At 39.9% G+C, this 72,089-nt stretch overlaps 1 non-coding gene and 1 pseudogene across 1 annotated transcript; both read right to left on the reverse strand.

The window, feature by feature from the left end:
- Positions 1-25,900: 25,900 nt before the first annotated feature.
- Positions 25,901-26,006, reverse strand: LOC120107355. Its single transcript, XR_005509191.1, has one exon. It is a non-coding gene; the product is annotated as a small nucleolar RNA R71 (small nucleolar RNA).
- Positions 26,007-53,682: 27,676 nt separating this feature from the next.
- Positions 53,683-53,780, reverse strand: LOC120107356 (annotated as a pseudogene).
- Positions 53,781-72,089: the final 18,309 nt, after the last annotated feature.

Here is a 72,089-nt window from a genome sequence, read left to right on the forward strand (position 1 = left end):
GAACAAGCACAATGTTAAAAGAGTTTTACAAACAATTGGAAAGCTCTAAATAAGCAAATATGACAATGATAAACAATAGAACCCGGAAGAATCCTTTTGCCGTTGGAAGCGTGGGAAATGGTGATTCTTCCGATGTGGATCGCGTAGGTTTGAGTGTGAGCTTTGAATGCACGAGCGGAAGAGAGTAGTTGAGCTTGAAATCACTTGGGAAGCTTGAAAGCACTTGATTTCTTCACTTGAATGCACTAACTCCCTTGAACCTCTTTTTCTTTCTTCTCTCTTGAATGATTTTGCTTTGGGTTGGTGAAGAGTTGTTTAGAAGCACTTAAGAGGTCCCTTTTATAGCCCAAAAAGCAAATATAGCCGTTAGAGATAAAGTGAAGGAGATTTGAAATTCAAACCAAACCTGAAAATTGTCAGTCGCGTCCCAGGCGTTCCGGGGACGTCTCCGCTTCAACGAGAGACGTCTCGGCTACAAGATTTTACTTTTTACGTTGTCTGGGGACGACTCGGCTCTTTACGGGGACGACTCTGGAATTGTACCATTTGAATCCTTGCCTTTCTGATTTGCTGAGAGGGTCGTCTCTGCACTTTACGGGGATGTCTCGGCTTGTTTGCACTTTTTGAATGGGACGACTCCGCTCCCTCGGGGACGACTCCGCTTCTTTATCTCAGAAAAACATGTCTTCTGGAATTCCCTGAGAGAGTCGACTCCGCTCTTTCAGGGGACGTCTCGCTGCCTTATCACCGAAAAAATCATTCTCTGAAAACCCTGAGAGAGCCGTCTCCGCTATCTAGGGGACGACTCCGGAGATCTGCTTTTTACTTGCGGGGACGACTCCGCGTATGGTGGGGACGTCTCGCGCATGTCTCTTGAAAACTGCCTTTCTGCCGCCACTGAGAGAGTCGACTCCGCGATCGCTATGGGGACGACTCGGCAGGTGCCGGGGACGTCTCCAGACGTGCCAGTTCTTCCTGTTTGTGCCAGAGACGTCTCTGAGACTATCAGGAGACGTCTCGGCTGTCCCTGAACTTTTTCTTTCATCTCAAAAAATTCTTCAATAAATTCATAAAAATTATGGAAACTTGCCTAGACATTTCTTAACAATATTCTTAATAAAACACATGAATTTCTCAATTAAATTGTTAAGATAAATGGAATTATACTCTAGTGTTTTGTATTCATCAAAATCCATTAGGGGGTCAACAATCTCCCCCTTTTTGATGATGACAAAACACTGAGTATATGCAAAATTCGAAATTTAAACATATACACAGTATTTGCTCAGATGTACAGGTATAATGTTTTGATTAGAACTAGATACAATGTGAAATGAAATATTGATGCTAAAGATAATTGAAAGCTAAGTTCTTTTTGACTCCCCCTTTCTTTTCGCCAATATTCTTCAATTTTATCTCTTCTAATTCAACTTTTAAGCATGAATTTTGTATTTTGCATTCCAATGTATCCATATTGGTTCTACTCCCCTTATCCATATTGGTTCTATGGGTTCTACTCCCCCTTTTTGTCATCAACAATGAAGGGGACAAATTATCTGTAGGTGCTTAAAGCATACTTCCTAGTAAGATTCAGCATATTTCCATGAACCACAAGAATATTCAAGTTGTGCTCCCCCTGTCCAAGTCATTTCTATTAATGAATTCAGTCATTCATATCACTCCCCCTTTGTTTTGGAATTCATTTCAGACTCATCTTTTTGTTTAGTATAGTTATCACAAGATGTGCTCCCTCTGTTTTATATGCATTGTTTCTTTGTATCAAATTTGAACACTCAAGGTATGTGATAAGATTTTTATGGCACATCACAAAATACACAATCACATACACAGAGTTAGAAATGTACACAGGGTTTCAAAAGAAATTGTATGTCATTCATATGTCATTGTAAACCTTTGAAGTCAGTACATAGTCAAAAGAAGAAATCATTACAAGTATTGATTTCTAATACAAAAAGTGTTTCAAAATAGCCTAGGGTTTACAAAAAGAAGATCCCTAGATGTTTACAAAACGTCCCTTATCGGCGACGTTGCTCATAAACCCTACAAGCTGCATCTATAAAAGCATTGATTGAATCCATTAGGGTCTTAAATTGATCTCCCTGTGACTTGTGGAAGGCTGCCACAAGTGCTTCAAATTCTTCAGTTGCCATTTCAATCCTCCCTCTAAGTTGGGCAACTAAAGTGCCCACATTGCCTCCTGGGCTTGTCAACTCTTTGAGACTCTTGGAAATGGTCTTCAAGCTGTCCTTGAGCTCAATTGACCTGCAGGTTTGGGTGGCACCCACACCAATCATTTCTTGCGTTGTAGCTTCAATTTGAGCTCTAACTTCCTTCAGCTCTTGTAGAAGCCCTTCATGTGAAGCTCTGATGGGGGCCAACTCAGTGGAGATCATGGATCTCATCTCCTCCCTCATCTGCTGGCAAATGACAGATGCTAAGGTGCGCATCTGATCCTCTGATAGGAAGGAAGGCCCACTGACTGGAGGAGGTGGTGGCATGGATGTGGAAGGTCCAGCTGAGCTGGAGGGTATATCAGGGATATCCATGTGGCTAGGTGGAGGAGAGTGATGGTCAGACTCGTGATGTGGGATCTCAGGCTCTAGGGTTTGTGCTTTTCTTTTTGGAACCTTGACCCAAGATCCATCTATCTTATGAAACTCCATTCTTCTCATTGTGCCCTCATTATAGTAGTCGGTGTTTCTCAAGGGCTTTGCAGGTTCATTTTCGGGAATGTGAACCTTAAAGTGTTTGAAAACTAAGGTAAAGATCATGCCATAGGGTAAACTAAACCTAGAATACCTATGACATAGGGCAATGTAGTTTAGCATGAGTCTAGGGAGGTTTAGAGGAATCCCTAGTAGGATATGGTGCATTATAACTAAATCTCGCTCCGAAACAAAATCGAAGCGACCGGTTTTGGGAAACAAGACCCGGTTGACAATACTTAAAAGTAATCTCATTTCGGCATTTAGGTCTTGGGAGTTGACAACATCAAGAGGGCCGCAGTCCTCTCGTCCTAAAAGTAAATTTAGGGCTGACTCCCTTTGGGGATGTGAGGTTGGAGCCTCACCGTCCTTAGGGATTTGCAAGACAGTGGATAGGACATCTTCATTGACTTCTACTAATGTCCCCCGGACATATGCAGTGTACCCTAGGTCCCCTAAGGCCATATTGCTAAAAAGTTCTCTAACTAGGCCGGGGTAGGTCGAGGTATTAAGGGTACAAAGGTGCTCCCACCCTTGGGCTCGGAGTCTCTCTCCAATAGAGAACCCCTCATTATCTAAAAATGAAAATCTATATACCTACCGGTCGTGACTGTGCGATTTGCACAGGAGATGGTTGTGGTTGGCGGAGCAACCGGAGGAGACGGCGCGGAAGGTTCTTCCCTCCGTTCCTCACCGTCGGCCGCTGCCCTAGGTCGCCTTCCACGGGTCGTCCTAGCTCTTTTGGGTGCCATTGAGTGGAAATCCTAAGGAAATGTGGAGAAGGAGGCTAGGGTTTGTGATGGAGAACAAGCGGAGGCTAGGGTTTTTTTTTGGTCGGGAATGAGAGAAGATAGCTCGGGTCGGCTCGAGCTGTTTCACTTATTTTAAAAACCCTAGTTCGGTCCCCGAGACGTCTCCGCGACTAAGGCGAGACGTCTCGCCTGGGGGGACGTCTCTGCGATTTGCCAGAGACGTCTCCGCACTGAAAAAATTTCAGACTGAACTCTATCTTTTCCAATTTTTGTTTAATCACCCCTAATCAACATGATCTCTTTTGATAAACTCAGAGTGAATTTGTTTGTGATCCTCCCCCTTAATAATACATCCTATAATAATTTGATAATGATTTTTGAATTATTAATATGAAATGAGGAATGTTTGACCAAATTTCGAATACCTATGAAATAGGCTCTGAAAATATCTCCATGAAGAGTCCAAGGGAGGGTAACCATCCTCCGGAAAGTCAAACAGTTCGTCATTTAGCTTAGATGAATTCATGTTTTCACTTATGTTACTTGAGGTGATTACTAGTTTGAGTAGCAAAGCAATGCAATACAAGTTCAATTCATTTACTAGGATCATACAAGCTCAAAAGCATTCCTTAAGAAGTTGAATCTATCTTTACAAAGGGGCTTGTAAAGGTATCGGCCAATTGATTTTCAGTGCATATATATTCAATCATCACATCATTTTTCAGCACATGATCCCTAATAAAATGATGCCTAATCTCTATATGCTTTGACTTAGAGTGTTGAACAGGATTTTTGTTAAATTAATTGCACTTGTATTATCACATTTAATTGGTATATTATCCATTTTGATACCGAAGTCTTCAAGTTGTTGCTTAATCCAAAGAACTTGGGCACAACAGCTTCCAGCTGCTATGTACTCAGCCTCAGCTGTGGACAAGGCAACTGAATTTTGTTTCTTGCTAAACCAAGAAACCAAATTAGCACCCAAGAATTGACATGTGCCACTTGTGCTTTTTCTGTCGAGTTTGCACCCGGCAAAATCAGCATCGGAATAAGCAATTAAATTTATGTCAGATTGTTTAGAATACCATAAGCCTACATTAGATGTCCCTACTAGATATCTAAAAATTCTCTTAACAGCTTGCAAGTGTGATTCCTTAGGACATGCTTGGTATCTAGCACACATACAAACACTGAATAATATATCTGGTCTACTAGCAGTAAGGTAAAGTAAAGAGCCTATCATACCTCTGTACAATTTGCAGTCTATACTTTTACCTCTTTCATCTTTGTCAAGCTGCAACTTGAGCCCATGGGTGTGCTGATTTCCTTTGCATCCTTCATCTTGAATTTTTCCAACATTTCCTTGATGTATTTGGATTGACTGATGAAGATGCCTCCTCTGATTGTTTTATTTGTAGCCCAAGGAAGAAGTTGAGCTCACCCATCATGCTCATTTCAAATTCTCCCTGCATAAGCTTGGCAAACTCTTGACAAAGATTATCATTAGTAGCACCAAAAATTATATCATCCACATAAATTTGCACAGCAATAAGTCATTTCCTTTTCTTTTGATAAAGAGGGTTTTGTCTACATTTCCTCTCTTAAATTTGTTTTCAATTAGGAAATTACTTAACCTTTCATACATGCCCTAGGAGGCTTGCTTAAGTCCATACAATGCTTTATGCAATTTATACACATAATCTGGATGTAAGTGATTTTCAAAACCTGGAGGTTGTCCTACATAAACTTCCTCCATTATATAACCATTTAGAAATGCACTTTTTACATCCATTTGATAAAGTTTAAAATCCATGAAGCATGCATATGCCAAAAGTAATCTAATAGCTTCTAATCTAGCAACAGGAGCAAAAGTTTCATCAAAATCTATTCCTTCCTCCTGATTATATCCTTTGGCCACTAGCCTAGCTTTGGTTCTTATTACTATCCCATCTTCATCTAGTTTATTTCTATATACCCATTTGGTGCCTATAATTGAAACATTAGGGGGTCTTTTCATTAGAGTCCAAACTTCATTTCTTTCAAATTGATTTAATTCCTCTTGCATAGCATTCATCCCAATTGTCATCTTTTTCAGCTTCTTCTAGTGATTTAGGCTCTATTTGAGAAACGAAAGCAAGATAATTACTAGTATTTCTTAGAGAGGATCTAGTTCTTATACCTTGTGAAGGATCACCAAGGATTAGATCCTTTGGATGACCATGTGCATACCTCCATTCCTTAGGAAGATCTTGATTTCTTGATGGAGGTTGATCTTCTTCACCTTGCTGATTTGTATCTTCTTTGATCTCATCCTCATGTTGTTTGTCTTGAATGGAGAATTCCTTCATTCGGTCTTCAAGTATACCTGCATCACCATCTTCTTCTTTTCTAGAAGAATCTCCATTAGCTTCATCAAAAACAACATGAATGGATTCTTCAACAACGAGAGTTCTCTTGTTGAAGACCCTGTATGCTCTACTAGATGAGGAATAACCTAAGAAGATCCCCTCATCTGATTTAGCACTAAATTTGCTTAGATTGTCCTTTCCATTATTTAAAATAAAGCATCGACAACCGAAAACATGAAAATAGCTTATATTTGGTTTCTTACCTTTTATTAGCTCATAAGGTGTTTTCTTCAAGATGGATCTAACTAAAGCACGATTCAAAATATGACATGAAGTATTTATTGCTTCAGCCCAAAAATACTTTGATAGATCTGATTCGCACAACATGGTACGAGCCATATCTACTAGTGTGCGATTCTTCCTTTCTACCACCCCATTTTGTTGGGGTGTCCTAGGTGCCGAGAAGTTGTGATTGATACCATTTTCTTCACAAAATTTTTCAAAATACTGATTTTCAAACTCGGTACCATGATCACTCCTAATTGCTTTTAGTTTAAGATTGAGTTCATTTGAAACCCCTATTATGAAACTTGATAAAAGCGGGAAAGGACTCATCTTTGTGTGCAAGAAATGAAACCCATGTAAAACGTGAAAAATCATCAACGATTACAAGACCAAATTTCTTACCCCCTAGAACTAGCAGTTCTAGTGGGTCCAAACAAATCCATGTGAATTAGTTCTAAGGATTTTGATGTTGAGACTATGTTCTTAGACTTGAAAGAACTTCTTGTTTGTTTCCCTAATTGACATGCAGCAACAAATTTTATTCCTTTTAAAGTCTATTTTGGTAGTCCCTTTGACTAGATCCTTTGTAATTAATTTAGAGATTAAATCCATGCTAGCATGCCCTAACCTACGATGCCATAACCAACTAGTCTCATTGACTTTGGGATTCATGGCTACAAGACATTGGCCATCCTTCATGGTGAGATCATCAAGATCTACCATGTAAACATTTCCATGCCTATGTCCTGTGAGTATGATCTCATTATCAATTGGACTACTAATTATGCATAGTGATGATTCAAATGATACTTTAAATCCCTTGTCACAAATTGACTTATACTTAATAAATTATGTTTTAGTCCATTAACTAACAATACATTATCAATAAATGAGGAGGGTGATATGGAGATTTTACCAACACCAATGATTCGGCTTTAGCATTGTCTCCAAATGTGACTACTCCTCCTTCTTTTGATTCCAAGGTGACGAAGAGACTCTTGTCACCGGTCATATGCCTTGAGCAACCGCTATCAAGATACCACATTCTCTTTTTATTTCCGGCTGCAAGGCATACCTGCAAAATGATCATGTGAAGCTCTTAGGTACCCAAGTTTTCTTGGGTCCTTCGTGGTTAGTGTGGTTGGTTCCCTTAGGCACCCATACTTTAGTTATGTTTTTGGCTTTCACAAATGTACTCTTGTTAGTTTGGATCTTTCTTTGAATACAAGAGTAGGCTTTATGTCCATTCTTTCCACAATGAAAGCATGTAGGTTTTTCAGTTTTTACATCTTGTGCTTTTATGAAGAAATTCTTTAGATACTTTTGTTGTTTGTTAGTTTTATATCCTAATCCGGCTTTATTGAAAACAACTCTTTGATTTGAAAGAATAAGATTTAGTTTTTCAGAGCTTTGTGTAAATTTTTCAACAATTGGTTTGTACTTATGTACCTCGTTCTTAAGATTCAAATTTTCTTTAACTAGTTCTTCCTTATCCTGTTTAAGAGATTCAACATTTTGTGCAAGTGAGGTATTATTATTGAGTAGGAATTTTATTTTAGATTTAATTCCTTAATTAGTGTTTTTGGCCTTTTCATTTTCAATGCTAAGTTTTGAATTTTTGATTTCTAGGTCAATAGTGTTAATATTTTAATGCTCTCTTTTTCAATTAATAGGTTCTCAATATCTTCCTTCAGTTTTTGATTGGAGACTTTTAATTCTTTATTCTTTGCTCCTAACATACTACAATCACCCATAAGTTCTTGAAAAGCTTCATACAATTCTTCTAAAGTAAAATTTATAGTTGGGTTTTGACATACCTCGTCGTCTTCGAACGCCATGAAGCATAAATTGGCGGTCTCTTCCTTCTCTTCCTCGGAGGATGATGTGTCACTATCATCCCATGTTGCCTTCAATGCCTTCTTCTTCTTCTTTCCAAAGTACTTCTTTGTTGAGGGCATTCAGAACGAATGTGTCCCGGTCTCTTGCAATCATAGCATATGATTGGGTCTCTTTCTTTTTCTTTTTCCTTTTCCCAATCATTTCTCCCTCCAAACTTTTTCCTAGGGAAGGGTTTCTTTTTCCTCATGAATTTTTTAAACTTCCTAACTATCAAACCCAAGTCCTCGTCCTCACTTTCTTCCTCACTCTCACTACTTTCTTCTTCACACACACTCGAAGTAGCCTTGAGTGCAATTATCTTCTTCTTTGGCAAATCATCTTCATGTTGCTTCATCGTGAGCTCATGCGTCATTAATGAGCCCAAAAGTTGTTCTAGCCCCAAGGTGTTGAGGTCTTTGGCTTCTACGATCGCCGTGACCTTTGCTTCCCATGCTTTTGGCAAAGACCTGAGAATTTTACTCACAAGTTCCGGGTTAGTATAATTTACCCAAACTTTTTAGACCATTAATTATATCGGTAAAGCGTGTAAACATGCATGTGATGGTTTCATTGGGTTCCATTTTAAACAACTCATATTTGTGAACTAGAATGTTCACTTTGGACTCCTTGACTTGATTTGTACCCTCGTGGGTAACTTCAAGCTTATCCCATATTTCCTTAGCGGAACTACATGTGGAGACTCTATTAAACTCATTTGCATCTAAAGAACAAAATAATGAGTTCATGGCTCTAGAATTGAGTTGAGCCATCCTATCATCATTCTCATCCCAATCCTCCTCGGGTTTGGGAACTCGAATGCCATTAACCATGTGTGATGGTTCTTGTGGTCCCTTGACTATAACCCTCCACAAGGCATAGTCTTGTGCTTGAATGAAGATTCTCATTCTAGTCTTCCAATAGGTATAATTTGTCCCATTGAAGAGTGGAGGTCTATTGGTTGCTTGCCCCTCGGCAGGAACATTGTTAAAGGGTGTTGCCATCTAGATCTTTGGCTAAGACGGTTAGGTCTTTCAAGAAATACACAGAGCACCCGCTCTGATACCACTTGTTGCCCAGAGATGGTCACCCAAGAGGGGGGTGAATTGGGTGTTTTAAAAACTTTTGACTATTTAAAAGTAAAACACACAAATATAAGAGCTAAAGCAAGAATAAAGCTATGAAGACAACCAATCACAAACACAGGCTTTTATAGTGGTTCGGAGCCTCCACTGCTCCTACATCCACTCCCCAAAGCACCTTTGGGAATTTCCACTATAATCCACGATTACAGTACGGTAGTTTTGCGAGTTCACTACCCCAACTCGTTGTTTTACACCGGGCTCACAACAAACCCTAAAACCCCCAATTTAACCTAGGCTTGGGACGCCTTTCCCTTGTTCCAAGTCCCTTGACTGGAACAAGCACAATGTTAAAAGAGTTTTACAAACAATTGGAAAGCTCTAAATAAGCAAATATGACAATGATAAACAATAGAACCCGGAAGAATCCTTTTGCCATTGGAAGCGTGGAAAATGGTGATTCTTCCGATGTGGATCGCGTAGGTTTGAGTGTGAGCTTTGAATGCACGAGCGGAAGAGAGTAGTTGAGCTTGAAATCACTTGGGAAGCTTGAAAGCACTTGATTTCTTCACTTGAATGCACTAACTCCCTTGAACCTCTTTTTCTTTCTTCTCTCTTGAATGATTTTGCTTTGGGTTGGTGAAGAGTTGTTTAGAAGCACTTAAGAGGTCCCTTTTATAGCCCAAAAAGCAAATATAGCCGTTAGAGATAAAGTGAAGGAGATTTGAAATTCAAACCAAACCTGAAAAGTTGTCAGTCGCGTCCCAGGCGTTCCGGGGACGTCTCCGCTTCAACGAGAGACGTCTCGGCTACAAGATTTTACTTTTTACGTTGTCTGGGGACGACTCGGCTCTTTACGGGGACGACTCTGGAATTGTACCGTTTGAATCCTTGCCTTTCTGATTTGCTGAGAGGGTCGTCTCTGCACTTTACGGGGATGTCTCGGCTTGTTTGCACTTTTTGAATGGGGACGACTCCGCTCCCTCGGGGACGACTCCGCTTCTTTATCTCAGAAAAACATGTCTTCTGGAATTCCCTGAGAGAGTCGACTCCGCTCTTTCAGGGGACGTCTCCGCTGCCTTATCACCGAAAAAATCATTCTCTGGAAAACCCTGAGAGAGCCGTCTCTGCTATCCAGGGGACGACTCCGGAGATCTGCTTTTTACTTGCGGGGACGACTCCGCGTATGGTGGGGACGTCTCGCGCATATCTCTTGAAAACTGCCTTTCTGCCGCCACTGAGAGAGTCGACTCCGCTATCGCGGGGACGACTCGGCAGGTGCCGGGGGACGTCTCCAGACGTGCCAGTTCTTCCTGTTTGTGCCAGAGACGTCTCTGAGACTATCAGGAGACGTCTCGGCTGTCCCTGAACTTTTTCTTTCATCTCAAAAAATTCTTCAATAAATTCATAAAAATTATGGGAACCTGCCTAGACATTCTTAACAATATTCTTAATAAAACACATAAATTTCTCAATTAAATTGTTAAGATAAATGAAATTATACTCTAGTGTTTTTGTATTCATCAAAATCCATTAGGGGGTCAACATCCACAGTAATTTCGAGAAGAATTACTGGATTCACTGTTCATATGAACAGTGTCCGTGAAAACACTGTTCATATGAACAGTGTTTAAAAAAAAATAAAAGAAGAGAAATATACTAAAAAAACTCCACTATTCATCTTCTTCCCCCACTCCGCAGTGTATCACGGTCGAGATTCTCGAGATGGCATCGCCTGAGAGATCTTCCATGAAATCTTCCACACGGCGCAGCCACCTCCCGTTCCTCCGCCTCTTCATCCGCCTGCATCCTCGCTTCCGCACTGCTGTTCCGAGCGTCCGACACAAGCTCCGCATCCTCCCAGCGTATCACACCATGGATCCGGCCACCTTCTTCTTCTGCTCCTCCCAGCATCGCGTCCTAGCCGCTCTCGGAGTCAGCCATTCTTCCACCCGTGACGCCTCCGACCCAGCAATCACCCAGCATCCAAGCATCTGCGTCGTCTCCCCTTCCGGATTGATCCCACAGCCGATAACCCAGCTCGGCAATCCATCTCCAGCTCTGTCCCCGTCTTCTCCGAGATCCCAGACATTCCGCATCAGCCTCCCATCGATCCCGCGGCCTTCCTCGTCTTCTTCCATCCACCACCCGTCGATCCAGCGGCCAGCCCCATTTTCGGCCATCTACAGTCAATCCGGCGCTCCACGGGCCACGTATTCCTCCCAAGATCCAGCCATTTCCACGGATTGACGCCCTTCATCCTCTATAAAAGGAGGAGGTGTTAAGATAACCCGCCCATTGCCGCAGAAAATTTCAAAAATTTCAGATGCAGCGGAAGAGGCATGCGCGGGATCAACCGTTCATTCGCATGAACGTTGTTTTAAAATCGTTCGTAGATAGATAAGGATTAAAAACTTTTTAAGAACATTAGAAGATCAATATCTTCACCTTGTGCGGGTAGATGATCACCGCAAACTGATGATCGTGGTTTTTGGATGAAGGTTCGCTTGAAAGCCGCTCAAGTGCCCGGCCTCTACGGTATCCACACGAAGCAGGAACCGATCCAAGCTTCTATCTCCCCGGGGTGCTAGCTCCCTTGCAGAGATAACTTTGATGGCTGATGTCCTCGTCTTTTAATCAACCCTTGATTGTGCTTGGGAGGAGGAAGAAGAAGGATGAAGAGAGGAAGAAGATCAAACCCCCTGCAGCCTTCTTTCTTTTTCCTGCGTTGGAAGGAAGAAGGGAGGATGATGAGGCCCTTTTTTTTTTCTTCCTTTGCTTGCGGCTGAACCAAGCGAAAGGGGAGGAGAGGGGGCCACGAATTGGAGAGGGAGAGGGCTTCAATGCAATGCCTAGGTCAGCCCCACGCCTCCTCTTAATAGCATGTGGAGCTCCTACTTTGTAGGAGCTCCTTGATTTAAATTCCAAGAGGGCGCCGGCCCCTCTTCTTTGCCGCACCAAGCAAGGAAAAGGAGGAGGGCGTGTGCCCCTCCCTCATGGTTATACCTAATCCTCCTCTAAGGAGGATTAGGAAGGTCCCTCTTGGTTAGGTCCTAATCTAATTAGGTTTGGACCAAGGGTGAACCAATTGGGTTTTAAATCTAGGTAAGTCCTAATCCAATTAGAACTTGATGAGCCATGACTCAATTGAACCCTTCAATCCTACTCTAATTAGGAGTCATCTTGATTCATTAGATTAATAATTAATTGGGACTTAAAGAAGTTCCTAATTCCATTAGGATTTATTTAATTCTAGTCCTAACCATATTAGGACTCTAATTTGAATTCGAAGTCCTAATCCGATTAGGACTCTAGAAATCCTACTCCAAGTAGGAATCCAAATTTAATTCAAAACTCCTAATCTAAATTAGGATTATAGGAATCCTACTCCATGTAGGAATCCTAGTCCTACTCCAAATAGGATTTCCAGTCCAAGTAGGAACTCCAGTCCAAGTAGGAATTCCCAGTCCTAATTCAATTAGGACTCCAAGAATCCAACTCCAAGTAGGACTCTTGTTTCAAGTCCAATTAATTAATTTCCTTTGTTCCTCTTCAACTTATTATCAATCGAATTGATTACTTGTGATTCCTAATCACGATTCAACCAATCGGATCATTCAATGCCTCTAGTGTGTGTGACCCCATAGGTTCTACTCTGACTGGTAGTGAGATATATTGTGATCTCAATCACAAATCATTGAAACTCCTTTCAATGGGTCGGAACGATTCCAACTCTACTCATTAGGGTTTATCGATCATCAAGATAATCCCTATGAGTCCCACCATCCACCAGTGACACCTAGCAGCATGTAGTGGCTACCCCAGCAGAATAGAATGATGAACCTCTAGGTGCAGTTATCATGTGATACAGTCTTCTAATCGTAGATCCCTACAAGACGGAGGTCATGGATAACTCGTCAAACCCCTTCGTCTGTCATATGTCAAGATTTATTCGACTTAAGTTCGAGAGCGACGAACTCTTTCTCCACTGTGCAATCTGCCCCGGCCGAGGTCTTACGAACTCAGTCTTATAAATCACGTAGGATCTCTCCTTATCTATCAAGGTCGATAGATTCCTTGTAGATGCATACCCTACTCCTACAGTGAACCTACTGCAGCCAATCTACACTGCATGGACCCATATGGCTAGAGACCATGTATTTGTGCAGTCAAACTACAATAACCTCACTGTGAGTAGCCGAAGCATCGCAGGTCAAAGGACCAGTCACACTACTGCAACATCAAGCAAGTCACTGACGAGTGGATAGACATCCAAGTGACTTCTTGTGTTGGTCACGCTCAGTTACTCTTGTTCTCTAACAAGCACTTGCACAATTGCTCCAGTGTCCCTACACTATGGACTCAAGACTCGTCCATCAAAGAAAGCAATATGTGCACTAATCTCAGCGGATCAATCACCGTCCTCGTGATGATCCATCGATCAGGAGCAATTCAGGAATTAATCACCAATGACACATGCCTCAAATTTTCAACTCTTGAGAATATGCATCATCATCTTATTAATTCCTTGGACGATTCATGGACACATAAAGAACATGAATGAAAAAGATGCCTTTTATTTATTCAATAATAAATAGTCAAGTACAAAATTATGTCCTAGAATAAAAATAATGCGTCAGCCAAAATTGGCTTCTAGGGCATACTTCCTAACAATCTCCCACTTGCACTAAAGCCAATTAGCCATAAATCTAAGCCCCATCTTCTCAAGATGCGTTTTAGTTTTCTGCTGAGTTATCTGCTTAGTGAATGGGTCCACCACATTTCCTGTGGAGTCTACTTTTTGATCCTCTACTTATTCTTTTCGAGGTAGTCGCTTATTAGGTTAAACCTCCGCTCTATGTGCTTCGGTTTCTGGTGGCTCCTTAGCTAGGTGCTATGGTGCCTTTGTTATTGCAGAAGAGTGCTATGGCATCTGATGGCATTACACCTAATTCCTGGCAATGAACCTTTTAAACCAAAAGGTTTCCACTGCACCCTTAGAGATCGCTTAAACATTCAGCTTCTAAGGTAGAATCTACAATGATGGTTATTTGGAACTCTTCCAATTTACTCAACCATTATTGCACATATTCTGATGTAGACTTCTATCATCAATATGTGTGCATCCTTCTACTTTTCAACTCTGATATTCTTCCAAAGACCCAAGAATAAATCTTTAGTTCTTCTTAAGTACTTAAGAATATTCTTCACAGTTATCCAGTACTTCTTGCTTGGATTTGACTGATATATGCTCGTGACACTCACAGCATATACTATATCATTTCACGTACATAGCATGGTATATATGAGGCTCCCTATAAGCCGAAGCATAAGGGATCTTGCTCATCTGCTGAATCTCTTCAGATGTGTTAAGGCACATCTTCTTGGAGAGATTTATCCCATGCCTCAGGGGAATAATCCCCTTTTAGAGTTTTCCATGCCGAACCTCTTCAGCACTCCCTCTATTACATATTCTGTGATAGGACAAGCATCCTTTTAGATCTATCTTTATAGACCTTTATTCTCAAAATATAGGATGCTTCCCCAAGGTCTTTCATGGAGAACTCTTTTAACAACCAGACCTTGACCGAGGTTAGCATGGGAATATCATCCCTATCAGGAGGATGTCATCCATGTACAGTAACGAGAAATACGACAGCAACTCCCACCTAACCTTTGTAAACATACGGTTCCTCTTCGTCTTTGATGAAATCAAACGTTTTGATTGCGTCATCGAAACGAGTGTTCCAACTCCGAGATGCTTGCTTTAGTCCATAGATGGACCTTTGCAGCTTGCAGACCTTGTGATCTCCATCACTGGAAGTGAAACCCAAAGGCTGTTCCATATAGATATCTCATTAAGATATCCATTCAGGAATGCAGTTTTCACATCCATCTGCCAGATTTCATAATCATGAAATGCTGCAAATGGCAAGCAATGTTCGGATGGATTTTAAACATGGCTACAGGTGAAAAAGTCTCCTGATAGTCAATGCCTTCGCGTTGACTATACCCTTTCGCCACTAGCCTTGCTTTACAGGTCTCTACCTTTCCATCCGAACCTATTTTTTCTTTTGTAGATCCATTTGCCATCCAATAGGTACAATACCTTCTGGTGGATCTACTAGGGTCCAAACTTGGTTGGAATGCAATGGAGTCTAACTCCAATTATTTCTCGGAATCGATATCAGATATCGCCTCGTCATAGGTTTTGGGATCTTGTATGTGATCCCTATCTCCCACTAGGAACATTTCCTCGGTATCCTCTTCTAGTATACCTAAGTATCTATCGGGAGGATGGAAGACCCTACTAGATCTACGAGGTGATTGAGGGACATCGTGTACTGGCTTAATATAAATAGGTTCTATAGGCACAATGGTTCGTTGCTATTTAGAGACTTTCTCTTCAAGCTCAATTTTCCTCCCACTGTCTCTATCAAGGATAAACTATTTCCATGAAGATAGCATCTAGGCTCACAAACACTTTGTGATCCTTTTGGGATGAAAAGTCCGTATCCTAATGACTCTTTAGGATATCCTATAAAACGAGCATTAATTGTCCTATCCTCTAGCTTGTCCTGCCTGTAGTCGCTTGACGTGGGCCGGACATCCCCAAATCTTGAGATGAACCAAAGACTTGGTTTCTTACCATGTCATATCTCATATGGTGTGGTAGGAACGGACTTAGAGCGAACTCTATTCAATAAGTAAATAGCTGAAAATAGAGCATCTATCTAAAGAAACAAGGGTAAATTAGTGAAGCTCCTCATGGACCGGACCATATCCAAATAGAGTCTGATTCCTCCTCTCTGATACTCCATTGAGCTAAGGTGTACCAAGAGGAGTCCATTATGAAAACTATAACCATTCTCCTTGAGATAATCACGAAACTCTCTATTAAGGTGTTCACCTCCTCGATCTGATCGAAGAACCTTAATGAGTTTTTCTGTTTATTTTTCTACTTCATATCTTAACTTTTTTGAAACTTTCAAAAGTTTCAGATTTGTGTGTCATACACATATCCATACCGTGAGTAATCATCGGTAAATGAAGTAAAAAATTATAACCCCTAGCTTTCACATCGAATGGGCCACACATATCAGTGTGTACTAGGGTAAGTATTTCAGGCGGAACCACCCTGTGTCCTACAAAGGATAATTTGGCCATCTTTTCTTGAAGGCAGAATTAACAAATCGAATATGACTCGAAAGTCAATGAGCCAAAAGTTCATTTTTTTTCAATTTGTTTATTCTGTCTCTCCTATATGGCTTAAGCCTGAGGTAGCAGAAATACTTTGGATTTATCTCATTTCTGGATCTATTAGATCCTATGGTATTGACTGTTTGCTCAGATACATTCACAGATACATCCATATGTATGTGATAGAGAATGTCAATCATTAAACCACGTTGAACTAATTTATTTCTCAAATAAATGGAACAGTAGTCTTATAAAAATCCTTTTTGTACTAAACAAAATACAGAAATCAAAATTTCTGCTAGCAATAGGTAATAGTCCCTAAGTATCCTTGAGCATATCTGACATAACCTTCTGAAGGTCGTCACCCTTCATTGTTTTTATGCTTTCCATGTATGTAGGACAGTTCCTCTTCCAATGGTCGTCCATGATGCAAATGAAAACATTTTTCCTTGCAATTGGCCCTTTTCTTGGAACTTCCTTACTTGACGTTTTCTCAGTCTTCTGCTTCTTCGCAGGCTTCTTCTTCTTACCAAATAGACTCTCTCTTAGAATTAGAAACCAACTCGACAGCGAGAACGATGCCCCTTGAACTCTTCAATGTCCCTAAGGTAGTTACCAATTTATTTAACAATTCTGTTTTGGTGCATACAATCTTGTTCATATGATAATTTACTATAAACTGTTCATATAAAGCTAGAAGGGATTGGTAGGATCAAATCCGTTTGCAATTCCTTGTGCATGGTCATGCCGAGCTTCTCAAGCTTCTCTAAGTCCTTTATCCATGGTCAAACCATGATCATGGATAGACTGCCCATCACGCATCTTTGGCCTTGAAGAGCCTCTTGGACATTCAAACCAAAGCTGCGTGACTCTGATCACCATACAACTCTTTGCAGGTGTTTTAATGTGTCCTTGGCAATCTTCATGTTCTCATGCTGGCATTATATTTATTTGGACGTGGATGCCATTATGTAGCACCTAACTTTATTGTCATCGTTCGTCCGCTTGGCATGCGTCTTACGCTGATCAGTGATCGGACAGATTGGGTAATACAGGGATTCCATGGTCTAGCTCATACCCTAATTTCTCACAATTTCAAAATTATTTTGAAATTTGCTGAGCCAGTCTTTATAATTGAATTTGGTCAAACGGTGTTCTACAGGATATGAGTTAAAATCTGGAAGCTGACATTATAAATCCTCATAGAGTAAAGATTCTAGTTAGAATTTTGTACTTGTCCTTATTTGTTCTAGGGTCTTTTTTAGAACAAATGTACCTCCCACTATTTTCTCGAATTCCTCACACTCCCCTGGTAGGAAAACGGAAATCCTCGCGACTAGGGTTCTAGTAGATACTGCGGTCTCACCAATCTACATGGCACCTCACCTAACAGTTATTGGTGACACATAGATGGGATGAGTGTACAACTCTTGTACAATGCTTCTCAAGCATGTTGCAGTGCAACTTGGTCTCTAAGCCATGAAGACCTCACCTAACAGTTATTGGTTCCATTTCTTAGTTAAGTCAGACCCACCGTATAACCGTAGGAATAAAGTCGTCATTGGGTCCTCACCTAACAGTTTATTGGTGCCCAACCCCACCTTTATCCTACAACATCTCATGTCTATGGAGAGGTCCAGCCCCCCGATGCAACTTGCCCACTGTATCCAGCCGAGACAAATCAACATCAGAAAGACCTTAGCAGCTCTACTACAGTGGAAGACCTATTGACTTAATATTGGTTAATCAGGTCTTAGTGTTTGTAACTTGAGCTCTTCATAAGAGGTAATCGAACAATTGGCCAGGTAAGCAGGTGGGAGGCTCCCCTTACTCAGAGAGTAAGGTCCTAATTAAGTAACCACCTTTCATGCTTTTTCTAGACACCAATTAGATCAATTAATCTAATATGACTCGCTCATGTTGGTTCACTCTCGACTTGATTGAGGAGGTTTAATTTAGGTCTCATTGGGTTTGCTACATCACATTAAACCTATCTACCCGACTCTCATTCACATCACATGCAAACGGCACATCACAGGCAGTTATAATCGCAGCATCAAATAAAAGCTAAACTTTAAATAGGTGATGATCATGGATTCTAATTAGGTCGTATTACAAGCACATGCACGTCAATCGATCAACTGATCTTCAACTCTTGAATTGGTTCCAAGCCTCCTTGACTCGATCCTTGATCAACTCTTGATCCCATCACCATCAACCACTTGGATCGCCGTTCATCTCATGCCTTGTCTTCAACTTGATCGTTGACGTACATCACATCACAGAAATACAACCAGATGTAAAATAAAAATAATAACAAATTACATCCCCTTTTAGGAGGCACGCAGGCCTCTCAAAACATCAAATAAGATGCATGCAAGCATCTGAAAAATTACATGACATTACATATCACATCGCAGGTCATTACATTTTGATACCAAAAGGGTTTGAATCCTATGATCATCACTACATGCAACAATTATAATTTTCAGATCTGAAATCTAATTGATTATCTCATGACATAGGTTGCTGATCATGCTAATCATGATTCTAAACTTTGTATCCATTAACAATGCCAATTAGAATCATCTTTTTATCACATAAAAATCAGCATGCAAAAATCAGCATCCTAGAAAAAATCTGCATGCAGAAAATTTTAAGCATGCATAATCATTTAAATTTCAGATCTAATAAGCCTATGAATAATTAATCCTTATCTTAATCTACGATGCCTAGGTTCTGATACCACTGTTAGAATACCCGCCCATGCCGCAGAAAAATTTCAAAAATTTCAGATGCAGCGGAAGAGGCATGCGCGGGATCAACCGTTCATCGCATGAACGTTGTTTAAAATCGTTCGTAGATAGATAAGGATTAAAAACTTTTTAAGAATATTAGAAGATCATATCTTCACCTTGTGCGGGTAGATGATCACCGCAAACTGATGATCGTGATTTTTGGATGAAGGTTCGCTTGAAGCCGTTCAAGTGCCCGGCCTCTACGGGTATCCACACGAAGCAGGAACCGATCCAAGCTTTCTATCTCCCCGGGGTGCTAGCTCCCTTGCAGAGATAACTTTGATGGCTGATGTCCTCCCTTTTAATCAACCCTTGATTGTGCTTGGGAGGAGGAAGAAGAAGGATGAAGAGAGGAAGAAGATCAAAGCCCCTGCAGCCTTCTTTCTTTTTCCTGCGTTGGAAGGAAGAAGGGAGGATGATGAGGCCACCTTTTTTTTTCTTCCTTTGCTTGCGGCTGAACCAAGGAAAGGGGAGGAGAGGGGGCCTCGAATTGGAGAGGGAGAGGGCTTCAATGAATGCCCTAGGTCAGCCCCACGCCTCCTCTTAAATAGCATGTGGAGCTCCTACTTTGTAGGAGCTCCTTGATTAAATTCCAAGAGGGGCGCCGACCCCTCTTCTTTGCCGCACCAAGCAAGGAAAAGGAGGAGGGGCGTGTGCCCCTCCTTCATGGTTAACCTAATCCTCCTCTAAGGAGGATTAGGAAGGTCACTCTTGGTTAGGTCCTAATCTAATTAGGTTTTGGACCAAGGGTGAACCAATTTGGGTTTTAATCTAGGTAAGTCCTAATCCAATTAGAACTTGATGAGCCATGACTCAATTGAACCCTTCAATCCTACTCTAATTAGGAGTCATCTTGATTCATTAGATTAATAATTAATTGGGACTTAAGAAGTCCTAATCCCATTAGGATTTATTTAATTCTAGTCCTAATCCAATTAGGACTCTAATTTGAATTCGAAGTCCTAATCCGATTAGGACTCTAGAAATCCTACTCCAAGTAGGAATCCAAATTTAATTCAAAACTCCTAATCTAATTAGGATTATAGGAATCCTACTCCATGTAGGAATCCTAGTCCTGTTAGATGTATGCCCTAGAAGCCAATTTGGCTGACACATTGTTGATTCTAGGGACATAATTTTGTACTTGACTGTTTATTATTGAATAAATAAAAGGCATCTTTTCATTCATATTGTTTATGTGTCTATGAATCGTCCAAAGAATTAATAAGATGATGATACATATTCTCAAGAGTTGAGAATTTGAGCCATGTATCATTGGTGATTAATTTCTAAATGCTCCTGATCAATGGATCATCACGAGGACGGTGATCGATCCAATCAGTGCACAGATCACTTTTCTTCTGGATGGACGAGACTTGAGTCCACAGTGTAGGGACACTGAAGTGATAGTGCAGGTGCTTGTTAGAGAACAAGGGTACTAAGCGTGACCAAGACAAGAAGTCACTTGGATGTCTATCCACTCGTCAGTGACTTGCTTGATGTTGTAGTAGTGTGACTGGTCCTTTGACCTGCGGTGCTTCGGCTACTCACAGTGAGGTTATTGTAGTTTGACTGCACACATACATGGTCTCTAGCCATATGGGTCCATGCAGTGTAGATTGGCTGCAGTAGGTTCACTGTAGGAGTAGGGTATGCACCTATAAGGAATCTATCGACCTTGATAGAAGAGGAGTGATCCTATGTGATTTATTAGACTGAGTTCTAAGACCTTGGCCAGGGCAGTAATATAAAGTGGAAAAAGAGTTTTCCACTATCGAACTCAAGTCGAATAAATCTTGACATATGACAGACGATGGGGTTTGACGAGTTGTCCATGACCTCCGTCCTGTAGGGATCCACGATAGTAGGATTGTATCACATGTTAACTGTACCTAGAGGTTCATCATTCCATTCTGCTGGGTAGCCACTACATGCTGCTAGGTGTCACTGGTGGATGGTGGGACTCATAGGGATTATCTTGATGATCGATAGACCCTAATGAGTTGAGTTGGAATCGTTCCAACCCATTGAAAGGAGTTTTCAATGATATAGTGATAGAGATCACAATATATCTCACTACCAGTCAGAATAGAACCTATGGGGTCACACACACTAGAAGTATTGACCGATCCGATGGTTGAAAAGTGATTATGAATCACGAGTAATCAATTTGATTGATAAGAAGTTGAAGAAGGAACAAAGGGGATTAATTAATTGGACTTGAAACAAGAGTCCTACTTCGGGTAGGATTCCTAGAGTCCTAATTGGATTAGGACTGGGAATCCTAGTTGGAGTAGGACTGGGATTCCTACTTGGAATAGGATTCCTACAATCCTAATGAGATTAGGAATTTTGAATTAAAATTGGATTCCTACTTGGAGTAGGATTCCTAGAAATCCTAATTGGATTAGGACTTCGGATTCAAATAGAGTCCTAATTGGATTAGGACTAAAATTAAACAAATCCTAATTAGATTAGGATTCCTTAAGTCTAAATTAATTATTAATCTAATGAATCAACATGAACTCCTAATTGGATTAGGATTGAAGAGTTCAATTGAGTCATGGTTCATTCAAGTCCTAATTGGATTAGGACTAGCATAGATTGAACCCAAATTTGGCCAATCCTAATTAGATTAGGATTAAACCATGAAAGAGGGACCTAATCCTCTTTGGAAGAGGATTAGGCTAACCAAGTAAGAGGGGCATCAGCCCCTCTCCACTTGATTAGGTGCGACATGAAGAGAGAGGGGGCCGGCGCCCCCTCTTGGAAAGTTGTCAAGGGCTCCTAACTTGTAGGAGCCCTTCATCCTTATTAAAGGAGGACTAGGGCCGGCGCCCTAGTTGAATCTTTTTCCTCCTCTTCAAGCCGTGGAAGCCCCCTCTCCTCCTCTTGGTTCAGCCGCAAGCAAAGGGAGAAGAAAAGCCAAGAGTTGGCGGCTTCCTTTCCCTTCCCTTCCTTCATCCAACGCAAGGAACAGCAGAAGGCTGCGTAGGGGCTAATCTTCATCCTCTTCTTCATCCTTCTTCTTCCTCCTTCCAAGCACAATCAAGAGTTGATTGAGAGGGAGGACATCAGCCATCAAAGCTATCTCTGCAAGGGAGCTAGCACCCCGGTGAGATAGAGAGCTTGGATCGGATCCTGCTTCGCGTGGATACCCGTAGAGGCCGGACATTTGAACGGCTTCAAGCGAACCCTCTTCCAAAACCACGAATTCAGATTTGCGGTGATCATCTACCCGCGCAAGGTGAAGATCTGATCTTCCTAATAGTTTTAAAAGTCTTAATTCTTACCTAATTACGAAAGGTCTCGAAACAACGTTCATGCGCGATGAACGTCGATCCCGTGCATGCCTCTTCCGCTGCCACCTGATTTAATTTTTGAAATATCAGCGGCATGGGCGGGTTCCCAACAAGTCCTACTCCAAATAGGATTTCCAGTCCAAGTAGGAATCCCAGTCCAAGTAGGAATCCCAGTCCTAATCCAATTAGGACTCCAAGAATCCAACTCCAAGTAGGACTCTTGTTTCAAGTCCAATTAATTAATTTTCTTTGTTCCTTCTTCAACTTATTATCAATCGAATTGATTACTTGTGATTCCTAATCACGATTCAACCATTGGATCGGTCAATGCCTCTAGTGTGTGTGAACCCATAGGTTCTACTCTGACTGGTAGTGAGATATATTGTGATCTCTATCACAATATCATTGAAAACTCCTTTCAATGGGTCGGAACGATTCCAACTCTACTCATTAGGGTTTATCGATCATCAAGATAATCCCTATGAGTCCCACCATCCACCAGTGACACCTAGCAGCATGTAGTGGCTACCCAGCAGAATAGAATGATGAACCTCTAGGTGCAGTTATCATGTGATACAGTCCTTCTATCGTAGATCCCTACAAGACAGAGGTCATGGATAACTCGTCAAACCCTTCGTCTGTCATATGTCAAGATTTATTCGACTTAAGTTCGAGAGCGAAGAACTCTTTCTCCACTATGCAATCTGTCCCGGCCGAGGTCTTACGGACTCAGTCTTATAAATCACATAGGATCTCTCCTTATCTATCAAGGTCGATAGATTCCTTGTAGATGCATACCCTACTCCTACAGTGAACCTACTGCAGCCAATCTACACTGCATGGACCCATATGGCTAGAGACCATGTATTTGTGTAGTTAAACTACAATAACCTCACTGTGAGTAGTCGAAGCATCGCAGGTCAAAGGACCAGTCACACTACTGCAACATCAAGCAAGTCACTGACGAGTGGATAGACATCCAAGTGACTTCTTGTGTTGGTCACGCTCAGTACTCTTGTTCTCTAACAAGCACTTGCACAATTGCTCCAGTGTCCCTACACTGTGGACTCAAGACTCGTCCATCAAAGAAAGCAATATGTGCACTAATCTCAGCGGATCAATCACCGTCCTCGTGATGATCCATCGATCAGGAGCAATTCAGGAATTAATCACCAATGACACATGCCTCAAATTCTCAACTCTTGAGAATATGCGTCATCATCTTATTAATTCCTTGGACGATTCATGGACACATAAGAACATGAATGAAAAAGATGCCTTTTATTTATTCAATAATAAATAGTCAAGTACAAAATTATGTCCTAGAATAAAATAATGCGTCAGCCAAATTGGCTTCTAGGGCATACTTCTAACAGGAGGGTGGCCATCGGCTGAAGGGGGGCGGTTGAGGAAAAACAGGGGAGACCCCCTGTTTCGGTGAAAAGAAGAAGAAAGCCAAGAGGGAACCAGAGAAAAAGAAATAAAAAAAAGAGAGAAAGGAGGGGGAGAGAGAGAGTATTTTGGATATTTTGGGAAGAATGGGAGTGGAAAACTTTCACTTGAAGATGGGAGGTCGTCCAGAAGCCATGAGCGGCTAAACGTCCAATCTAGGGCTGGATGAAGCCCTAGCAATGTATCAGGGCAATTGTAGTTCTTATTTTTTTATTATTATTTTGGAGCTTATTTAAATTCTTATTTTCAATGAAATATTTCTTTATGATATTTAAACTTTGAGCTTGCTAGTTACTAATCATATTTGCTAAAGTAGTCTAAGATGATCCATGCCTAGGAAGATGAAGTGTGCTACATCCTAGATTAGTATACTTAGGTAGACACTTCATGCTACACCAAAGATGGATCTTCCTAACACGCTTTATGATTTTATTTTAAAAGGCTTGTAGCCAAATTGCATGCCTCTCCAAAAGACAAAAATTAAGAACACAGTCCTTGATGCAATGCTATGTGTTGGATTCCAAATCCTAGATCCATTTACTCTGATAAATTCCAATTCGCATTCATAGTTTAATTTAGTTAATTCGAGTTAGCAAATTCTTCTTCTTAATTTATATTTAAAAGAAAAATAATTTATTCTTCAATCCCTGTGGACCGACACCCGTAATCACTATCCTACAGGATACGTGCTATTGCGTGGTTTATTTTCAAAATTGAAAGAACCGATCAATTTTTGGCGCCGTTGCCGGAGATTGCTAGCATAGTTATTTTTCCTATCATTAAAAAAAATTAATTAAAAAAAAACTTTCAAAATATATATATATATATCTAAAATGTTACTGTTCTTATCTCCTCTTTCTTTCTAACTTTTAATTTTTCTTTTTATATTATTTTATCAGGAATCGAGAAAAAAATCTGGGATGATCAGAAGAGAACTGCTGGAAAAGAAATGCTGCAGAGGTTTGCCTAAAAAAAAATAAATTTAATTGCTGGAAAAATTTCCTTTGGTAACCTCTAAACCTTTCTTGTTTAAATTGATTATTAGCTTAAAATTTTGTGGTGATTGTTTAATTTTAATTTCAGCAAAATTGTGAATGCATGCCTAATAAACTTACACCAATTGATCTACACTTAGTAAGGGAAATCACCCCAACAAGATAAGAGTCGGATTTCATCACCGGACTCTTGCCCAACTTAGGTGAACTCAATCTCACATAGTGTCACATTAATTAAAATCAATTAGACGTTGGCTCCTAGGAACATTCGAGCTCAATAGGACGAAGATCACCGAAAGTTGCACCAGTTTCGCTCTGTGGCTCAGTTAATGTCTAGGCTAGCTTTGTCCCTATAAGGGAGACAGTTCATCTGTTTGAGGCAAGTGGGTTTTAAGTGGGACCTTTGCGAATGCATCGTGACCCCTCCACTTACCTGGGAGCTTACCTGGTCAACTCGGTTCATTAGACCGGATTGGAGGCTTAGGTGCCCTCTTCAAATAAGTTAGGAGCTGTCTAGTAATTTTAGGACAAATACAAGGATTGATGTGTTTTTCTTTTATTGCATGCTTGATTGATCAAGTACTAGTGTATGCAAGGGAGTCATTCTAGAGTATGTAACCTATTACCTTTTGACCCTGAAATAGAACGGACCCTTAGAAATATTCGAGCTGAGATCAGAACAATAGAATCATCCCCACCTCTTGAGATGGCAGAAGGACAACCCAAACTCCTGAGGGAGTACTTTACTCCCACCATTTACACTTCCCCATCTTGCATTCGATTATCTGAAGTAGCAGCTGTACAATATGAAATAAAGTCTAGTGTGATCCAAATGCTCCCATCTTTTATGGGCTCACCAATGAAGACCCTTATAAACACTTAGATGAATTTCTTGAGATTTGCACCACTGTCAAGATTCAGAACTTCACTGATGATGCTCTGAAACTTAGATTATTCCCCTTCTCCCTTAAAGATAGAGCCAAACAATGGTTGAATTCTTTAGAAGCTAATTCGATTCGTTCTTGGGATCAAATGCAACAAGAATTCCTTAAAAAAATACTTTCCCATAGGAAGAACGAACCAGTTTAGACGTGCCATTACAAGCTTCTCCCAAACCGAGGGAGAAGAAATTTTTGAAACTTGGGAGAGATTTCGGGACCTAATCCGTAAATGTCCACATCATCAAATACCTAAGTGGCAGCTAGTGCAATGTTTCTATGACGGATTGACTGAACGAAACCGTCAGATGATTGATGCTGCATGTGGGGGGACTTTCATGCTTCAAAATGAGGATGAAGCATGGCAATTATTTGAAAATCTTAATGAAAACTCCCTCCACCATGCTTCATGTTCTCGTCAAGCACCCCCGAATTCTCAAAGAAAAGGGACCATTTGTGAAATAAGTCATTCTATGGACCTGTCTAGCAAGGTAGATGCATTGTCCCATAAGATTGACCAACTGATGATAGGTGGGCATTACATTAACTCTTCCCAAGCACAAGTGTGTACTATCTGTTCTAGCCTATCCCACCCTATTCATGAGTGCACTTCAGTGCCCTAATTCCTTGAACTCGTGCAAGAACACATCAATGCTGCTCAAACACAGCCTAGACCGGGTAGTAACCCATTTTTCAATACATATAACCCAAGATGGCGGAATCATCCAAACTTTTCTTAGAAGCAGCAAGCTTCGAATACAGCCCAACCCTATTTCCAAAATTTTCAAAATTCTCAGAATTTTCAAATCCCACAAAATATTCATCCCTACTGTCCCTCGATTCAATTTCAACACACTCCTCCTCCACCCCAAAGAAACACAGCCTTTGAGGAGAAAGTGTTGAACGCCTTTCAAGGTTTGGAAACCATTACACAATTGGTACACTCTCACACGCAATCCATCGCCAAGCTAGAATCCCAAATGGGGCAACTAGCTAATGCACTGAACAAGCGAGAGGAAGGAAAGCTTCCAAGCCGACCATTAAGTAATCCTAGGGGACAATACATGGCTCAAGAAAATCAACTAAATGCAATTCATCATGAATAAGCCAATGCTTTGACTACCCTATGGAGTGGACGTGTAGTAGACAATAAGATTGGGGAAGATAACAATAAGGAAGATGAAGAAGAGGGTAGACATGTGTCAAATAAAAATCTAAAACCTTCTTCTTCTTCAGCTAGTCCACCTTCTGCCAAAACTCACATTCCAAAGCCCCATTTTTTGAAGCTCTTAATTCACCCTCTTCCTTTGACAGAAAGGGAACTTCACTAGAGGAAATGATGGAGGTTTTCAAACAAGTGAAAATCAACCTTCCGCTTGTTGATGCTATTAAATAAGTTCCCTCCTATGCTAAATTTTTCAAAGACCTTTGTACCCAAAAGCGAAAATTTAGGACACATGTGCCTAGAAAGGTCTTCCTAACTGAGCAAGTGAGTTTTATTCTCCAACACAACACCCCTCCAAAATTCAAAGATCTTGGTGCTCCCACCATCTCCTGTGTCTTAGAAAATAATTTAATTGATCGAGCACTCTTAGATCTAGGGGCAAGTATCAACCTTTTACCTTATTCAGTTTATGAGAAACTTGGGTTAGGTGAGTTAAAACCAACCTCGGTATCCCTTCAATTGGCTGATCGATCTGTAAAAACACCACGTGGGATAATTGAAGATGTTCTTGTCAAGGTAGACAAATTCTATTTTCCAGTAGATTTCATTGTCCTTGATATGGAACATGAACCTAATCCTAAGAAACAAATCCCCGTGATCCTTGGGCGACCCTTTTTAGCAACAGCCAATGCGTGCATCAATTGTACAATAGGGGTAATGAACATATCATTTGGGAACATGAAGGTAAAATTAAATGTGTTCAATGCGGACGACCAATTCATAGAAGGAGATGCAAAAACTACCTCACTGTGTCTGGCTGAAGACAATGAACTTAGCGTTTGTTGGGAGGCAACCCAATTCTTTTAGTTTTCTTTAACATTGAGGACAATGTTAGGTTTAGATTTGGGGGTATATTTTTAAATATTTTAATCATTTTTGTTTTGTTTGCATCTCTTGCATTCGTTTTCACTTCACAATGTCAGGTTTAGGTTTGGAGGTATTTATCTTGATTTTCATCCAAAAAAAAAGTCTTCATTTTTTATAAAATAATAATAAATAATAATTAAAAAAATTTAAATAAAAAAAGTTTTTGTTTTAAAAAAATCTAATTTCTGTACATTTATGCAAGAATGATAAATACACAAGGTATATAAAATCTAAAAAGCCCAATGACTAGCCGGAAGTAATACAAAATTAAGTTCTTTTTATTAAGTCTCTCTTAGGGAGTTGCAAGCTAATTAATACTTTGGAATTTCACTACACACTGGCCGACCCTTCTAAGGTCTAGGCTCAACAATATGTTGATAGTATAGTAGCAACCTTGGACCCTAATGAATCATACTTATCTAATTCAAAAAAATAAAATCATCAATAAAAATGGATTTAGTCAGAAACATCGAAAAGGGCTACCTATTGTCAAAGGTCAAGTGGGCTTGTGATGAGGACTCCGAGCATAAGTCCATAGGGGAGTCTTGATGCCCGACACCTTATGCCAACTGGTGTGAGAGTTGTCGACTGACTGCTCGTTACACGAAAAAATCACTACAAGAGTAAAAGTGCACAATTTATATATCTTTAAAAAAAACTCTGTATTGACCTTGAAAAGACAATAGTGTGAAAGCCGTCGTCGTAAAAATTTGAGTAAACTAAAATATTACAGATAAAGCTCGTGAGGTACTAAAGTAAACATCCACAACTTTCGAAATTCTGTAGATAAGATGATTTTGAATCAGTGAGCAGGTCCTTTCAACCAATCCTTGGAAACTACTAGTATTAGCAATATTTTGGAGATTCGAACTCTTAGCTTGTGTACGGTTCAGATTTCACCGAGCACTCCAGTATAAATGAGTCTTATAACTTTCTAAATGGAAACTTAATGACTTTAACTTAAATTGCATACTAACCTAGAATTTGGGTTGACTTAGTAAATAAAACCATGTGTACTTTGAAATTCTTATCATTTATGTATCTTAAATTAGATTTTAATAATAAAAAAAGAGAGTTTTTGAAATTCTTTACTAGTATGCATTTGGAATTTGATTTTCACTTCATAGATCAATCGATCTAAAAAATAAAATAAATAAATAAATAAATAAATAAAAAAATATAATAATAATAATTTTTTTAACAATAATAATAAATGATTTATTTTAAGATTGAAGTTTGTGGATATCTTCACTGGAAATCCTCACGAGACTATAACTCGTCCACTAGGGTAACCTAGGGATTTAAAGACTTGTTGCATATGGTAAATGCAATCGCGATGCCTGCGAAAGTGAGTTAGAGTTTTTCTTTTGTAATTTTATTTTGCTCGAGGACTAGCAAAACATAGGTTTGGGGGTGTGATAAGTGCTTAACAATTTATAATTTAGTTATCTTTTCATAGCACTTATCGATGTTCTTAAACTGATAAATACATATTTTACCATAAAATTGAATGAACATTGAAATAAATTTAAAATATGGTAAGAGGTAAATAATTCTTTTCTTAAAACAGACTCTGAACTTGTCTCTCTTCTAGTTGTGATCTTTCATGAAAACATATAAGGAGGAGATTGTGTTGACCCGGTTTAGTAACCTGATGGAGTTGTAATCAAGCTAAGGCTATGATTAAATAGGTTTTGGTCCTGATTAGATTATTATTCTTGTATAAGGAAAAAGGTTTGATTAACCCTTTTTTATTAAGTCACGATCCTGCTTTTAGTCTTGTCAAGACCGGTTTGAAGTAGTTTAGCAAGAATTAAATGATATTAGGCTCGAGAACAAGTTCAAACAAATCAACAATCATGACCCACCTCAAACCCAAAGTCAATTCCCAACCAATTTCTTACATGCCTTCATATAAAATTTATAATTTTAAAACAAAATATATATATATATATAATATCCACAGTAATTTTGAGAAGAATTACTGGATTCACTGTTCATATGAACAGTGTCCCGTGAAAACACTGTTCATATGAACAGTGTTACAAAAAAAAAAGAGAAATATACTAAAAAAACTCCACTGTTCATCTTCTTCCCCCACTCCCCGCAGTGTATCAAGGCCGAGATTTTCGAGATGGCGTCGCCTGAGAGATCTTCCACGAAATCTTCCACGCGACGCAGCCACCTCCCGTTCCTCCGCCTCTTCATCCGCCTGCATCCCTGCTTCCGCACTGCCGTTCCGAGCGTCCGAGACAAGCTCCGCATCCTCCCAGCGTATCACGCCATGGATCCGGCCACCTTCTTCTTCCGCTCCTCCCAGCATCGCGTCCTAGCCGCTCTAGGAGTCAGCCATTCTTCCGCCCGAGACGCCTCCGACCCAGCAATCACTCAGCATCCAAGCATCTGCGTCATCTCCCCTTCCGGATTGATCCCTAGCACCAAGCCGTGATTGGCTCCCAACAGCCGATAACCCAGCTCGGCATCCATCTCCAGCTCTGTCCCCGTCTTCTCCGAGATCCAGACATTCCGCATCAGCCTCCCATCGATCCCGCAGCCATCTCGTCTTCTTCCATCCACCACCCGTCGATCCAGCGGCCAGCTCCATTTTCGGCCATCTACAGTCAATCCGGTGCTCCACGAGCCACGTATTCCTCCCAAGATCCACCCATTTCCATGGATTGATGCCCTTCATCCTCTATAAAAGGAGGAGGGTGGCCATCGGCTGAAGGGGGGCGGTTGAGGAAAAACAGGGGAGACCCCCTATTTCGGTGAAAAGAAGAAGAAAGCCGAGAGGGAACTAGAGAAAAAGAAATAAAAAAAGAGAGAAAGGAGGGGGAGGGAGAGAGTATTTTGGATATTTTGGGAAGAATGGGAGCGGAAGACTTCCACTTGAAGATGGAAGGTCATCCGGAAGCCATGAGCGTTTAAACATCCAATCTAGGGCTGGATGAAGCCCTAGCAATGTATCAGGATAATTGTAGTTCTTTTTTTTTATTATTTTGGAGCTTGTTTAAATTCTTATTTTCAATGAAATATTCTTTTATGATATTTAAACTTTGAGCATGCTAGTTACTAATCATGTTTGCTAAAGTAGTCTAAGATGATCCATGCCTAGGAAGATGAAGTGTGCTGCATCCTAGATTAGTATACTTAGGTAGACACTTCATGCTACACCAAAGATGGATCTTCCTAACACTCTTTATGATTTTATTTTAAAAGGCTTGTAGCCAAATTGCATGCCTCTCCAAAAGACAAAAATTAAGAACACAGTCCTTGATGCAATGCTATGTGTTGGATTCCAAATCCTAGATCCATTTACTCTGATAAATTCCAATTCGCACTCATAGTTTAATTTAGTTAATTCGACTTAGCAAATTCTTCTTCTTAATTTATATTTAAAAGAAAAATAACTTATTCTTCAATCCCTGTGGACCGACACCCGTAATCACTATCCTACAGGATACGTGCTATTGCGTGGTTTATTTTCAAAATTGAAAGAACCGATCATTAATCCCCAAAATATAGGATGCTTTCCCAAGATCTTTCATGGAGAACTCTTTTGGCAACCAGACCTTGACCGAAGTTAGCATGAAAATATCATTTCCAATTAGGAGGATGTCGTCCACGTACAGTATGGGGAACACGACAGCACTCCTACTAACCTTCTTATGTATATATGGTTCCTCTTCGTTTTTGATGAAATCAAACAATTTGATTGCATCATTGAAATGAGTGTTCCAACTCCAAGATGCTTGCTTCAGTCCATAGATGGACTTTTGCAGCTTGCAGACCTTGTGATCTCCATCACTGGAAGTGAAACCCAAAGGCTGCTCCATATAGATATGTTCATCAAGATATCCATTCAGAAAAGCAGTTTTCACATCCATCTGCCATATTTCATAATCATGAAATGCTGCAATGACAAGCATTGTTCGAATGGATTTCAGCATGGCTACAGGTGAAAAGGTCTCCTGATAGTCAATGCCTTCGCGCTAACTATACCCTTTCACCACTAGCCTTGCCTTATAGGTCTCTACGTTTCAATCCGAATCTATCTTCCTTTTGTAGATCCATTTACATCCAATAAGTACTATACCTTCTGGTGGATCTACTAAGGTCCAGACTTGGTTGGAATACATGGAGTCTATCTCTAACTTCATGGCTTCCAGCCATTTCTCGGAATCGATATCTGATATAGTCTCGTTGTAGATATTGGGATCCTGTACATGTTCCCTATCTCTCATGAGGAATATTTCCTCGGTATCCTCTATAAGCATACCTAAGTATCTATCAGGAGGATGGGAGATCCTACTAGATCTACGAGGTGGAGGAGGTACTACGTGTACTAGCTCTATGTGAATAGGTTCTATAGGATCCATAACTCGTTGCTTTTCAGAGACTCTCTCTTTAAGCTCAATTTTCCTCCCACTGCCTCTATCAAGGATAAACTGTTTTTTCAAGAAGATGGCATGTCGGCTCACAAATACATTGTGATCCTCTGAGATGTAAAAATTGTATCCTAATGACTCTTTAGGATATCCTATAAAACGAGCATTAATGGTCCTAGCCTCTAACTTGTATGCCTGTAGTCGCTTGACATGGGCCGGACATCCCCAAATCTTAAGATGACTAAGACTCAGCTTCTTACCATACCATATCTCATACGGTGTGGTAGGAATAAATTTAGAGGGAACTTTATTCAATAAGTAAATTGCGGTAAGTAAGACATCTTTCTAAAGAAACATAGATAAATTAGTGGAGCTCATCATGGATCAGACCATATCCAATAGAGTCTGATTCCTCCTCTCTGACACCCCGTTGAGTTGAGGTGTACCTGGAGGCGTCCATTGTGAGACTATGCTATTTTCTTTGAGATAGTCCCGGAATTTTCCACTAAGGTATTCTCTCCTCGATCTGATCGAAGAGCCTTAAGAGTTTTTCCAGTTTATTTTTCTATTTAATTTTTGAACTCTTTGAACTTTTCAAAAGATTCAGATTTGTGTCTCATAAGATACACATACCCATATCGTGAAAAATCATCGGTAAAGCCAATGAAGTACGAATAACAATCCCTGGCTAGCACATCAAATGGGCCACACACATTAGTGTGAACCAGGGTAAGTATTTCAGTGGTCCTCTTTCCATGTTCTACAAAAGGTAGTCTTGCCATTTTTTCTTAAAGACAGGATTCGCAAACTGGATATGACTCGAAATTCAATGAGCCAAGAAGCCCATCTTTCTCCATTTTGTCCATTCTATCTCCTCCAATATGGCCAAGCCTGAGTTGCCACAAATACTTCTGATTTATCTCATTTTTGGATCTTTTTGATCCTATGGCACTCACTACTTACTCAGATACATTCAAGACACATCGACATGTAAGTGATACAGACTATCAATCATGAAACCACGTGCAACTAATTTATTTCTAAAATAAATAGAACAACAGTCTTTGTCAAATGTGAAACATAACCATTCTGTGCTAAACATGAAACAGAAATCAAATTCCTGCTAGCAGCAGGGACAGAATAACAGTCTCTAAGCAACAAACTAAAACCAGACGGCAGTCGCAGAGGATAGGTGCCTGTTGCCCAAGGTGACAAGCCAAGAGGGGGGGGGGGGGTGAATTGGTTTCTCTTGATTTTTACTATATTACTTATGTCAATTGATGAGTTAGTGGAATTTAACAAAGCACAATACAAACACACAAGAAGTATAGTGGTTCGGTGCTCTCCTAAGCACCTACGTCCACTCCCCAAGCGACCCCTTGGAAATTCACTATAACCTGCGGATTACAGTTGGATTGTTTTCCGGGCTCACAATCCAAAAATCTTTACACTTTGGTTTTCCGGGATCACCAAAAACCTATGTCGGTTTTACGGGCTCACCAACGAACCTATGCTGGTTTTTCGGGCTCACCAACGAACCTTTACAATTGGTTTTACGGGTTCACCAATCAACCTACACCGTTGGTTTTGCGGGCTTACCAACAAACCTTTACAAGGTGATTAATAAAAGAAGTAAGAAGATTTAAGCTCCTAGATGAGCAAATATAACAATATAATCTACAAAGAAGAGTTTAGAGAATAGTTATCGCTTGATGAGACTTCTCTCTTCTTTGTCAAGGATGCTTCACTCTTCAAGGGTGGATGGAGCTCTTAATGACTCTTGGAATCTGCTCAACCACTTTCTTTTTACTCTTGAATGAAGCACTTGGATGAAGAAGATTAGGGCACTTGTTTTTCTTGTGTACTCTTTGATATTTTGCAAAAAGATGTTTTCTCTGATGAATAGTGCCACTTTAAATAGTTTTCTTCATCCATTGGACAAGCCCCAATGGTTAGAATTCAAAAACTAGCCGTTACTCACTGTTGGAAGGACAAAAAGTACTTCTGCAGAACTAGCCGTTATGCTTCTACCCGTGCTTGGGTCGACTCAACTTTTACTGGGGTCGACCCAACTTTCACTTGGGTCGACTCAACCTTTCCTTGGGTCGACCCTCTCAGAACTACAGAACCTTGCAATTCAGCCTTCCTTCACTTGGGTCGACTCAACATCTTTTTGGGTCGACTCAAGGTTCAGTTGGGTCAACTCAACTTTCACTTGGGTCGACCCTCTCAGGGTTTCCGGAGAACCTATTTTGAATGTCATTGCCTTTGGGTCGACCCTCTCAATGTTTGGGTCGACTCAAGTTTGGGTCGACTCAACTTCCTCTTGGGTCGACCCTCTCAGTGTTTCCAGGGAACTGCTTTCTTGAGGCTTGAGAGGCTTGAGGTTTGGGTCAACTCATGCTTTCCTTGGGTCGACCCAACTACTGTTCATCCGTGCCATTTTTGCAGAAGTGTGCCAGATGCTTTCTTGATGTGCCGAGGTCGACCCAATCAACCTTGGGGTCGACTCAATCCACACTTTGCTGCAACTCAAGGTTAGATTCATCCATATAAACAATGAAATGCATCTTTATCTTATTATACGAATATACTGAGAGTAACAGACCTATAAATGAAGTATCGAATTAACTTGTAACATACTCTTGATTATTGTATTAATCATCAAAATACCACTATCATCCTCAATTTTTTTCTTTTTGATGATTACAAAATATAGAGTATGAGCCTATTGATACTTATCTTAAAATTAGTTTTAAAAGGGCTCAAGTTGCTGAATTTCAGTTTTTCAAATTTGAGAGCGAAGTCTCCCCCTATTTCATCCAAATGTTTCCAATTTGACTTTTTGAATTACTCCCCCTTTCTTTTATATTTCATTAAAGATGAAACTTCAAAAATTTGAGATAAAGCATGAGTTTCAGATTATGTATCAAGGTGTGAAAGGTATGTGCCAAATTCTGAAATTCTATGTGCCAAATTCTGAAATTCAATATAAATTTTAGATTTGATCATTTTTATTATTACAAATTGCTCCCCCTTAAATGTATATGCTTTCCTATTATAATTTTCAACTTGTTTGACAACTTATTTCTCTTTCCTTACTCAACTTATTTCTCTTTCCTTACTTCTCCCCCTTTTTGTTATCATCAAATAGGTGCATGGGAATAGACACAATAATTAACAAACATTTAAACTTCATTGATCAAAAAGGAACATTTTAGTACAATAATGCCAAAATAAAAACAAATACAATATTCCTCAATCAAAGTTCAAAATACATGACCAACACAAAATATATACGAGAACTAGATACATATCCTAGGCTCTAATCAGAAATGCTAATATCAGCCTAGGGATATCTAATGGCTGTGATCTAGTCCTCATCCTCCTAGCATAAGTGGCGAGGGGAGGTCGAGCCTGATGAGACTGAGTCTGGCGTGGAGCACGGTGAGCTGGATGACTCTGTGCCGAAATCTCTGACTCAGCTGCCTGTGGCACAGATGGTCCATGAACCTCTCTCTCTCTCCGTAGAGCTCCTATCTGCTCTCTAAGATCACTGATCTCAGCAATCATGATATCTAGTCTGCTCGTCAGCCCATCAGTGATAGTCCTCGCCTGAGCTGACATAAGCTCATTCATCCTACTCCAAAACTCATCTGTGTCTCCCGCAGGAACAGATGACGAAGGTCCAGCCTCTGAAGGTGCAGTAGGATGATCCGTATGCTCCTCATCCTCAGAGATAGGGTCTCCAATATCTGGTGCATCACTCTGAATCCCTGCTCCAGCACGTACCCACTGCCCGTTCACCTTCTCATAGCCCATGCGAATAAGGGTTCGTGCAGTGTATGTGTCAGTGAAAAGTAGATGCCTGAAGATCTCTCCCTCTACAGATATATCGTGCTGTCGGAAGATCAAGGTGAGTATCATACCATAAGGCAGGGAGACTCTGGAGTTGCATATCACCTTCCTCATCTGCCTCAGTATCATGGCCGGGAGATTCAGGGGAATACCCTGAATAATATGCTCCATCACAACTAGATCTCGCTCTGAAATGAGATCAAACCTCCCGCTCTTCGGAAACAGAATCCGACCAATGAAGTTGTGCAACAACCTCATTTCTGCAGAAAGAGAGCTTGCTATAACATTCTCTGAGTAGTCGAAGTCTTCATTCTCAAGAATTAACTGCAAGGCTCTCAATTTATTTTCTGGCTTTTCTGGAGTTGCTCCTTCGCAGAGGAGATGAAGCAACTCACTCAAACTCTCTTCGAAAACTCGAACCCTAACTCCTCGAACTTCCGATATAAGCCCTCCCATCCCAGTTTTGAGGAAGGCATAGAACTCACGGACTAGTCTCGGGTATATCACCACATCTAGGGAGCAGAGATACTCCCATCCTTGCCTTCGGATCCATTTCCCCAAACGGAATCCTTCTTGATCTAAGAACTCGGAATGGATCCTTCTCCCCGTTGTAACCGGTCTCCCCGCAAACTTTGCAAGTTGTACTGAAGGGGAGGGAGGAGGAGGTGGCTCTACACGTGTCTTACCTTGTGGAGGCACTGTAGATGGCTCTGTAGCTTCCCTATCCGCACGTGTGATCCGTGAGACTCTCCCGGATCGCTTGGCTACGGCTCTCTTGGGTCCCATTTCTCCAAGATTTTGAAGTAATCTACTGTTTGGAGATGATTGGAGGAGATTTGAGAGTGGGGAATAGGGTTTTCGAAAGAGGACAAAGTGAAAACAGTGCCCTAGATAGCTCACGGGTCCCCCTTTTAACAGTGGGGTCCCGACGTTGGGTCGACTCAAGAATTTTCTTGGGTCGACTCAACGTTGGGTCGACCCTATTCTGGGTTGGGTCGACCCAAGTTCAGAAATTTTTCCTTTCTCTTCCTTTTTCCTTCTAAAAATTTTCCTTACTTCCAATCCTTACAAATTCTTTCTGGGACAATGATACATGAGTAAGGAATCTATAGATGATAAGTTTGACTCATGTTTCATGGATTTTTAGAAATGGGAGGAGTATATCATGAGACTGCTTGCTCCCTTTTATATCTCTTCAATAAAAAGGATCATATATGCCTAATTCCCTCCTAAGCGTGCAAAATCTATCTTCACTCAAAGGTTTTGTAAATATGTCAGCTAATTATTTCTCAGTACATACATGCTCAATACATATGTTTCCATTTTGCACATGATCTCTAATAAAATGATATCTTATTTCAATGTGTTTGGCTTTAGAATGCTGAACCGGATTTTTAGTAAGGTTGATGGCACTAGTATTATCACACTTTATAGGAATGTTATCTAGCTTAACTCCATAGTCCTCTAGTTGTTGCTTAAGCCATAGTATTTGAGCACAACAACTGCCGACAGCTATATATTCAGCTTCAGTTGTCAACAGTGCCACTGAATTCTGCTTTCTGCTAAATCAAGATACTAAGTTATTTCCTAAAAATTGACATGTTCCACTAGTGCTCTTCCTATCTAATTTGCATCCAGCAAAATCAGCATCTGAGTATGCAAGCAAATCTAGACAGGAGTCTCTCGAGTACCATAATCCTATGTTTGTAGTTCCCATTAAATATCTTAGGATTCTTTTAACATCACTTAAATGTGACTCCTTAGGATCTGATTGGTATCTAGCACATATTCCTACACTAAACACGATGTCTGGTCTACTAGCAGTAAGGTAGAGCAAGGATCCAATTAATCCTCTATAAAGCTTAATATCAATATTCTTTCCTTTCTCATCTTTGTCTAGCTTACTAGTAGGATTCATTGGAGTGCCTACTCCCTTGTGATTTTTATTCCCAAACTTCTTTAGTATTTCCTTTGTATACTTAGTTTGATGAATGAAGATACCTTCCTTAGTTTGTTTGATTTGTAATCCTAGAAAGAAACTTAATTCTCCCATCAAACTCATCTCGAATTCTCCGTGCATTAAATCAGCAAACTCTTTGCAAAGATTATCATTTGTGGCACCAAAGATTATGTCATCTACATATATTTGTACCATTAGCAGATTTTCGTCCTTTCCTTTGAGAAAAAGTGTTTTATCTACATTTCCTCTACTGAAGTCATTATTTAGTAGAAATTTGCTTAATCGATCATACCAAGCCCTAGGTGCTTGCTTCAATCCATATAATGCCTTATGTAGTCTAAACACATAATTTGGCAATTCATGATTCTCAAAACCAGGAGGTTGCTCTACATATATTTCTTCTTCTATAAAACCGTTTAAGAATGCACTTTTTACATCCATTTGATACAATTTGAAATCCATGAAACATGCAAAGGCTAGAAGTAATCTAATAGCCTCTAATCTAGCTACAGGAGCAAATATTTCATCAAAATCTATCCCTTCTTCTTGATTGTATCCCTTAGCTACAAGTCTAGCTTTATTTCTTATAACTAACCCATTTTCATCTAATTTATTTCTAAAGATCCATTTTGTTCCAATTACAGAATTATGCTTTGGTCTTTCAGTTAATGTCCATACATTACTTCTTTTGAATTGATTTAATTCTTCTTGCATGGCATTTATCCAATTGGTATCTTTTTCAGCTTCTTCATAAGTCTTAGGTTCTAACTGTGAAACAAAAGCAAGATAATCATTTAAATTTCTAAGAGAGGATCGAGTTCTTACCCCTTGAGATGGATCACCAATGATTAAGTCTTTAGGGTGTCCATATGCATACCTCCATTCCTTTGGCAAGTTTTGAGATTGTGGTGGCACGCAATCATTTCCCTTATCTTGAATTGGCACGTCATCAAGATTCAACTTTTCAAAGTTAATAATTCCTGCATCATCATCAAGAATATTTTCTTTCCTAGCAGACTCACTATCAGACTCATCAAATATAAAATTAACTGACTCTTCGACTATAAGAGTTCTTTTATTGAACACTCTGTATGCCCTGCTAGATGTGGAGTATCCTAAGAAGATACCTTCATCTGACTTGGCATCAAATTTACTTAGATCCTCCTTGCCATTGTTTAAAATGAAACATCTACATCCAAATACTCTAAGATATTTAGCGGTTGGTTTCTTATTCTTCCAAAGTTCATAAGGAGTTTTCTTGGTTATAGGTCGTATTAAAACCCGATTTAGAATATGGCAAGCAGTGCTTATAGCTTCAGCCCAAAAGTACTTTGGAAGATTTGACTCGCACAACATCGTGCGTGCCATTTCTGCCAAGGTCCTGTTTTTTCTTTCAACAACCCCATTTTGTTGAGGCGTTCTAGGTGCTGAAAATTGATGTGAGATACCGTTTTCATTACAAAATTCTTCAAAGTGTTGATTTTCAAATTCAGTTCCATGATCACTTCGAATTGCTACTAAGGTGAGCTTCTTTTCATTTATGATATAATTATAATGTTTCAAGAATTCTGAAAATGCTTCATTCTTATGTGCCAAAAATGAAACTCATGTATATCTTGAAAAATCATCTACTATAACTAATCCATACTTCTTCCCTCCTAGACTCGCAGTTCTAGTGGGTCTAAATAGATCCATATGTATGAGTTCAAAAGGCCTAGTTGTTGATACTATATTCTTTGATTTGAAGGATGATTTAGTTTGTTTTTCTAATGAGCATGGTCCACAAATTTTGTCCATTTCAAAAATCAATTTTGGCACATCTTTTATTAATTCCTTCTTGACTAGTTTTGATATTAATTCCATACTAGCATGTCCTACTCTACGATGCCAAAGCCAACTTGTTTCATTTTTCTTTCTTCATTAGTAATTAAACATAATCCATTTTTCTTGCCTAAATCATGAAGATCTACCATGTAAATATTTTTTTGCCTTTGTCCTACAAGTACAATGCTATTATCTTTAGGATTTGTGATTATGCATACTGATGCTTCAAATGTGACTTTAAACCCTTAATCACAAAATTGACTTATGCTAAGTAGGTTATGTTTCAAACCATTAACTAATAAGACATTTTCTATGAAGGTAGATGGAGTAATGAAAATTTTATCCTTTCCAATGATATACCCTTTTTCATTGTCTCCATAGGTTACTACTCCACCCTTCTTAGATTCCAAGGTGACAAATTGGTCTACGTCACCGGTCATGTGTCTTGAACAGCCGCTATCTAGATACCATCATTTTTCCACTTTGTTAGCTGCAAGACACCCCTGCAATCAAGATCAAGAATGAGCTTTAGGTACCCAAACTATGTTGGGTCCTTTAGGGTTAGTACTTGATGTTCCTTTTGAACCCAAACTTTCTTGAATTTAAGCTTATGATTATTACTCAATTTATTTTGACTGGACTTTCTATAGTTATATTCATATGCTTTATGTCCTAATTTATTGCAGCAATGACAAGTAATATTTTCATTTTTAGCTTTTACAAAAATATTCTTTAAATATTTTTGTTTTCTATTTGTTTTATATCCTAATCCAGCCTTATCATATACAGCTTTTTGACTATCAAGAATCATATTTAATTTGGTTGAACTAAGTGTAAACTTATCTACTAAGGATTTATATTTTTCAGCATCTTCTTTTAACTTGACATTTTCAGCAATTAGATTCTTGGTTTCATTTGTGAGTTTCCTACTTAATGTTTCATAGTTATGAGATAGTTTTAATTTATCTTTGATAAGAGATTGATTTTCTTCTTTTAGAACTTTATTTTTATTGATTAGTTTTTTATGTTCTTCCATGAGTTCTAAAAATGCATCATGTAATTCATCAACAGTAAAATCACATTCAAGTTCAGAATCTACCTCATCGTCATTGGCCATATGGCATATTTGGGCCGTCTCTTGATGATCTTCCTCTTCCGAACTTGACTCCTCACTTTCACTCCATTCAGCCATGAAGTTCTTTTTTTTAAGTTTTCTTGCCATCCACTTTAATTCCGGGCAATCTATCTTATAATGCCCGAGTTTGTTACACTCATAACAAATAGGTGTTTCTTTTTCCTTTTCTTTGTCCTTACCCTTTTCTTTGCTTGAGCTACCTTTGAAGAAGGGTTTCTTTTTATAAAATCTATTCTTACCTCTCATAAATTTTCTGAATTTTCTTCCAAGCATAGCCATTCCTTCTTCATCAAATTCATCATCATCATCAGAATCTTCCGACTCAGTTTGTTGTTTTGGAGTGGTAGATTTTAGGACAATGGTCTTTCTTCTCTTGACCTCATCTTCTGAATTTTGTCTCATGGTCAACTCATGGGTCATGAGTGATCCTAGAAGTTCCTCTAATTGCAGTGTATTGAGGTCCTTTGCTTCCTGAATTGCAGTTACCTTGGCCTCCCAAACTCTTGGTAGAGACCTGAGAATTTTTTGCACCAATTCAGAATTAGTATAAAACTTTCCTAAACTCTTTAGCCCATTTATAATTTCAGTAAAACGAGTAAACATATCAGTTATGGACTCAGTGGATTCCATTTTAAACAATTCATACTTATGTACTAATATGTTTATTTTTGACTCCTTAACTTGATTAGTTCCTTCATGTGTGACCTCAAGTTTGTCCCAAATTTCTTTTGCAGAGATGCATGTAGATATTCTATTGAATTCACTTACATCTAATGAACAGTAAAGTACATTAATCGCTTTAGCATTTAATTGTGCTAATATTCTATCACTTTCATTCCAATCCATTTCTGGTTTGGGTATGATAGTGCCTTCTATACTAATTGTGGGTGTGTGAGGTCCTCTAATTATAATATACCACAATTAATAGTCTAGAGCTTGAATGAATATCCTCATCCTAGCTTTCCAGTATGTGTAATTTATGCCATTAAATAGAGGAGGTCTATTTGTGGATTGCCCCTAACTCATAGAACATCCCACTTGGGTTGTCATGATCTTTAACTCTTGATTGTGAGATCAATAAATACTATTGGAGCACCTTGCTCTGATACCACTTGTTGCCCAAGGTGACAAGCCAAGAGGGAGGAGGGGTGAATTGGTTTCTCTTGATTTTTACTATATTACTTATGTCAATTGATGAGTTAGTGGAATTTAACAAAGCACAATACAAACACACAAGAAGTATAGTGGTTCGGTGCTCTCCTAAGCACCTACGTCCACTCCCCAAGCGACCTCTTGGAAATTCACTATAATCCCGCGGATTACAGTTGGATTGTTTTCCGGGCTCACAATCCAAAAACCTTTACACTTTGGTTTTTCGGGATCACCAAAAATCTATGTTGGTTTTACGGGCTCACCAACGAACCTATGCTGGTTTTCCGGGCTCACCAACGAACCTTTACAATTGGTTTTACGGGTTCACCAATCAACCTACACCGTTGGTTTTGCGGGCTTACCAACAAACCTTTACAAGGTGATTAATAAAAGAAGTAAGAAGATTTAAGCTCCTAGATGAGCAAATATAACAATATAATCTACAAAGAAGAGTTTAGAGAATAGTTATCGCTTGATGAGACTTCTCTCTTCTTTGTCAAGGATGCTTCACTCTTCAAGGGTGGATGGAGCTCTTAATGACTCTTGGAATCTGCTCAACCACTTTCTTTTTACTCTTGAATGAAGCACTTGGATGAAGAAGATTTGGACACTTGTCTTTCTTGTGTACTCTTTGATATTTTGCAAAAAGATGTTTTCTCTGATGAATAGTGCCACTTTAAATAGTTTCCTTCATCCATTGGACAAACCCCAATGGTTAGAATTCAAAAACTAGCCGTTACTCACTGTTAGAAGGACAAAAAGTACTTCTGCAGAACTAGCCGTTATGCTTCTGCCCGTGCTTGGGTCAACTCAACTTTTACTGGGGTCGACCCAACTTTCACTTGGGTTGACTCAACCTTTCCTTGGGTCGACCCTCTCAGAACTACAGAACCTTGCAATTCAGCCTTCCTTCACTTGGGTCGACTCAACATCTTTTTGAGTCAACTCAAGGTTCAGTTGGGTCGACTCAACTTCCACTTGGGTCGACCCTCTCAGGGTTTCCAGAGAACCTATTTTGAATGTCATTGCCTTTGGGTCGACCCTCTCAGTGTTTGGGTCGACTCATGTTTGGGTCGACTCAACTTCCTCTTGGGTCGACCCTCTCAGTGTTTCCAGGAAACTGCTTTCTTGAGGCTTGAGAGGCTTGAGGTTTGGGTCGACTCATGCTTTCCTTGGGTCGACCCAACTACTGTTCATCCGTGCCATTTTTGCAGAAGTGTGCCAGATACTTTCTTGATATGCCGGGGTCGACCCAATCAACCTTGGGGTCGACTCTATCCACACTTTGCTGCAACTCCAGGATAGATTCATCCATATAAACAATGAAATGCATCTTTATCTTATTATACGAATATACTGAGAGTAACAGACTTATAAATGAAGTATCGAATTAACTTGTAACATACTCTTGATTATTGTATTAATCATCAAAATACCACTATCATCCTTAGTGCCCACAGCTACAGCAGCAACTCTTTGCTCCGTTGCCAACCTGAAGGGTTACTGCACCTTCCGCCAGCCTCCTACTTTTCTTTAGACCCTGCATAGTAGTGCACAAATGAGCACTAGAACCAGAATCTATAACCCAACTAGAAGTAGAAGAAATTGTAAGGTTAGTTTCAATTACGAGCAAGTCTAACATACCTTCTGAAGGTGTGTCTGCCTTTTTGTTCTTCAGGCTCTCGAGTTATGAAAGGCAGTTCTTTTTTCAGTAGCCGTCGATGTTGCAGTGAAAACATTTTCCTTTGTCATTAGCCTTTTTCTTGTGAACTTCCTTCTTAGGCTTCTTGTCTTTCTTCTACTTCTTAGCAGGCTTTCTTTTCTTCCAAGTAGACTTTCTTTTGGAACCAGAAGTCAGCTCAGCAGCCAGAACAGAGCCTCTTGAACCTTTCAAGGCCCCTCAGCAGTTACCAACATACTTAATAGTTCGGTCTTAGTGCATTCAATTTTATTCATATGGTAGTTTACTACAAACTGCCCAAATGAATCAGAAAGGGATTGCAGGATCAGATCTATCTGTAGTTTCTTATGCATAGTCATACCTGTTAGGATCTGATGCATGCCGCAGAAAAATTTCAAAAAATTTCAGATCTGCAGAGGAAGGCATGCAAGATCCCGTTCATCGCATGAACGTATTTTAAAACCATCATTTGTAGATAGATTAGGATTAAATTCTTATAAACTATTTTAAAATCATTAAGAAGATCAGATCTTCACCTTGTGTGGGTAGATGGTCTCCACAAATCTGATTTACATGGTATTTGATGAAGGTTCAGTGGAAGCCGCACACGCGTCCGGCCTCTAGGGATATCCACACGAGGCAAAGCACCGATCGAAGCTTTTAGATTTCCCCGGGGTGCTAGCTCCCCTGCAGAGATGGCTATTGATGGCTGATATCCTCCCTATCAATCAACTCTTGAATGCCTAAGGGAGGAGGAAGAAGAAGGATGGTTCAATGGAAGGAGAACAAAAATCCGCAGCTTTTTCTTTTTCCTTCGCGTTGGAACCAAGGAAGGGGATGAAGTAGACCACGCCAAGAGCTTCTTTTCTCTTGCTTCCTTGTGGCTGAAAGGAGGAATGGAAGGAGGTTCCTTGCTGCTATAAATCTCAAGAAAAACCATAAAAAATTCGTAGCCCCTTTGAACCCCTCTTTTATGGTGTGTGGATAGAGATAAGCTCCTAAATTTTAGGAGCTCATCTTTATCCCATTGTGAATTCAAAATAGGAGGGGTGTGGCCCCTCCTTTTTCCCTCACGCCACCAGCCAAGGGAGGGCTCCCTCTTCTCCCATTTGGTTAGCCCCCACTCAATCTAATTAAGTGGGGAGGGTTGGGTCCAAGTGCTAGGATTCAATCCTATTCAAAATAGGATTTGCACCCATTTCAATTTCCTCCAAATCCTAATCTAATTAGGATTTAATTGAACCATGACTCAATTGAACTCTTCAATCCTAATCTAATTAAGAGTCTTTTAATTAATTAGATTAAAATTAAAATTAATTAGGACTTAAGGAAATCCTAATCTAATTAGGACTTGCTAAATTTCAGCCCTAAGGCAATTAGGACTTTAGAAATCCTACTCCAAGTAGGACTCTAATTTAATTTGAAATTATAATCCAATTAGGACTCCAAGGATCTTACTCCAAGTAGGACTCATGATCAAGTCCAATTAATTAAATCCAATTAATTAAATTAAATTGTAATCCGATTGCAATTATTCCTTCTTCAAGTCACTAACTCTTAGCGGGTTAACCAATTATCCATCAAATTAATTATTTGTTATTCCTAATTACAATTCAACCATCGGATCGGTTAATACCTCTAATGTGTGTGACCCCATAGGTTCTATTCTGACTATTAGTGAGATATATTGCGATCTCTATCACAATATCATTGAATACTCCTTTCAATGGGTTGAAATAATTTCAACTCAACTCACCAGGGATCATCGACCATCAAGATGGTCCCTGTGAGTCTCACCATCCACCAGTGACACCTAGCAGTATGTAGTGGCTACCCAGCAGAATAGAATGATGAACCTCTAGGTGGAGTTATCATAGGATAAAATTCTTCTATTGTGGATCCCTATAGAACAGAGGTCATGGATAACTCGTCAAATCCCGTCGTCTGTAATATGTCTAGATTTATTCAACTTGACTTCGAGAGTGGAAAACTCTTTCTCCACTGTATATACTGCCCTAGCCAAGGTCTTAGAACTCAGTCTTATAAATCACATACGATCATTCCTCATCTATCAAGGTCGATAGATTCCATGTAGGTGAATACCCTACTCCTACAGTGAACCTACTGCAGCCAATCTACACTACAAGGATCCATATGACTAGAGACCATATATATGTGTAGTCAAACTACAATAACCTCACTGTGAGTAGCTGAATCTCTGCAGGTCAAAGGACCAGTCACACTACTGCAACATCAAGCAAGTCACCGATGAGTGGATAGACATCCAAGTGACTTCTTGTCTTGGTCATGCTCAGTACCCTTGTTCTCTAACAAGCACATATACTATCATTTTAGTGTCTCTGCACTATAGACTCGAGCCTCGTCCATCCATAAGGAAAGCGATCTGTGCACTAATCGGATCGATCACCTTCCTCGTGATGATCCATTGATCAAGAGCATTTAGAAATTAATCACCAATGATACATAGCTCAAATTCTCAACTCTTGAGAATATGTATCATCATCTTATTAATTTCTTGGACGATTCATAGACACATAAACAATATGAATGAAAAGATGCCCTTTTATTATTCAATAATAATAAAGTCAAGTACAAATTTATGTTTCAGAATTAATAATGTGTTTGCCAGATTGGCTTCTAGGGCATACATCTAACAATCTTCCACTTGCACTAAAGCCAATCAGTCATATATCTAAATCCCATCTTCTCAAGGTGGGTTTCAGTCTTCTACTGATTTAACTGCTTAGTGAGCAGGTCCGCCAAGTTGTCCGCGAAGTCTACTCTCTGCACCTCGACATATTTTTTCTCGAGGTAGTCGCATATGAGGTGAAAGCGCCACTCTATATGTTTGAAATTCTGATGAGACCTTAGCTCCTTAGCAAGAGCTATGGCGTCATTATTATCGCAGTAGAGTGTGATGGCATTACATCTAGCTCTGCAATGAATTTCTTGAACCAGAAGGCTTCCTTTGCAGCTTCAGAGGCGGCGATATACTCAGCTTCCATAGTAGAATCAGCAATGATCGGTTGTTTGGAACTCTTCCAATTTACCGTACCACCATTGCACAAGAACACATATCCAGATGTAGACTTTCTATCATCAATATCAGTCATGAAATGTGAATCTGTGTATCCTTCTACCTTTAACTTTGATGATCCTCCAAAAATCAAGAACAAATCTTTAGTTCTTCTCAAGTACTTAAGAATATTCTTTACAGCTGTCCAGTGCTCTTCGCCTGGATTCGACTGATATCTGCTAGTGACACTCACAGCAAGGGCTATATCAGGTCGTGTACACAACATGGCATACATGAGACTCCCTATTGCCGAAGCATAAGTGATCTTGCTCATGCGTTGAATCTCTTCTGATGTGTTGGAGCACATCTTCTTGGAGAGATGAATCCCATGCCTAAGGGGTAATAGACCCTTTTGGAGTTTTCCATGTTGAACCTTTTCAGCACTTCCTCTATGTACATCTTCTGTGATAGGCCAAGCATCCTTTTAGATCTATCTCTATAGACCTTAATCCCCAAAATATAGGATGCTTCCCCAAGGTCTTTCATGAAGAACTCTTTTGACAACCAGACCTTGACCGAGGTTAGCATGGGAATATCATTTCCTATCAGGAGGATGTCGTCTACGTACAGTACGAGAAACACGACAGCCCTCCCACTAACCTTCTTGTAAACAAACGGTTCCTCTTCGTTCTTGATGAAATCAAACGATTTGATCACATCATTGAAACGAGTGTTCCAACTCCGAGATGCTTGCTTCAGTCCATAGATGGACTTTTGCAGCTTGCAGACTTTGTGATCACCATCACTAGAAGTGAAACCCAAAGGCTGCTCCATATAAATATCTTCATCAAGATATCCATTCAGAAAAATAGTTTTCGCATCTATCTGCCATATTTCATAATCATGAAATGCTGCAATGGCAAGCAATGTTCGAATGGATTTCAGCATGGCTACATGTGAAAAGGTCTTCTGATAGTCAATGCCTTCGCGCTGACTATACCCTTTCGCCACTAGCCTTGCCTTATGGGTCTCTACCTTTCCATCCGAACCTATCTTCCTTTTGTAGATCCATTTGCATCCAATAGGTACTATACCCTTTGGTGGATCTACTAAGATCCAGACTTGGTTGGAATACATGGAGTCTATCTCTGACTTCATAGCTTCCAGCCATTTTTCGGAATCAATATCTGATATCGCCTCGTTGTAGGTATTGTGATCCTGTACATGTACCCTATCTCCCATAAGGAAAATTTCCTCGGTATCCTCTATAAACTGAAAGAGTAGATACCCTATAAGCCAATCATTTGATGGGTTTCTCTTTGTAATCCTACAAATCATGTACTTTGACACTCGATATATATCAATAAAGGCATTGTGTTTCATCATTTGCTGCTTATCTATTTTATTATTGGATGATGAACCCCATAAATTAGGACATTGGTTTTAGGGTTATGATGAGATCATACCAGTGAGACCTAAAATCCAAAAATCCTAATTTAGAATATTCCCAGTCAAATTGATATATTGAGTCGGAGATCAATATTACCGGAAAGACTGGCACATCTTATGTATGCTCAATGTAGAGGGTGATTGATCTCACAATCACTTGTGTGAGACACTAATACAAAGATGTGGGTGCTCATTAGAGGAATGAGTTCAGTGAAATGACCAGCCATGAGAACATCTTATGGATTCTTACTTAATTATCAAAAGATGGTTCTCATAGTGGAGTTGTGCAAGTGATCCTTAGACCTGAGATCACCATGGTACCTTGTGCACTTGAAGCTATGTTTTGGTTTACCCTCATTCACGACATTGCGTTGTGTACGGGGTATTCTGGATATGGTGGATTTTGTACGAAGGTTGTGAGTAGGTCAACAAGGAATCAGTCACTTCTAGTAAGAGAAGGTAACATCCTACTTACTCTAATCTTATGATGATTCAAGAAGCCTTTGATCAAAGCAAAATGAATATTAGAAAGAGTTTCTAATGTTTCATTGTTTGAATTATCATATAAAAGATTGAGAGATACATGAATAAGTGATTGAGTTTGATATTGATCCATACTCATGCACTTATTTAGGATGTAGTATGACTGAGGAATTGAATTGCACAGTAACTTGCCACTGAAGGGTATGTTTGGATTTGTCCAATACATTCCTCATCTTTTGGGTCGACATGATACGTTACTAGACGTCAATCATGTCTTGTGGGTTGATCGGATCAAAGAGTTTGATTAGATCAAAGCATCAGAAAGGTTCTGATTGCTAAGTCAGGTTTAGCACTAAATTGAACCTAAATTGGATTAGAGGTATTCTAATCAGGTTAGGTCAACTTGCACCTGCACCTACTGCTGGCTAAGATAAGGAACCCAATAGGTCACACACAAGGAAATTGATCAAGGGTCTAATTGGATTAGATCATGTTTGCAAGATGAACATGCTAGCACGTGTTGCAAACCCTAGCTCCTGATTCAAATTAAATTCGAATCTGATTCTTAGGTTAGGTTGATCTAATATGATTAGATCATGACCTAATATGGGTTAGCCAAGAGTTGGAACCCATTTGGCTTTAATTAGACCTGATTTGATTAGGTTTAATGTTTTCTTTAAGTTGGTTAAACCCAATTGGATTGGGTTTGATAGGGCCTTCACTTCTGGACCATTGGATCGCTTCCTGGATGAAGGATCTGGTCCACTGGTTGGCGCCTTCATCTGGACCATTGGATGGCTTTCCGGATGAAGGATCTGGTCCACTGGTTAGCGCCTGAATCTGGACCACTGGATGGCTCTCTGGATGAAAGATCTGGACCGTTGCTCAGCGCCTGAATCTGGACCATCGGTGATGGCATCTTGCTTCTGGACCATTGGATGGCACCCTGGATGATGATGCCTTGATCTGGACCATTAGATGGTGCCTAAATCTGGACCATTGGCTTTGATTCACTGCATTTGGGCCCTTGGATCATCAGGATTTAAGAGGGAGACTTTGGTTGACCTATAGTCACGATGCAGTCACATATATAATAAAAATATTTATATGGTTCAGTCTACCATTTCTTTTCTTGCATGTATATATATATAATAAAAAAAAATCCTTATGATGACAAGTCTGGCCTCGTGGCGTAGTCTGGTTCGAGTAATTAAGCCCGAGGGGTGTTTCACTTAATGTCTTGAGCCAACTGGATCGGGGGTCATTGGCTGAAAGCTCGCTACATGGACCTTACTAGAGCCTAATGGGATTGGATAGCTGTAGTTGTCATGTGTATTGAAAAAAAAAAAATTGAAAAATTGAAATAAAAATAATGAGTTGGTTAGGCTGAACCTAGTGACATGTGGTAATGGCTGGTTTGACTCCATTGTATTGGACCTCCGTGTACCCAGGTTGTTTAGTTGAGATTGATAACTCTTTCTTTACATGCGAACCATTCATGACAGATTTAGACAACATGTGATATTCTGAAAATTTGATGGATCAAGTTCTAATAAATTGTAGAAAACACTTGTGAACTTGAGTAGTGCACCTAAAACTCAGGCGGTGCCCTGTTGTGGTGGAGGTATTAGTACTCTGAGAAAGTCATGCGGTTTGATGCACACTACACTTTTATATTTCCTTGCCTTGACAGTTGCCATGCTTGAAAATATATATCAATTAATTACATGTGTATTAGCTTAAGATTTATTTCATATTTCTATTAGAATCTCATGTCATATCATTCATGATGTTTGTGGGTAGCATCCCTGAAAACCCTCACGAGACAACACTCGTCCACTAGGGTAACCTAGGGGTTTAACGGCTTGTTGCACGTGCTAAGTGCAATCGTGATTCCTACGAAAGTGAGTATTTATCTTAATTTTATGCAATTAGTTCTAATAAAACATCAAAGGATGAACCAACACTTTTTGTACTCTCATATTATTATTTACTCTGAATTGCTAGAGACTAGCAATAAGCTAGTTGGGGGGTGTGATGAGAGCACAAAAGTGCGATCTACACATCACTTAAATTAGTATTATTGCTAACAAATAATGATAGAAGTGCTGTATTAATATTATATTTTTGTGGGGTGCAGGTGATCGGAAATCAAAGTTAAAATGCACAGTGGGTTCAAAAAGATGCATCATAGTAGGTGACTAGTCAACCACATGAGGTCAGTCCCAGTTGCAGCCACAAGCCACATCCAGCAGCAGCATGTCCTCCCCATTTCGACTAAGTCCATTTGAAGGAATCCTGCACACATCCGTGCTTCAGCCGAGCCCATATCACAACGTCCATGAGCCTTCTTCCCGTCCAGGTTCATCACCCACGCATCCAAGCAGCCGAGTCCCAGCGTCCGTGCCCCATTCTCACGTGTTCCCGCGATGCAAGCAATTGCAATCCTCCCGTCTTCTCCGCGTGCACCATCCCAGCAAAGTCCAGCCATCCACGGTTCATCTCCCATGCATCCAAGGCCCTTCTACCAGCTTCCCACGCGTCCGACTGATCCTCCCACGCATCTCACGCGCTCTAGCTTTCGGATTCCACGATCAGATCTCACAATCCCTGAGTTCCGACTTCATCCCACTTCTTCCGCCTCATCCGCGAAGCTCCCGAATTTTTCTCCCCACCAGCGCATCTTCCGGATCTCATGCGTTGGAGCATCCCGCAATGCAAGCGATCGCAATCCAGCTTCTCCCGAGTTCCAGCCGCATCCAACGCCTCCCAGCCATTCGCGAGCGTCTTCCCAACGTCCGCATCCCATCCGTCCACATCCTGCAGCCGTCCGCGTTCGAAGATCCCGCATCCCAGCAAAGTCCCGGCCGTCCGCGTGCAAAAATCCACCGCGATCCAGCCTCTCCCAGACATCCCGCGTTCGTGATCTCAGCGTATGCGTCCCAGGTTCTCCCAGTTCTCAGCAGTCCACGCATCCCAGCTCCCCTCGAATCTCCAACGATCCACCCGCGAAGCTCCCAGCGTCCGCGTGCATCCCGCGAAGATCGCGATCCATCCACGTCCGAGCTTCTCGCGTCTGGGATACTCGGCATCTCCACGTATTCTGGGAGATCAGGGACTCATCGCATTTTAAAAGGAGGGCTCTCTCGGCTGGGAGGAGGTATCCCTCATTCGGAAGAAAAGAAGAAACAGAGGAGAGCCCTCTGTCAAAAGAAAAAAAAAAGAAAGGGAAACAGGGCCTCCCCTGTTTCCGAAAAGAAAAAGAAAAAAATGAAAGGGGGATTAATGTTTTCAATGAGTGGCTAATTCTTAGGGAGGGAGATGGATGAACCTTTGATGTATTGCTCTTTGAAGTAAACTCTAAACTTTTGCCTTGAATGAATTATATTTACTGATATGTTTTTGATCTATGCATAGTTATTTCGTAGATAGTTCTTAAATGGATTATGATTATTGATATATGGTTGCTTTAGTATTTGATTCGTCGTAGACGTAGAAAGCACGACGAATGCTTAGAAATTGAGTTCATATATTCATGAAACATATACCATGATTAGATCTATCCTACCACTCATTTTTAATCAAGAACCATAGAGTTTATTTCTTGGATGCAATATCGTCAAGGGGGATTCCAGATCCCTACCATCTTTATTTTATTGAACTTTGTTTATTGCTATATTGTTCTCCGATTTTAATTTCTGAAAATTAAAACATAATTTTAATCCACAAATTTATTGAATTAATTAATCTAAAATTATATTAAATAATCTCATATATATTTCGTTCCCTGAGGATTCGACCTCGGACTTTCGAGAATTTACTACTTGTGCGATTCTCCTGCACTTGGGAGAACAATTTTATTTTTGCATCAAGTTTTTGGCGCTGTTGCCGGGGAACGGCTGATTTATTAGTATATTTTTAGAGTTAATTTTTAGTTGATTTGTTAGTATTTTTCTTTTGAAAAAAAAAAAAAAATTTTGAATCTTTATTGCTGTTTTTTTTATTCCCTGCACAGTCTGCATCAAACTCTGATATCGGAGTAATTCACCGTCTGATTGGATTCAAATTTGGTCGTCGGGTGCAGGACCTGTGTTTCTTTCATCTGAACGGTCTGATTGACATTCTGATACTTTTACGACCATTATATTAATCTGAAACCTTGCTACTGTCTGTTTTGAATTTTCTGTGTTTAAATTTTTTTTTTTTAGAATCAGAATTTTATTATTATCATATCTCATTAACCCTTGTTGCTAGTTTAAAATTGATAAGAACTTTAAGAAAAGATCAAGGGTGATCATTAAAAGAATAAATAAATAAATAAACTCTGAAACTTTGTATGCTAGGGTGGAATAGGGACGACACCGGTCGATTAAGTCGTACAACTTTAGATCATCCCTTAGGACACATCCTTGAAATTCCTTCGCAGTATCTCACACCTTTTGAGATGGCAAATTTTTCTGATGATGTAGGAAGTCACCATGGTGATGAAGGTAGACCCCCAGTTATGACACTTCGACAATATTTACACCCTACTAGGACTAGTCAACCTTCATGCATGATTATTCCTGAAAATGTAGGACACTTTGAAATTAAACCAGGAGTAATTCAATTGCTGCCAAAGTATCATGGAATGGAATCTGAGAACCCTTATCTTCACCTTAAGGATTTTGAGGAAATTAGCATCACATTTAGAGTGCCAAATGTATCGGAAGATGTCCTTAAATTGACCTTGTTTTCTTTTTCCTTAAAGGATAAAGCCAAAACATGGCTGAACTCCTTGAGACCTAGATCGCTAGGAACATGGCAGGATATGCAAAGAGAATTCTTGAAAAAATTCTTTCCCGTACAAAGGACTAACTTTTTGAAAAGACACATTAGTAACTTCCAACAAAAAGACCATGAAACATTTTATGAATGCTGGGAGAGATTTAAAGATTTGCTTCTCTCTTGTCCTCATCACGGGTTTGAAACATGGAGAACCATTAGTTTCTTTTACAAAGGGTTGTCTCCACAATTAAAACAATTTATAGACACTATGTGTAATGGTCTATTTTTGGAAAAGCAACCCGATGAGGCATGGGATTATTTAGATTCTCTCGCAGAGACTGCACAATTATGGGATACAGGGGATAGAGTGAATAAACCTTTGGCTAAGCCTACTAGCATTGGACACGGGGGCCTTTACAACCTTAGTACTCAGGATGATATTCAGGCTAAAATGGCAGCCCTTACTAGGAAGGTAGAGGAAATTGAACTTAGAAGGATTGAACCCGTCAAGACCTTAGAATATAACAGCGAGTGTTGTAGGATTTGTGAGATGCCTGGTCATCTCACCACTGATTGCCCCACAATACCCGCATTCAAGGAAGTCTTGCATGATCAGGCCAATGTTATGAATACATATCAAAAATCTTTTAATAATCCTTTTTCGGGTACTTATAACCCTGGATGGAAGAACCATCCAAATTTCAGGTGGAGGAATGACCAACCTCAACAAGTATATAACCCAACTCCTCCACCACCGCAACCTCATTATGCACACGCACCCCCTCAAAAACCCAGTCTCGAAGAAACTTTGCAATCTTTCATGCAAGGTCAAGCTAAAATCAATGATGACTTAAGAAATCAACTGACAACGCTGACCACTGTTTTAAGTGCTCAAGAGAAAGGTAAGCTACCAGCTCAACCACAACCTAATCCTCAAATCTATGGCGGTAGCAATGCATCATCTTCAACTTCGCATAGAGAACAAGCAAAGAGTATAATAACTTTGCGAAGTGGAAAGGTTATTGACCGACCAGTCCCAGAACAAACACAAGTCATACCTGATTCTGACCCTCCCAAGACAAAAGAAAAGGATAATGAAGAAAATGAAGCACCAACATCTACTGAAAAAATTGAATGTCCTTTTCCTGCACCATTTCTACAAAGCTTAAAGCCCTTGCAAAAGCTTGAACCAAACTCTGAAATTCTTGAGCTTTTTAAGCAAGTAAAAATTAATGTACCTCTTCTTGATGCAATCAAACAAGTGCCCTCCTATGCAAAATTTTTAAAAGATTTGTGCACTGTCAAGCGTCGTTTAAATGTCAAGAAGAAGGCATTTCTGGCTGAAAATGTGAGTGCAATTTTACAGCATAACAATCTTCCTAAATATAAGGATCCAGGTTGCCCAACTATCTCGTGCATCATTGGCAATTTTAGGATTGAGCGAGCATTGCTAGATTTAGGAGCGAGTGTGAACTTGTTGCCATATACGGTATATGAGCAACTCGGTTTGGGTGAGTTGAAGCCAACAACTGTGACCTTACAATTAGCTGACCGGTCAGTGAAGGTCCCTCGAGGGATTATCGAAGATGTGTTGGTCCAAGTAGACAAGTTCTATTTTTCTGTCGACTTTATCATACTGGACACACATCCGGCTTCCAATTCACCATCTCAGATTCCAGTCATCTTAGGACGTCCATTCCTTGCAACTTCTAATGCATTGATCAATTGTAGGAATGGTATCATGAAGCTTTCTTTTGGCAATATGACTTTGGAACTGAACGTCTTTAGTATAGGCAAACAACCCAGTGATCATGAAGAAAGTAAAGAAGTTGAATGGGTTGAAACCATTGCGGAAGAATATTTGTTAAAAGAAACATTTACTGAATTGACCGACAATGGTTTGATAGATTGGTGTTCTGAAGGTACTGCTGATGATATGGTCCCACCTATTTTAGATAACTCGGATGTCATGATGGTCAATGGGTGGAGACCGAGAATAGAGGAATTTGAACAGTTGCCACCTCTAAAAGCAAAGATAGTACCATCCCATGAACAAACACCTAAGCTCGAGTTGAAACCTTTACCGAAGGAACTCAAGTATGCCTTTCTTGGACCCGAGGATACATTTTCTATAATCATCTCATCTGATCTGGATCATGCCCAAGAAAGAAAATTACTTGGTGTTCTAAAGAATCATAAAGGAGCTTTAGGATGGTCTATTGCCGACTTGAAGGGGATTAGCCCTTTAATTTGCACGCACAGGATATATTTGGAGGACAATGCCAAAACCACAAGGCAAATGCAACGCAGGTTGAATCCTACGATGAGAGATATGGTTAAAGCAGAAGTCCTCAAGTTGCTTGATGTGGGTATTATTTACCCAATTTCCAACAGTAAATGGGTAAGTCCTACTCAAGTCGTTCCTAAGAAGTCGGGTCTGACGGTAGTCAAAAATGAGCAGGGTGAACTAGTTCCAACTCGTGTTCCGACGAGTTGGCGCATGTGTGTTGACTACCGAAAATTGAATTTGGTCACTAGGAAAGATCACTTTCCCCTACCCTTCCTAGACCAAGTTTTAGAAAGAGTTGCAGGACACAATTTCTATTGTTTTCTCGATGGCTATTCTGGATACTACCAAATCGAGATTTCACCAGAAGATCAAGAGAAGACTACCTTCACTTGTCCTTTTGGCACATTCGCTTTCCGTCGGATGCCATTCGGGTTGTGTAATGCACCTGCAACATTCCAAAGATGCATGCTCAGTATTTTTGAAGACATGAATGAGAAATTTTTAGAAGTGTTTATGGATGATTTCTCTGTTTTTGGCGATTCTTTTGATGATTGTTTGTTATATTTACAAACTGTCTTATCTCGGTGTATAGAAAAGAATCTGATACTGAATTGGGAGAAATGCCACTTCATGGTGCCAAAGAAAATTGTCCTAGGACATATTGTTTCATCGAAGGGCATGGAAGTTGATAGAGCTAAGATTGACTTAATCGCCAAGCTACCTGCACCCAAGACGGTTAGAGATGTTAGATCATTTTTGGGTCACGCGGGATTTTATAGGAGGTTCATCAAGGACTTTAGTGTCATAGCTCGACCATTATATAACCTCTTATCCCTTGATACACCGTTCGATTGGACCGAAACATGTCAAGAGGCATTCGAAAAATTGAAGGCTATGCTTAGCACTGCACCCATCGTGCGACCACCTGATTGGTCATTACCTTTTGAGATCATGTGCGATGCTAGTGACTATGCGATAGGAGCTGTCCTAGGACAACGCAAGGATAATAAGCCATATGTCATCTACTATCAAGCAAAATCTTAAATGATGCTCAAATGAATTACACCACCACCGAGAAGGAATTGCTTGCGGTAGTATTTGCATTAGACAAATTTCGCTCTTATATCCTTGGTGCTCCTATTGTTATCTTTACAGATCATGCAGCGCTAAAATATTTATTGGATAAGAAAGATGCCAAACCACGCTTAATACGATGGATACTTCTACTCCAGGAATTTGACATCACTATCAAAAATAAAAAGGGAGTAGAGAATGTGGTTGCTGACCATCTATCACGGCTAGTTGTTCATGATTTGGTGCCACAGTTGCCCATCAAGGACTCGTTCCCTGAAGAACAATTGTTTGCACTTTCTACTATGCCGTGGTATGCTGATATTGTAAACTTTCTTGTCACGAACCGGATGCCGGAGCATTGGGGATCAAATGATAAGAATAATTTCTTGCGTGAAGTAAGGAGTTATTATTATGATGCCCCCTATTTGTTCAAGTATTGCAATGATCAAATCTTTAGAAGATGCATACCGGATCAGGAGATTCAAAGTGTACTCTCTTTTTGTCATGCCAGTGCTTGCGGAGGACACTTTGCATCTAAGAAAACAGCAGCTAAGGTGTTACAATGTGGTTTTTATTGGCCTACACTATTTAAAGATGCCCACGAGTTCTGTAGGACATGTGACCCATGTCAACGTATTGGAAGTCTAACTCGTAGGCAAATGATGCCTCTTCAGCCCATTACTGCTATTGAAATTTTTGACATGTGGGGCATGGATTTTATGGGCCCATTTCCACCATCTTTTGGATATGAGTATATTTTAGTTGGTGTTGAGTATGTGTCAAAATGGGTAGAAGCTGTTGCCTGTAGAACTAATGATCACAAACCTGTTTTGAAATTTCTAAAAGAAAATATTTTTTCACGATTTGGGATGCCCAAGGTTATAATTAGTGATGGGGAAAAACATTTCTGTAATAAGCCTTTTGAGATCCTATTGCAAAAGTACGGTATCACTCATAGAATTGCAACTCCTTATCACCCGCAGACTAGTGGCCAAGTAGAGTTAGCCAATCGGGAAATTAAACGAATTTTGGAGAAAACGGTGAATCCATCACGCAAAGATTGGCCTTTAAAACTTTTTGACGCATTGTGGGCTTACCGTACTGCTTATAAAACTATTCTTGGTATGTCCCCGTATCGGCTAGTCTATGGAAAAGCATGTCATCTACCTGTTGAAATAGAGCATAAATCGTATTGGGCCATTAGAAAATTAAACTTTGAACTGTCAGATGCTGGTTTCGCTAGAAAATTACAATTAAGTGAATTGAATGAAATTCGTCGGGATGCGTATGACAATGCTAGACTTTGTAAAGAACGAATGAAAATTAGGCATGATAACTCAATTCTAAGAAAATCTTTTGAGCCTGCACAAAAAGTTCTTTTGTATGACTCTCGCTTACATCTGTTTTCTGGAAAGTTACGATCAAGATGGACAGGTCCTTTCATTGTAAAAACTGTTTTTCCACACGGGGCAGTTGAAATTGAGAATCCACAGGATGGTCAAATTTTTAAGGTAAATGGACACAGATTAAAACCTTTTCTTGAAAATTTTGCAGATGAAGAGGACTCCTTTTTCTTGGGGGAGCCTTCTTATGACTGAACATGAAGGCCAAGGTACGTGTATATTAGTTAGAATAAAATTTTTTCTTTTATTTCTAGTTTTCTTCTTATTTTGTAGGTCTTTTTTTTTGAAAATCAACAGCTCAAGGTATTCTTCTTCTCTCTATTATTTTCTCTATTGTCTCTCATATATAGTTTTCTTGCATTTTTTTTACATTGAGGACAATGCAATGTTTAAGTTGGGGGGAGGGAAATTTTGATCCAAAAAAAAAAAAAAACTTGTTTTTGCATTTGATTTATTCTATTGCTTTCTTTTCTGAGCAAATGCACATGTATTTTCATATTGAGTTTGTGCAACTATTAAGGCAAGGAACACATGCATACTATGACTGATCAGAGACCTATTATTAGATCCCCACACGTGTACTAAATGACAATAGGAAGGCCTCAGGAGTTCATATTTGTTAACTGCATTTTTGTTAGCCTTATCCATGAAAGAAGTATGAGTATTCTTGTTCGTACCATAAGGTTCAGGATTTGGTTTTCACATAAAGATAGAGGTTGAATATCCCGACTAGATTACTTAGGTGCCTTATGATCCGACTTTGGTTGACCTATAGTCACGATGCAGTCACATATATAATAAAAATATTTATATGGTTCAGTCTACCATTTCTTTTCTTGCATATATATATATAATAAAAAAAAAAATCCTTATGATGACAAGTCTGGCCTCGTGGCGTAGTCTGGTTCGAGTAATTAAGCCCGAGGGGTGTTTCACTTAATGTCTTGAGCCAACTGGATCGGGGTCATTGGCTGAAAGCTCGCTACATGGACCTTACTAGAGCCTAATGGGATTGGATAGCTGTAGTTGTCATGTGTATTGAAAAAAAAAAAATTAAAAAATTGAAATAAAAATAATGAGTTGGTTAGGCTGAACCTAGTGACATGTGGTAATGGCTGGTTTGACTCCATTGTATTGGACCTCCGTGTACCCAGGTTGTTTAGTTGAGATTGATAATTCTTTCTTTACATGCGAACCATTCATGACAGATTTAGACAACATGTGATATTCTGAAAATTTGATGGATCAAGTTCTAATAAATTGTAGAAAACACTTGTGAACTTGAGTAGTGCACCTAAAACTCAGGCGGTGCCCTGTTGTGGTGGAGGTATTAGTACTCTGAGAAAGTCATGCGGTTTGATGCACACTACACTTTTATATTTCCTTGCCTTGACAGTTGCCATGCTTGAAAATATATATCAATTAATTACATGTGTATTAGCTTAAGATTTATTTCATATTTCTATTAGAATCTCATGTCATATCATTCATGATGTTTGTGGGTAGCATCCCTGAAAACCCTCACGAGACAACACTCGTCCACTAGGGTAACCTAGGGGTTTAACGGCTTGTTGCACGTGCTAAGTGCAATCATGATTCCTACGAAAGTGAGTATTTATCTTAATTTTATGCAATTAGTTCTAATAAAACATCAAAGGATGAACCAACACTTTTTGTACTCTCATATTATTATTTACTCTGAATTGCTAGAGACTAGCAATAAGCTAGTTGGGGGGTGTGATGAGAGCACAAAAGTGCGATCTACACATCACTTAAATTAGTATTATTGCTAACAAATAATGATAGAAATATTGTATTAATATTATATTTTTGTGGGGTGCAGGTGATCGGAAATCAAAGTTAAAATGCACATTGGGTTCAAAAAGATGCATCATAGTAGGTGACTAGTCAACCACATAAGGTCAGTCCCAGTTGCAGCCACATCCAGCAGCAGCATGTCCTCCCCATTTCGACTAAGTCCATTTGAAGGAATCCTGCACACATCCGTGCTTCAGCCGAGCCCATATCACAACGTCCATGAGCCTTCTTCCCGTCCAGGTTCATCACCCACGCATCCAAGCAGCCGAGTCCCAGCGTCCGTGCCCCATTCTCACGTGTTCCCGCGATGCAAGCAATTGCAATCCTCCCGTCTTCTCCACGTGCACCATCCCAGCAAAGTCCAGCCGTCCACGGTTCATCTCCCATGCATCCAAGGCCCTTCTACCAGCTTCCCACGCGTCCGACTGATCCTCCCACGCATCTCACGCGCTCTAGCTTTCGGATTCCACAATCAGATCTCACAATCCCTGAGTTCCGACTTCATCCCACTTCTTCCGCCTCATCCGCGAAGCTCCTGAATCTTTCTCCCCACCAGCGCATCTTCCGGATCTCATGCATTGGAGCATCCCGCAATGCAAGCGATCGCAATCCAGCTTCTCCCGAGTTCCAGCCGCATCCAACGCCTCCCAGCCATTCGCGAGCGTCTTCCCAACGTCCGCATCCCATCCGTCCACATCCTGCAGCCGTCCGCGTTCGAAGATCCCGCATCCCAGCAAAGTCCCGGCCATCCGCGTGCAAAAATCCACCGCGATCCAGCCTCTCCTAGACATCCCGCGTCCGTGATCTCAGCGTATGCGTCCCAGGTTCTCCCAGTTCTCAGCAATCCACGCATCCCAGCTCCTCTCGAATCTCCAACGATCCACCCGCGAAGCTCCCAGCGTCCGCGTGCATCCCGCGAAGATCGCGATCCATCCACGTCCGAGCTTCTCGCGTCCGGGATACTCGGCATCTCCACGTATTCCGGGAGATGAGGGACTCATCGCATTTTAAAAGGAGGGCTCTCTCGGCTGGGAGGAGGTATCCCTCATTCGGAAGAAAAGAAGAAACAGAGGAGAGCCCTCTGTCAAAAGAAAAAAAAAGAAAGGGAAACAGGGCCTTCCCTGTTTCCGAAAAGAAAAAGAAAAAAATGAAAGGGGGATTAATGTTTTCAATGAGTGGCTAATTTCTTAGGGAGGGAGATGGATGAACCTTTGATGTATTGCTCTTTGAAGTAAACTCTAAACTTTTGCCTTGAATGAATTATATTTACTGATATGTTTTTGATCTATGCATAGTTATTTCGTAGATAGTTCTTAAATGGATTATGATTATTGATATATGGATTGCTTTAGTATTTGATTCGTCGTAGACGTAGAAAGCACGACAAATGCTTAGAAATTGAGTTCATATGTTCATGAAACATATACCATGATTAGATCTATCCTACCACTCATTTTTAATCAAGAACCATAGAGTTTATTTCTTGGATGCAATATCGTCAAGGGGGATTCCAGATCCCTACCATCTTTATTTTATTGAACTTTGTTTATTGCTATATTGTTCTCCGATTTTAATTTCTGAAAATCAAAACATAATTTTAATCCACAAATTTATTGAATTAATTAATCTAAAATTATATTAAATAATCTCATATATATTTCGTTCCCTGAGGATTCGACCTCGGACTTCCGAGAATTTACTACTTGTGCGATTCTCCTGCACTTGGGAGAACAATTTTATTTTTGCATCAATGACCATGACTCGGCTTCTTACCATGCCATATCTCATACGGTATGGTAGGAACGGATTTAGAGAGAACTCTATTCAATAAATAAATCGTGGATAGTAAGGCATCTCCCCAAAGAAACATAGGCAGATCTGTGAAGCTCATCATGGATCAGACCATATCCAATGGAGTCCGATTCCTCCTTTCCGACACCCCGTTGAGTTGAGGTGTACCCGGAGGCATCCATTGTGAGACTATGGCATTCTCCTTGAGATGGTCCCGAAATTTTCCACTAAGGTATTCTCCTCCTCGATCTGATCGAAGAGCTTTAAGGAGTTTTCCAGTTTGTTTTTCTACTTCATTTTTGAACTCTTTGAACTTTTCAAAAGACTCAGATTTGTATCTCATAAGATACATATACCCATATCATGAATAGTCGTCGGTAAAGATAATGAAGTACGAATAACGACCTCTGGCTAGCACATCAAATGGGCCACACACATCAGTGTGTACCAAGGTAAGTATTTTAGTGGTCCTCTCCCCATGTCCTACAAAAGGTAATCTAGCCATTTTTTCTTGAAGACAGGACTCACAAACTGGATATGACTCGAAAGTCAATGAAACGAGAAGCCCATCTTTCTCCATTTTGTTCATTATGTCCTCTCCAATATGGCCAAGTATGAGGTGCCACAAATACTTCTGGTTTATCTCATCTCTGGATCTTTTGGATCCTATGGCACTCACTACTTGCTTAGACACATTCATATACACATCAATATGCAAGTGATAGAGATTGTCAATCATGAAACTACGTATAACTAATTTATTTCTGAAATAAATAGAACAACAGTCTTTGTCAAATGTAAATACATGACCATCCTATGCTAAACTCGAAATAGAAATCAAATTCCTGCTAGCAGCAGAGACATAATAACAGTCTCTAAGCAATAAACTAAAATCAGACGGTAGTCGCAGAGGATAGGTGCCCACAGCTACAGCAGCAACTCTTGCCCCGTTGCCTACCCGAAGGGTTACTGCACCTTCCGCCAGCCTCCTACTTTTCTTTAGACCCTGCATAGTAGTGCACAAATGAGCACTAGAACCAGAATCTATAACCCAACTAGAAGTAGAAGAAACCGTAAGGTTAGTTTCAGCTACGAGTAAGTCTAACATACCTTCAGAAGGTGTGTCTGCCTTTTTGTTCTTCAGGCTCTCGAGATATGAAGGGTAGTTCCTTTTCCAATGGCCGTCGACGTTGCAGTGGAAACATTTTCCCTTGTCATTAGCCTTTTTCTTATGAACTTCCTTCTTCGGCTTTTGTTTTCCTTCATCTTCTTTACAGGCTTCTTTTTCTTCCAAGTAGAGTTTCTCTTGGAACCAGAAGTCAGCTCAGCAGCCAGAATAGAGCCCCTTGAAACTTTCAAGGCTCCCTCAGCAGTTACCAACATATTCAATAGTTCAGTCTTCGTGCATTCAATTTTATTCATATGGTAGTTTACTATAAACTGCCCAAATGAACCAGGAAGGAATTGTAGGATCAGATCTATCTGCAGTTCCTTATGCATGGTCATACCGAGCTTCTCAAGCTCCTCTAGGTCCTTGATCATAGTCAGACAGTGATCATGGACAGACTGCCCCTTGCGCATCTTTGCCTTGAAGATCCTTTTGGATACTTCAAAGCGTGTAGTGCGGCTCTGCTCACCATAAAACTCTTGCAGGTGTGCAGTATTTTCCTAGCAGTCTTCATGTTCTCATGCTGGTATTGAAGTTCATTAGTCATGGATGCCATGATGTAGCACTTGACCCTAATGTCATCATCTGTCCACTTTTGATGCGTCTCACGCTGAGCATCAGTAGGATGTGCTGGTAACCTGGGAATATCATTCTCGAGTACATACCCTAGTTTCTCACAATTCAAAACAATTTTGAGCTTTCTAAGCCAGTCTTTGTAATTGGTTCCGGTCAGTCGGTTGGTCTCAAGAATACGGGTTAAAGGATTTGAAGCTGACATTGTGATATGTAGAGAGTAAAGATTCTAGTTAGACTTTGTACTTGAACTTAATTTGTTCTAGAAACTTTTAAAACAAATATGCTCCTACTATTTTCTCGAATCCTTCATACTCCCCTGATGGAGAAACGAAAATCCTATGCGACTAAGATTTCTAGTGGGTACTGCGGTCTCACCGATTTACATGCCGCCTCACCTAACAGTTATTGGTGATATATAAATGGATGAGTGTACAACTCTTGTACAATGCTTCTCAAGCAAATTACAGTGGTACTTGGTCTCTAAGCCATGAAGACCTCACCTAACAGTTATTGGCCCCATTATTTAGTTAAGTCAGACCCACCGTATAACCGCAGAAATAAAGTTATCATTTGATCCTTACCTAACAGTTATTGGTGCCCAACCCCACCTTTACCCCGCAACATCTCATGTCTAATAGAGAGGTCCAATCCCCTGATGCTACTTGCCCACTGTGTCCAGTCGAGACAAATCAACACCGGAAAGACCTTAGCAGCTCTACTAGGTGGAAGACCTATGGACTTAATATTGCATAATCATATCTTAGTATTTGCAACTTAAGTTCTTCATAAGAGATAATCGAACAATTGGCCACGTAAGCAGGTAGGAGGCTCTCCTTACTCGGAGAGTAAGGTCCTAATTAAGTAACCACCTTTTAGGCTTGCCTAGATACCAATTAGATCAATTAATCTAATATGACTAACTCATGTGGGTTCACCCTCGACTGATTAGGGAGGTTTATAATTAGGTCTCACTCGATCGTGTATTCACTTCTCATGCAAATATAAATCTACCCGCATAGACATAAGCATTAAACATCCAGACATTTATCAACAAAATAAATATAATGGTGATGATGATGGATCCAGGATGGGGTCATTTTACAAGCACATGCACGTCAATTGGTTAGATCGTCTTCAACTCTTGATTCGATCTTGATCCCTTAGGTCCAATTGTGATCAACTCCTTGATCCATCTTCAATCAATCCTTGATCTCGATCCGCGCATGTTGAGCTTGTTGATGTACATATCGATCAACCATCGACGTGCAACACACATCACAGATTACATCCCATATTGCTTTAAAAATTAAATAAAAATAAAGAATTAATTACAACCCTTTTTCATGAGACACGCGGGTCTCTAATACATGAATTTAAGATGCACGCAGGCATCTAAAAATTAAAATTACATGCATCACAAAACATCGCAGAATATTTCAGCACATTCAAAAGGATCCATCCATGATCATCACCATACGCATCACATGCATAAAAATTATTTTTAGATCTATAATTTAACTGATTATTTCATCTCATGACTTGCTGATCATGCAAGATTTGATTCTAAACATTTGTAATCATATTATCAAAGCATTAGAATCATTAATCTAAGCATCCAAAAAAATCAGCATGCAAAAAAATCAGCAAGCTGAAAATTCTGCATACATAAATTTCAGCAAGCATAATCCCTTAAATTTCAGATCTAAAATGCCTTTAAAAATTTAATCCTAATTTTAATCTATATAACCATGGTTCTGATACCACTGTTAGGATCTGATGCATGCCGCAGAAAAATTTCAAACATTTTCAGATCTGCAGCGGAAGGCATGCAAGGTCCCGTTCATCGCATGAATGTATTTTAAAACCGTCGTTTGTAGATAGATTAGGATTAAATTCTTATAAACCATTTTAAAATCATTAAGAAGATTAGATCTTCATCTTGTGTAGGTAGATGGTCTCCGCAAATCTGATTTACATGGTATTTGATAAAGGTTCAGTGGAAGCCGCACACGCGTCCAGCCTCTACGGGTATCCACACGAGGCAAAGCATAGATCAAAGCTTTTAGATCTCCCCGGGGTGTTAGCCCCCTTGCAGAGATGGCTATTGATGGCTGATATCCTCCCTATCAATCAATTCTTGAATGCCTAAGGGACGAGGAATAAGAAGAATGGTTCAATGGAAAGAGAACAAAAACCCGCAGCCTTTTCTTTTTCCTTCGCGTTGGAACCAAGAAAGGGGATGAAGTAGACCACGCCAAGAGCTTCTTTTCCCTTGCTTCCTTGTAGCTGAAAGGAGGAATGGAAGGAGGTTCCTTGCTGCCAAAAATCCCAAGAAAAACCATAAAAAAATTCGTAGCCCATTTGAACCCCTCTTTTATGGTGTGTGGATAGAGATAAGCTCCTAAATTTTAGGAGTTCATCTTTATCCCATTGTGAATTCAAAATAGGAGGGGTGTGGCCCCTCCTTTTTCCCTCATGCCACCAGCCTACGCCCCTCCCTCTTCTCTCATTTGGTTAGCACCCACTCAATCTAATTATGTGGGAGGGTTGGGTCCAAGTGCTAGGATTCAATCCTATTCAAAATAGGATTTGCACCCGTTTCAATTTCCTCCAAATCCTAATCTAATTAGGATTTAATTGAACCATGACTCAATTGAACTCTTCAATCCTAATCCAATTAGGAGTCTTTTAATTAATTAGATTAAAATTAAAATTAATTAGGACTTTAGAAAATTCTATTGTAATAAGGACTTATTAAATTTCAGCCTTAAGGTAATTAGGACTTTAGAAATCTTACTCTAAGTAGGACTCTAATTTAATTTGAAATCCTAATCCAATTAGGACTCCAAGGATCCTACTCCAAGTAAGACTCATGATCAAGTCCAATTAATTAAATTAAATTGCAATCCGATTGCAATTATTCCTTCTTCAACTCACTGACTCTTAGCGGGTTAACCAATTATCAATCAAATTGATTATTTGTGATTCCTAATCACAATTCAACCATCGGATCGGTTAATACCTCTAATGTGTGTGACTCCATAAGTTCTATTCTGACTGGTAGTGAGATATATTGCGATCTCTATCACAATATCATTGAATACTTCTTTTAATGGGTTGAAATAATTCCAACTCAACTCACCAGGGATCATCGACCATCAAGATGGTCCCTGTGAGTCTCACCATCCACCAGTGACACCTAGCAGAATGTAGTGGCTACCTAGCAAAATAGAATGATGAATCCCTAGGTGCAGATATCATATGATAAAATCCTTCTATCGTGAATCCCTACATAATGGAGGTCATGGATAACTCGTCAAACGTCGTCGTCTGTCATATGTCTAGATTTATTCGACTTGAGTTCGAGAGTGGAAAACTTTTTCTCCACTGTATATACTGCCTGGCCAAGATCTTAGAACTCAGTCTTATAAATCACATAAGATCACTCCTTATCTATCAAGGTCGATAGATTCCATGTAGGTGTATACCCTACTCCTACAGTGAACCTACTGTAGCCAATCTACACTACAAGGACCCATATGACTAGAGACCATGTATATGTATAGTCAAACTACAATAATCTCACTGTGAGTAGCGGAATCACTGCAGGTCAAAGGACCAGTCACACTACTGCAACATCAAGCAAGTCACCGACGAGTGAATAGACATCTAAGTGACTTATTGTCTTGGTCACGCTCAGTACCCTCGTTCTCTAACAAACACATGCACAATTACTTTAGTGTCTCTACACTATGGACTCGAGTCTCGTCCATCCATAAGAAAAGCGATCTGTACACTGATCGGATCGATCACTGTCATCGTGATGATCCATTGATCAGGGGCATTTAGAAATTAATCACCAATGATACGTGGCTCAAATTTTCAACTCTTGAGAATATGTATCATCATCTTATTAATTCCTTAGACGATTAATGGACACATAAACAATATGAATGAAAAAATGCCATTTTATTATTCAATAATAATAAAGTCAAGTTCAAATTTATGTCCCATAATTAATAATGTGTTCGCCATATTGGCTTCTAGGGCATACATCTAACAATACCGAGCTTCTCAAGCTCCTCTAGGTCCTTGATCATAGTCAGACAGTGATCATGAATAGACTGCCCTTCGCGCATCTTTGCCTTTAAGAGCCTCTTGGACACTTCAAAGCAAGCTGTGTGACTCTGCTCACCATACAACTCTTGCAGGTGTGCCAGTATTTCCTTAGCAGTCTTCATATTCTCATGCTAGCATTGAAGTTCATTAGTCATGGATGCCATGATGTAGCACTTGACCCTAATGTCATCATCCGTCCATTTTTCATGCGTCTCACGCTGTTCATACGTCGGACGTGATGGTAACCTAGGGATATCATTCTCGAGTACATACCCTATTTTCTCACAACTCAGAACAATTTTTAGGTTTCTAAGCCAGTCTTTGTAATTGGTTCCGGTCAGTCAGTTGGTCTCAAGAATATGGATAAAAGGGTTTGAAGCTGACATTGTGATCTGTAGGAAGTAAAGATTCTAGTTAGACTTTGTACTTGATCTTAATTTATTCTAGGGTCTTTTAGAATAATTGCACTTCCACTATTTTCTCGAATCCCTATACTTCCCTGATGGAGAAACAAAAATCCTACGCGACTAGGGTTTCTAGTGGGTACTGCGGTCTCACCGATTTACATGCCGCCTCACCTAACAGTTATTGGTGACATATAAATGGATGAGTGTACAACTCTTGTATAATGCTTCTCAAGCAAATTGCAGTGGTACTTGGTCTCTAAGTCATGAAGACCTCACCTAACAGTTATTGGCCCCATTACTTAGTTAAGTCAGACCCACCATATAACCGCAAAAATAAAGTCGTCATTGGGTTCTCACCTAACAGTTATTGATGCCCAACCCCACCTTTACCCCGCAACATCCCATGTCTAATAGAGAGGTCCAGCCCCCCGATGCAACTTGCCCACTGTGTCCAGCCGAGACAAATCAACACCGAAAAGACCTTAGCAGCTCTACTATGGTGGAAGACCTATGGACTTAATATTGTGAAATCATGTCTTAGTGTTTGCAACTTGAGTTCTTCATAAGAGGTAATCGAACAATTGGCCAGGTAAGCAGGTGGGAGGCTCCCCTTACTCGGACAGTAAGGTCCTAATTAAGTAACCACCTTTTAGACTTGCCTAGACACCAATTAAATTAATTAATCTAATATGACTAGCTCATGTTGGTTCACTCTCGACTGATTGGGGAGATTTGTATTTAGGTCTCTCTCGATCGACTATTCACATCTCATGCAAATATATATCTACCCGCATAGACATAAGCATTAAACATCTAGGCATTTATCAATAAATAAAATTTAAATGGTGATGATCATGGATCCAGGATGGGATCATTTTACAAGCACATGCACGTCAATTGGTTTGATCGTCTTCAACTCTTGACTCGATCTTGATCCCCTAGGTCCAATTGTGATCAACTCCTTGATCCATTTTCAATCAACCCTTGATCTCGATTGGTCGGTTCTTTCAATTTCAAAAATAAACCACGCAATAGCACGTATCCTGTAGGATAGTGATTACGGGTGTCGATCCATAGGGATTGGAGAATAGTTATTTTTCTTTAATAATAAATCAAAAAGAAGAGTTTGCTAACTTAATTATACTGAATTAATCTATGAGTACGAATTGAAATTTATCAGAGTAGAGATGGATCTAGGGTTTGGAATCCACTGTGTAGCATTGTATTAGGGACTGTGTTCTTAATTTTTATCTTTTGGAGAGGCATGCAAATTGGCTATAAGCCTTTTAAAATAAAAACATAAAGAGTTTTAGGAAGATCCATCTTCGGTATAGCATGAAGTGTCTACCTAAATATGCTAATCTAGGGTGTAGCACACCTCATCTTCCTAGGCATGGATCATCTTAGACTACTTTAGCAAACATGAATAGTAAATGGCATGTTCAAGGTTTAAACATCATAAAATAATTTTTCATTGAGAAAGAGAATTTAAACAAACTCCAAAAAGATTAAAAGAGTAAGAACTACAATGCCCTGTTACATCGCTAGGGCTTCATCCAGCCCTAGACTAGATGCTCAGCCGCGCATGGCTTCCGGACGGCCTTCGTCTTCATATAAAAATCTTCCGCTCCCGCTATTCCCAAAATACCCAAAATATTCTCTCCCCCCTCCTTTTCTTTTCTTTTCTTTTCTCCCGAACAGAGCATCTCTCCTCTGTTCTTCAAACCGTTTTTTTTCCCCCTTTGAACCGAGCTCCCCTCTCCCTTCTTATAGTCACGGGATGCTGAAATCTAGGGGAGAATCACGAGCGGCCGGGATCGCACGCAGCTAGAGGAGGCTGAGGCGCTGAGAGGAGCGGATCCAGAATGGAGGGCGCTGCGGGATTGCTGGGAGGAGGATATCGTCCGGGTCGCACGCGGGAGAGGATGATGCGGCTGGGATTCGGTGGTCTGTTCGTTGGACGCGGAGGATCTCATGAAGCTGGCTGAGGTCAATCCGGAGGAAGAGGATGTTGTACGGGATGCTAAGAGGATTTGGTTGCTGGGAAGGAAAGAAAGAGAGGATTTCTTCTTGGAACGAATGAGGCTCGGTGAAATCTGAGAGGATCTTGGCTGGGATTGAAATCTTTGGATGCTGGAATGGATGATCTGTCAATTTTGGGAAGATTGCATCGCGGGAGGGACGCGGAGAAGGCTCAGATGCGATTGAATGCGAACGAGAGGAAGCAGAAGGAATGGATACGGCTGAGCTGGGAGATGGGCTCTGTTTTGGAGCAGGGGGAAAACATGTGGTTTTTAAGTCGTGAGCTGGGATTTATTCGGGGAAGGAGATGAAGATGTTGAGATTCAGAATCGGCTGGGAGGAGTTCTTTGAACGTGGAAGCGGGGGAGGATGCGGAGGATCAGACGACTTGTTCCAAAACAGGGGAAGAGAAAGGAAAAAGAAATGATGTGGGAGATGAATACGGGCGTGATGGCATATGAATTTTATATTCCCTTTTCTTTCTTTTTTTTCATCTCTTTTCTTTTTTTTTTAGAAGGATGGTTGGGGTCCACTCGGGTAGGTTGGATAGCTTCATGCACATGTGGAAGAAAGTAATCCACACGTGAAACAGATTGGGACTAATTCGTGAATGGGATGACTCGACCTGCATACATTAGACTAGATCAATATAGAAAATCAATCAAACTTGAATAATTTATTTAAAATGAAATGATGCAGGAAACACATTTTCCTATGTTTAAATCCAAAGTATGTGCAAAATAATAATAATAAGTTCTATGTAAAATAGATTAATTTATATATTATTTTGCACTTATCACACCCCCAAACCTATATTTTGCTAGTCCTCAAGCAAAATAAAACTAGAAAAGAAAAATTGTAACTCGCTCTCGCAGGCATCGCGATTGCATTTACCATATGCAACAAGGTTTTAAACCCCTAGGTTATCCTAGTGGACGAGTTATAGTCTCGTGAGGGTTTTCAGTGAAGATACCCACAAACTTCAATAAATCATTTATTATTATTGTTATTATTAATTTCTTTTTTTTTAGATCGATTGATCTATGAAGTGAAAATCAAATTCCAAATGCATACTAGTAAAGAATTTCAAAAAGTCTCTTTTTTTATTATTAAAATCTAATTTAAGATACATAAATGATAAGAATTTCAAAGCACACACGGTTTTATTTACTAAGTTAGCCTAAATTTTAGGTTAGTATGCAATCTAAGTTAAAGTCATTAAGTTTCCATTTAGGAAGTTGTAAGACTCATTTATATTGGAGTGCTCGGTGAAATCTGGACCATACACAAGCTAGGAGTTCGGATCTCCAAAATATTGCTAATACTAGTAGTTTCCAAGGATTGGTCGAAAGGATCTGCTCACTGATTCAAAATCATCTTATCTGCAGAATTTCGAGAGTTGTGGATATTTACTTTAGTACCTCATGGGCTTTATCTGTAATATTCCAATTTACTCGAATTTTTACAACGACGGCTTTCACACTATTGTCTTTTTCAAGGTCAATACAGAGTTTTTTTTATATATAAAAGATATATAAATTGTGCACTTTACTCTTGTGGTGATTTCTCCATGTAACGAGCAGTCAATCGACAACTCTCACCCCAGTTGGCATAAGGTGTCGGACATCAAGACTCCTCTACGGACTTATGCTCGGAGTCCTCATCACAAGCCCACTTGACCTTTGACAATAGGTAGCCCTTTTCGATGTTCCTGACTAAATCCTTTTTATTGATGATTTTTTTTTTTGAATTAGATAAGTATGATTCATCAGGGTCCAAGGTTGCTACTATACTATCAACATATTGTCGAGCCTAGACCTTAGAAGGGTCGGCCAGTGT

The sequence above is a fragment of the Phoenix dactylifera genome, unplaced genomic scaffold, assembly GCF_009389715.1.
Source record: "Phoenix dactylifera cultivar Barhee BC4 unplaced genomic scaffold, palm_55x_up_171113_PBpolish2nd_filt_p 000835F, whole genome shotgun sequence".
In the NCBI taxonomy this organism is placed as follows: Eukaryota; Viridiplantae; Streptophyta; class Magnoliopsida; order Arecales; family Arecaceae; genus Phoenix; species Phoenix dactylifera.